The sequence below is a fragment of the Helianthus annuus genome, chromosome 2, assembly GCF_002127325.2.
Source record: "Helianthus annuus cultivar XRQ/B chromosome 2, HanXRQr2.0-SUNRISE, whole genome shotgun sequence".
In the NCBI taxonomy this organism is placed as follows: Eukaryota; Viridiplantae; Streptophyta; class Magnoliopsida; order Asterales; family Asteraceae; genus Helianthus; species Helianthus annuus.
The window spans coordinates 156,051,466-156,123,554 of record NC_035434.2 but is presented as its reverse complement, the minus strand read 5'-3'; the positions used below and the strand labels follow the sequence as shown (position 1 = coordinate 156,123,554).

The window sequence follows — 72,089 nt, the reverse complement described above, 5'->3', positions numbered from 1 at the left end:
TGCCTTAAACAGATGTTCTTCTTCTATATCAGATATTTGGACTTAAACAGATGTTTGACCTTAAACAGATGTTTGGCCTTAAACCAAACATCTGTTTAAGCTCAACATCTGTTTAACTATTTGTCAATATCTTATTGACTTTTGGTTAACATCTGTTTCAAATTTGGTCAACACCTTATTTTGTAAAAGAGGTACAAAAACAAAGATTTTTTCAAAATTCCAAATCACCCTATCATGTAAGTGCATTGATGTAAAAGTGGAAATGATATTATTCATATGGTCCTGTTGTGCTTTTGTTTGTCCTCTAATATGAGTTCATGATCTAATCCGGTGATTTGGCGATATTGATGTTGAATCGAATGAGATGGTTGATGTAACGTGGTCGTATTACAAACAAATAATAATTAATTAATCTAAATAACTTTCTCGAGCCCGGGAAGCAATCCCGGGTAAAAACCTAGTTAAGTTATAAATGGAAACTTTGTTGCCTTCATTCCCAAAAGGAAGGTTACATTTGTGCACAACTCATTTTAGTGCTTATTGTCGTATTTACATAATATAAATTAGCAACAGATTGTTGCATTATGTTGTTGTACCTCAAGTATGGGGTTATTTTCAAAAAAAAATTGTGTTTTTTCACTTTTAACCCAAAGGTTTTCATCTTTTCTATTTTAACCCTTTTAATTTGTTTACTTTTAACTCAAAACTTTTCATCTTTTATAATTTAACCCATAACTTTTTTATTTACAACTTTGGTCCACCATACTTTTTATCTTTCGCAAGTTTTTCGTTTTACGTTTCGTTCTAAAATTTGCGAGTTAATACGTCGCAACGTGCGTGTGTGGTTAACGTTTTTGGTCTATTTTTACGCATTTGACATGTATGTCGCAACGTGTCTATTTTCCCCCTTTGGCAAGTTCGTCGCAACGGGCGGATCCTACATCGACTTAGTTATTCTTTTCTACGTTATTTTGCGAGTTAACACGGCGCAACGTGCGTGTATGGTTGAACGTTTTTATGTCTATTTTTTTCCATTTAACAAGTTTGTCGCAACGCGTTGGTCCTACTCGACATAGTTATTTTTTTATATGTTATATGTTTCAATCTTATTTCTTCGCATTAACACGCCGCAACTTCAGTGTTCGTGGTCGCTACTAGCGGTGACATTGATGTTATTTGACATAGTTTTAGGCCCCCGCCGCAACGTGGGGTACTTAATTCTAGTTATTTGTTAATTTTGATTTGTCATCAGGAATTACTCTGGTTTACAATATACATTAATTGCTATTTTGTCCCTAGTTCAGTTTTATTAGATTAATCACCTTATTATGTATGTATTTTTGTGAAATTAGTTGCTTTCCTTTTGTTAATATGTTATAAACTTTTACAAATATTGTATATTATTTTTCATTTTTGATTTGCTTAAAGAAAGGAAAAAAGGGTTATTTCGAAAAAGAAACAACTAAAGCTACAATGAACTTTAAAACTAGTGTTCATGTTTAGTAAGAATAATACTTTATCATCAACGAATACGGGTTTACTGGTATTTATTTGTTTTAACAGATACATATAGATGTAATGACAATTTAAAAATAAATACTTATAAACACTAAATAAAAATTAGGGAATATCTCACAGAATGGTAACCAAGTTTTAAGAGTGTTCTAATTAGGTCACTCATAAAAAAAAATTGTTCTATTTAAATCATTGAAGTTTATTTTATGTGCTAATCTATTATATATAATAAATGAAAGTTATTTGGGCCACGTGTCACTTAATTAGGGCATCCTCGGTTCTCTTTTCCCGCCCAACAGTACCACTGCCCTTTTCCTTATATAATCTCTCTTCTCACTTCTCCCCTTTCTTTAAAAATGCCCAGGGTTCCTTCTCTCTCTATATTCCGCCGATTCAAATTCAAATTTCACAAACCCTGCAAACCTTAATCTTCTTGCAAACGCCACCATAAAATCTTCTTTTGTTCATCGATTACTTCATCAAAAGGTTTGTTCTTCTTTTTTTTAGTTGAAATACTTTCATCATTTCCTCTTATTTACAATAATCCTAATTTCTACTCGTAATCTAATCATATGGTTCCAAGGTTGTTGTCATCGATTGTCATCAAAGTTGAAATCAGCTTAGCTGCGGATAGATTTCTGCCATAAGCTGGTATGTTTGAATATGTTTAGAAATAAGCGTTTTTTTTCTTAATGGTGATGATATGAGTATAACATCTGTTGATTATTGATGTTTGAGTATGTTCAGCGATTATTCTTTCTGAAATTAGGGTTTCATTTCCAGTTCTCGAGGTATTATCTGTTTGTAACAGCAGTGGTTCAGCATCTACAGTGGATTCAACATCAGGTGCTTGCTATTATTGTTTGATGTTGTTTGTCATTATTGTTTGATGTTGTTTGCTATTATTGTTTGATGTTGTTTGCTATTGTTGTCAAGTAAGGTAAAAATGGCCATTCTAATTACCTGAATATTGCGTATGATATCCTTTTAATTTTAATCGCGCAATAAGTTTTTTGGTTTGTTTCTTTCGTATTTCCTTATGATTTGTATGCTATTACTGTTTGATTTTATATTGATCATCACATTATTGGTGAGTACTCGGGAATATTGGATGGTTTTATTAGTTTTATTTTTGGTATTTTTTGATGCAGTTGAAGGGATCATTTGAGTGAAATCAATGTTGATTTATCAGAAGACGCAGTTGAAGATATCTTAATTAAGGTAATAATTGTATTACATCCTGTTGAAAAATAGAATTGATAAATTTAGGGAAAGTGAGGTTGAAAGATGATAACCCAACAGTGGAGCATTTCATTCTACAGGTTCGTTAAATTAAGGGTATTCTCATATAATTCTTCCTCGATTGATCCAATGAAGTGGCACTTTGGACATCTGTTGTCTTCAAACTTCAAACTTCTTAGATAATAGATGTTTGAAGAACAACAGATTTCCAAAGTGCGGATTCTTTGGAAGCAGCCATGAACCATTATATGAGAATACCTTTAATTTATCGAACCTGTAGAATGAGATGCTCCACCGTTGGGTTATCATCTTTCAACCTCACTTTCCCTAAATTTATCAATTCTATTTTTCAACACGATGTAATACAATTATAAAGACTGATGGTTATAACAGCTGATCATGCTAAGGACTGTTATAATTAACCACTGCTCCTTATAAAGACTGATGGACTTAAATACTGATGAGGCCTATCCACTGATGTAGACAAATCTCTGTTAAAGTTCCATGTGCTAAGGACTGTTATAACTAACCACTGCTCCTTATATAATCATCGTTCCAGTATCATTGTTCCAACATCGTTGTTTCAATGAAGCTTCCCATCACACATCAATCTTTCAATATCGATGTTGCAATATAGTTGTTGCAACATCGTTAAAGGTTGTATGTGCTACCTTCTTTGATGGGAGAGTTATGGTTTCCCTTGATAATGGTATGTGTTTTTGTTTTTGATTTTTACTAAAGTTTTGTTATATGAGTTGTGACTAAATTATGATTATGAATGATTTGCTGCAGATGATGATGATGATGATTGTTCTACTGTTGTGAATGAAGTGGCACTTTGGACATCTGTTGTCTTCAAACTTCAAACTTCTTAGATTATAGATGTTTGAAGAACAACAGATGTCCAAAGTGCGGATTCTTTGGAAGCAGCCATGAACCATTATATGAGAATACCTTTAATTTATCGAACCTGTAGAATGAGATGCTCCACCGTTGGGTTATCATCTTTCAACCTCACTTTCCCTAAATTTATCAATTCTGTTTTTCAACAGGATGTAATACAATTATAAAGACTGATGGTTATAACAACTGATCATGCTAATGACTGTTATAATTAACCACTGCTCCTTATAAAGACTGATGGACTTAAATACCGATGATGCCTATCCACTGATGTAGACAAAACTCTGTTAAAGTTCCATGTGCTAAGGACTGTTATAACTAACCAATGCTCCTTATATAATCTTCGTTCCAGTATCATTGTTCCAACATCGTTGTTTCAATGAAGCTTCCCATCACACATCAATCTTTCAATATCGATGTTGCAATATAATTGTGTGCAACACCGTTAAAGGTTGTATGTGCTACCTTCTTTGATGGTAGAGTTGTGGTTTCCCTTGATAATGGTATGTGTTTTTGTTTTTGATTTTTACTGAAGTTTTGTTATATGAGTTATGACTAAATGATGATTGTGAATGATCTGCTGCAGATGATGATGATGATGATGATGATGATGATGATGATGAAGCTACAGTACTTCCTGCTAAAGTATTTGGTCTTTCCTGCCTTCTTTGTATGTAAAGAAGCATAAAGTTTGTTTTATCGCAGCTTTTGTTGAACAAAGTTAAGTATCAAGTATATGAGGACAGGGCTACTCTTCCACAGCTGAAGAAGTGTTTTCGTATACTGCATGTTGGTTTGTTCACGAGAGATCAGGTTTCTATAAATCCTGCTGGAAATGCATTGAGTACTTCCACGGAGTTCAAGGCGATTGTTGAAGATATACTTTGATGGAGTTTAAAGCTAAAAGCACTAAATTTTAAGCTAAAAGCATTAAATTTTTGCTGTTAGGTTCCTAAATTTATTGGTGTTGTTCTTATATTTTAAATTGTATGTAATTTTGTAAAGTACAATAACAAACAGTGGTTTAACATCTGTTTGCATTTTGGTCAATAGATAATGGAATCCCATGTTTGGTTGAACACCGTTTTTAAGTTAAACATATGTTAAGTGTTAAACAGATGTTTGGCCTTTAACATCTGTTTATGGGCAAACATCTGTTTATATGCAATCATCTGTTTGGTTGATAAATGTTATCACCTCAGTGTTTTATATGTAACAATTTAGTCACAACAATGTTTATATGCAACAGTGTATATCCCAACAGTGTTTATATGTAATAGTATTTATCAAATCCCTACATTGATTTGATCTGTAATATAAACTGAACAGTTGTTTCATTTTTATACTAATAAATAAAATTAAAGTATACTTGGATGATTATTAAGCTCCTGGTTTTGATTGTTTGGGTATAGTACTCTTGAATTTGGACTTTTTTTGCAAACCGATGTTTATGTGCAAACATTTGTTTATGCTCGAAGATTTGTTTAAGGCCAAAAATCTGTTTATGGCTAAATTTCTGTTTATTGGCAATCATCTGTTTAAGTTCAAACTTTTGTTTAAGTCCATACAACTGATATATAAGGTGAAACATCTGCTTTAGCCCCAACATCTGTTTAAAAGCCTGTTACAACCGCTGTGTTGGTTGAAACAGTTGATTGTTAATTCTTATCCACTGCTGAAATACAACCTTTGTTTCTTTAATCTTCGTGTTAACCACTGACTTACCAAATATTAGACGTTTAAAAAACTGTTCGGTATCTACTGATAGGAAAAAATAGCCAATGGTCACTTTTTTGTTCTTGACATCCATTGATATTGACCGTCAACGGTATTCCTAAAAAACAGCCACTGCTCACATTTTTATAATTGATGCCTTGATGGTGTTAATTAGTGATATATTGAAATTATCAAATAAAAACTAGAATTAAAATGAAATTACCGTTTTACCTAATCGTTACATTGCAATGAGATAAGAGTTCCTCCAATATTGTTTTCCTGATGAAATTTAATGTTAAATTAAAAAAAAAAATACTTGATGACTATTTGTTGCAAATCAAATCACTAATTAATGGTAGTTTCTTGAGCTTTAGACTTTTAAAATATGCAAAATATGAATTTCAAACTGACAGTTATTATCTCTTAATTAAAGTTAAAATAAAAATTAGATAAGTCATCATCACAATTGCTTTCAAATCAGATCACTGATAATATCAGTAATTTTGAAATTTTGAAATTTAAATTATGCAAGATGGTAATTTAGAATTGACGTTCTCTTTTTTTTTCCTACTTTGCATATCATTACTAATATTTATTTACTTTAATAAGGAGGGATATAAAGATATACACTACTTACCTTTCAGTTCCCAATAAACATCAGTTCCCAATAACATCATCACAATTGCTTTCAAATCAAATCAGTAATTACTAATAATATCAGTAATTTTGAAATTCAAAATTCAAACTATACATATTTTTATCCTATAAATAAGATATAATTATCTAGTTTCACATTCAAATCTCGCTCGCTCATATATGTGAGTGTATTTTTCTCTCTCGACAGTCTTTATATGTAACAGTATTTATCAAATCCCTTCATTGATTTGATCTTTAATATAAACTGAACAGTTGTTTCATTTTTATACTAATAAATAAAAGAGTTAATTGCCAAAATCGTCCCTGAGGTTTGGGCACATTTGCCATTTTCGTCCAAAATGACACTTTTGTACCATTTTGCCCCCCACGTTTGTAACTTTTTGCCATTTTCATCCAAACCACTAACTTAGTTTATTTTTTCTGTTAAGTTGAAGGATATTTGGATGAAAATGGCAAATATAAACCACAGGGACGATTTTGACAATTTACTAAAACTCTTTTTAATTTCTTTTATTTAGTTAATAAAATCATAATTCACTGAATAACAAATAAATAATATCATGTATTATATAATTCATTGAATAAATAATATTAAAAAAAAAATTAAGGGATTATTAAAATAAATAACAAATAATTCATTGAACAAATATAATTAAAAATAAAAACTTAAATGATTCATGTTATTTTTTTAGATGTAACGACTAATTACAAAATTTTCTTTTCAATACCAACAATGTTTTGTTGTTTTATTTTTCATAAAAGAAACAATATTTTACCCTATTACTAGTTTACCAGATCATTTTTGTTTGTTCTTACTAGATTTATTTAATCTTACTTTAAAAAAAACATATGACTAATTTTAATGAAGGTATAGAAGTCACTTAAAAACTGAAAGCTTAAGTCTTAACCGATCTGGGTAAATTATTACCATTGTTGGTTTTAAGTATTTGATGCATCCATCTCATAAAGTAACATATAATATATTCACATTTTAGCTTTTTAAAAATAACCAGGGGTAGTATCCGTGTATTACACGGGTTGCATAGATATAATTTTATATTTATATACTATAATAATAAAAAAAAGTCAAATCTTAACAAACGATCTGTGCATTTGCACGGGATGAATAAATATAATTTAATCACTTAACACATAGAATTATCAAAATATGTATTTAAAAAATTGAACTTTAATATGCTATTTACTTATGAATTTATTATAATTTTTTTATTAAAAAACAAAATAATTATCTTTTTAACATGAATCCTTTAAGTTTTTATTTTTAATTATATTTGTTCAATGAATTTATTCAATACGTAATTTTATCTACTGAATGAATTATTTGTTATATAATACATGATATTATTTATTTCTTATTCAGTGAATTATGATGTTATTAACTAAATAAAAGAAATTAAAAAGAGTTTTATTAAATTGCCAAAATCGTCCCTATGGTTTATATTTGCCATTTTCATCCAAATATCCTTCAACTTAACAGAAAAAGAAACTAAGTTAGTGATTTGGATGAAAATGGCAAAAAGTTACAAACGTGGGGGGCAAAATGGTACAAAAGTGTCATTTTGGACGAAAATGGCAAATGTGCCCAAATCTCAGGGACGATTTTGGCAATTAACTCTAAATAAAAATAAAGTATACTTGTATGATTATTAAGCTCCTCATTTTGATTGTTTGGGTATAGTATTCTTGAAATTGATCTTTTTTTTTTTTTGCAAACAAATGTTTATGGGCAAACATTTGTTTTAGCTCGAAGTTTTGTTTAAGGTCAAAAATATGTTTATGGCCTAATTTCTGTTTATTGCCAATCATCTGTTTAAGTTCAAAGTTTTGTTTTGAGTCCAGACAACTGATATATAAGGCGAAACATCTGTTTAAGCAACAACATCTGTTTAAAAGCCTGTTACAACCGCTGTTTTGGTTGAAACAGTTGATTGTTAAAACTTATCTACTGATGAAATATAACCTCTGTTTCTTCAATCTTCGTGTTGACCACTGACTTACCAAATGTCAGTGTTTAAAAAACTGTTCGATATCCACTGATAGGATAAAATAGCCACTGGTCACTTTTTTAGTGTTGACATCCATTGATATTGACCATCAACGGTTTTCCTAGAATTAAAATGAAATTACCATTTTACCTAATTGTTATATTGCAATGTGATAAGAGGTCCTCCAACATTATTTTCGTGATGAAATTTAATGTTAAATTAAAAAATAAAAAAAAATACTTTTTGACTATTTGTTGCAAATCTAATCAATAATTAATGGTAATTTCTTGAGCTTTGGACTTTTAAAATATGCAAAATATGAATTTCAAACTGACGGTTATTATCTCTTAGTTAATAGTTAAAGTTAAAATAAAAATTAGAAAAGTCATCATGACAATTGCTTTCAAATCAGATCACTGATAATATCAGTAATTTTGAAATTTTGAAATAAAAAATATGTAAGATGGTAATTTAAAATTGACGTTCTTTTTTTTTCCTACTTTGCATATCAGTTCCCAAAAAACATCATCACAATTGCTTTCAAATCAAATCAGTAATTACTAATTAATATCAAGAATTTTGAAATTCAAATTTCAAACCATATATATTTTTATCCTATAAATAAGATACAATTATCTGATTTCACATTCAAATCTCGCTCGCTCATATATGTGAGCGTATCTTTCTCTCTCAAATGCATCTTTCTTGTGATTTAGCAGCTAATTTCCCATTACACTTCTTTGTTCGAATGTTTGTTGATAATGTTTACATGTTATCGTTCCTGTATCATTGTTCCAACATCGTTGTTTCAATGTAAATTCGCATCCCACATCAACCTTTCAATATCGATGCTGCAATATCATTGTTGCAACATCGTGAAAAGTTGCATGTGTTACCTTTTTTATGGCAGAGATGCAACTTTAAAGTTACATGTCCCATTTTTTTTTTATTTCCGTTAAATCCAAAGTCACATTTTCTTGCGCCAGGAAGATTTTCTTCTTTTAAAGAAAGTATAGATTCGTCCAATATCGTGAAAACTCAGATGTGCAATAAAAATGAAAAAGAGACGTTTGCATTTTAGGTTAGTTTCTTATTCTTATTTGTGTTGTCAGTAATATGGAGTGTGGTGATAGAGACGTGCAGTTTATGGCGATGTTGAAGGATATACATCAAGAGGTTCAGCAATCGATGTAGTGGAAACTAAAGTTTATTAATTCTTGCTGTATTCTTAGATTTGAACTTTAATATTGTTCAGTATGTCATATAATTATTGGACTTTTAGTTTTAAGGTCCTGAATAAATTTAATTTTATGAATCTTTGTTGTGTTTTATTTTTGTTTATTATTTATTGTTTCAGTAATATTTAGATTATGTTGATGTTGATTTGTGTCTGAAGATCTGTTTGATAAGTCAACAGAGGATTAATAGTGTCAAGGATTTGTTTAATGGTCAACCTCTCAAAGGGTTATGGTGTGGTTATAACAGCTGATCATGCTAAGGACTGTTATAATTAACTCCTGCTCCATATAAAGACTGATGGGCTTATTGTCTCATGAGGCCTATGCATTGTTGAAGGCAAAGTCCTGTTAAAGACTAACACTTATGGTGTAGTTATAACAGCTTCTACAGCGGATTCAACTTTAGTATTTATGTATCAGTCCTTCTTATGTAACAGTGTTTAGTGTAGTAGTGGTTCTCTATACTTTATCTCTCGAGACAAACCTATACAAACTCAAAGATGAACCACTGCCCAACAACAAAAGTGGTTCATCATCAACAGTAGATATTCTATCTTTGTTTTTGTTAATAGTATTTATATGTCCAAACTGTAGATATTATATCTCTGTTTATGTTAACAATATTTAATTTCAAACATCTGTTTATGTTCAAACAGATGTTTGAGGTCAAATATTTATTTAATTTCAAACATTTGTTTATATCCAGATTAGATGTTTAACAATATTTAATTTAAAACATTGTTTTAATGATAAAATTTAAAGTTAAATTACAAAATAAAAAAAATTCTTAATGACTATTTGTTGCAAATTAAATCAGTAATTAATGCTACTAGAAAACTCATTATGACAATTGCTTTCAAATCAGATCAGCAAACTACTGCCCATAGCCAAGAAAGTATAACTTAGCAGATATTTCCTTTGGCAAACATATACCATAGCAGTGGTTTTGAAATTGCCGGTAATTTCAAATTCAAAATGCCTTGGGATATATACTTTGCAATTAATGCACGTTAAGCAATCACTTCTGTCTTATGCTAAAGGAGTGTTATAGGTAAATGAATAGGTTAATTGTAATTATAATAACGTGTTTAATTTTATATTTTTCCCATGTAAATGCATTAAAAGCCTAATGAGTGTCGCATGATATTATTTCGTCTGACGATGTATTTAGTCATAGCCTTCTTCATTGGGTATATAAAATACATTTGGCAGAGGTTTTGATCATTACCATTTTCATCTATCTACTAAATCATCTTCAAAAATTTTGTTGACGAGATTTTCACAAGGCTCTCTGCAGGATGGAAAATTTTGGGTTTCAAGTGATTGTTGACGAGGTTTTCTCAAGGCTCCCTGCAGAAGATATTTGCCGTTTCAAATGTCTTTCCAAGAATTTTTATACGGAATTGTCAAGTCATGCATTTCAGATGATGCATGCTCTCCGAAGTGGAGATTCAGTAGAAAAGAAACTATTATACTTTAAAGACACGTCAATTGTCATTGACGACGTAGTTGGTGGTAAGTTGGATGTTGTTAGTAGTAAAACCTTAAGTTTTCCTAACAATGTCCACTCTAGCTTCTTACGTATTCTATCTTCATTTAATGGGTTGTTGTTAGTTTCCAATGAAAGGATTTGCTGTCAGTTGATTCTTTGGAACCCAACTATTAGGCAGTATAAGGTTTTGTGTGATGACTACTTTAATTACAATCATCATCGAAACTCTGATACCGGTGGAATTTATTTTGATCAGTTCAATGATCTGAAAGTGCTGAACATCAGATGTTACCGTAATGTAACTGCTGCTCGTGTTTACTCACGACATCGTGAGTCATGGACAACAATAAATTCCGGTATCGTAAACAATTATAGTTCAAGTCGTTATTCATGGTCTACAGGAGTTTATGCTGATAAAACCATATATTTTATGGTTTCAAATTATTGGTATCACTAGGTGAGAGGAACATCGTTTGTTTTGATGTTGTTAGTGAGACTTTCAGAATGCTTCACTTTCCTGAGAGTATTGTAGTCAATCCTTGCCAAGGGCATTTTTTGACCATTGCAAAGAGGTTGCATTTGATTGTTATTGGAAAGTCTGCTGAGCTAACTGCTGATTTGCTCAGATATGTAGAAGAAGGCTGGAAGAAGATGTTTGTTTTCAATAATCCTCGTGTAGTTGATTATGTTGATGCACGCCGAAGTACTAATATAATTGAAGACAACAAGTGGCTGATAACAAGCATCTAGGGGGATATGATTGAAGTTGATCTGACCAATGAACTTCTGAAATACGTCCAACATGTTGACAACTACAATGGTCCGAAAGGAGCTATACTTATTGAAACTCTTGTTTCACCAATAGATTAGGAATTAGGATCCTGTATTTTATTGAATGATATTATCTGTTTTGACAATTGTATTTTTTTATATAATTAGTTGTGTTAAAATTATTAATAATGTTTGTTATTAAAATTAAGTAAATAGATATTGATGTTTGAGAGTGTAAATTCTTGTAATATTGGCAAAGGTCTGTTTAAATGATCAAAGCTCTGTTATTGAGAACAAATGTTTCAAAATTAAACAGTGGTTGATACATCTGTTGAATTGGGTCAACTGATGGATGAACTTTGTATGCTGTTTAACACTTGTACTTTTTATAAATATTTAGGTTTGATAGTGTAAAAGCTTGTAATATTGGCAAAGGTATGTTTAAATGATCAAAGCTCTGTTATTGGGAACAGATGTTTGAAAATAAAACAGTGGTTGATAAATCTGTTGACTTTGGTCAACAGATTGATGTCCACAGATGTTTGGAACTACTGTTCAGAAAACTGTGGTTGAAACCGTTGTTTGGTTAAAATGGTGGTTTAAAACCACTGTTGGGTTAAAACTGTGGTTGAAACCGCTGTTTGGTTAAAACGGTGATTTGAAGACAGTGTTTTTAAATAACTTTCCATGTTAGGTTCAACAGTGTTTTGAAGAGGAAAACTGTGTGAGAAGACAGTAGATCTTAACAAGTTAAACATCTGTTAAGGCTTAAACAGTTGTTTGGCCTTTAACAGATGTTTGGTCTTTTATATCAGATGTTTGGACTTAAACAGTTGTTTGACCTTAAACACATGTTTGACCTTAAACAGATGTTTTGCCTTAAACAGATGTTCTCCTTCTATATCAGATAATATGTTTAAGCTCAACATCTATTTGACTATTTGTCAATATCTTATTGACTTTTGGTCAACATTTATTTCAAATTTGGTCAACATCTGATTTTGTAAAAGAGGTAAAAAAACAAAGATTTTTTCAAAATCCCAAATCACCCTATCATGTAAGTGCGTTGAAGTAAAAGTGGAAATAATATTATTCATATGGTCCTGTTGTGCTTTTGTTTGTCCTCTAATATGAGTTCATGATCTAATCTGGTGATTTGAAGACATTGTTGTTTAATCGAATTAGATGGTTGATGTAATGTGGTCGTATTACAAACAAATAGTAATTAATTAATCTAAATAACTTTCCCGAGCCCGGGAAGCAATCCCGGGTAAAAACCTAGTCCTATATAAATGACCTGAATAGCAGGTAAACAATCATATGTGGTAATTATTTAATTTTCATAAACATGCTAAAACAATTAATTAATAAAAGAGATCAAATAATCAAATCAAAACAACACCTACAATTGTTGATTGATGTTCCATATTAAAAAAAAAACTACATCGTTAACCTACCATTCTTGGGCATTGATATTGATGGAGCAATTAGTCTGCAAGTTTTAGATATAAGCAAAGGGGATTCTCAAAAGTAGGTAGCCAAAGTACTCATATATGGTTTGTTGTCTTCAATTTGGATGACTTACTGGGATGATTAACAGGATGAGGGTTTTGATATGAGCATTTTGTTGTATTATTATTATTATTATTTGATTAATAAATAATTATTTTTTAACCATGCCAGCATATATTAATATTATTATTAATAAATAAATAAAATAATAATAATACGTCAATAAACAAATATATATTTTTTCGTAATTTTAAATTCTTTTTAGAATTTTTTAAAATTATTTGGTAATTTTTTAATCCATGTAGGCCTTTATAAGTCATGTTAACAAATTTATAAAAAAAGAAAAAAACTTAAATAAATGCCATATAGGATGGATAACCTTCTATTTAAGTAAAACATCTAGGATTGAAACATCAAAATGAACTTTAGTGACTTCATTGGAACAAAAAAAAAAAAAAAAAAACTTATCAGTGACTTAATTAGAACACTCATGAAACTTGGTTACTATTTAATAAAGTTACCCCTAAAAATTATTTTTATGTAATGCCGATGTAATAATCAAACATAAAAAACCATAGTTAATAAAAGCTAATGATATTGTTAATGCATATACATATCATATAGATCACTATTGTATATGTAACTTTTTTTACAAATCAACATCAAACTAGAAGTTCCTAGCAACCAGTGGCGAAACTTGAGATATTAAACGGGGGGTCGAAAACGTATATACCCAAAAAAATTTATACGAAAACTATATATTTAACACTACTGAGCGAAAATCCCCCCCCCCCTTGCGCAACCCCTACTAGCAACAGAATAACCATGATCAATGCACATCGTTGATCATCCATATAAGTCATCAGGAATTCAATAGTTAACAAAGGTAAGTTCAACAAAGATGACATGTTTTCCCTTTAAACACGCAATTCTGAATGAGTAAGTGCTGAACCGGTAAGATATCTGAACCATTAAACCATTAAGAGCAGTATAATGCTTAACCATTCAGAGACAAATGTCTGACCTGTTGGGATCTGAGGCTGTCATGATTTGTGTTTGTTTGCATAAATGATGAAGTGCAGCGGAAATGAGTAGCAAACTTTGTAAACACAATCAAAGGAAAGAATAGATTGATAGACAATTGCTTTTCATTGAGTCAAATGATTTACAAATAAGCAAAAGATTACAGTAAAAGCTTACAATCTAAACTCCCCCTCAGCCTGATATACCAGAGTTGGTTGCACAAGATGAAAGGATGAATTGAGGAGAAGAAGTCACTCAAAACGATCAAGTGTAACAGTACAGAGTACTGTCATACTTATAGGCAAACCAAACTACTGATATACTTCAGCTGACGTCACCATGATAGTGACATCTAACGACCTAACAAACTCTAAATACTGTCCTATACAAACTACTGTTATGTAACATCTGATATTCACTAACATACAAAACATAAAGAAAACTACTGCTTCACGTTCCACTGTTGTAGCCTTAGCACAGATGTTGAGTCTTCAATGCTTTCTTCAAAGGTGATCAGTCTTTGAGAGGGCAGTGCTTGAGTCTTCAGCAGCACTTAGGAAACAGCAATAGATAGAGCAACAGAGTTTGTCTTTAGCAGTTGTTAGGTAATCATCAGAGTTTGGTTTATCAGTTGTTGTAGTTGAGCAGCACTTAAGATTATCAGTTGTTAGATAACCACTGTCAAGGGGAGAGATTAGAGTAAACTGCTGCTTATTTGAAGTCCACTGATGGGATCCGGTTTTGGCTTTACATTATCTATTCCTCTGTTAGGGTTCAATCCCAACAATCTCCCCCTGGAACAGATAATGCCAAAACCCTTCCTTATTCAGGACCTTTATTCTTCATCAGAAGTTCCTTTGCTTTTCTTTTAAATTCTTCCTCAAAATCCTTGGAACTTGTATCATCCTCATCCCTGCACAGTGTAAGCTCAAGGAGATCCTGTAGATCTTCAGCACTTAGGCCTAGTGCCTGATTCCTTGATATATGTTTCACATCACCATTGAATCTGAGCAAAGTCAATACGTGGGTCTTTTGATCAGATATCCACTTTAGTATTTTTGAACTCAATGGGTTTCTTGGGAGAGATTTATTATCTGATGAACTTGAAGTGATTGGCCTGGAGAAGAAGTGCAGAGCAGTATCATGAGCCTCAGAAACTCGTATGAATGCTTGGTCAATAATCTTGTTGGCTTCAGCTATGTCTGCTTCAACTTCTTTGTCAATCAGCTCACTCTTTGTGAGATTTGCTGATGACTTTTGGCTTACTACTTTGACCTTTTTAGCAAGGGTTTGTAGCTTTGCCAATCTTTCTTTATCTGAAGCTATTTTCTTCATAGCTTCTTCAATCTGTTCAGCTTCTTTGTCCTTTTCTACTCCAGCAGATAGCATTTCCTTCTTTTCTTTACTCAGCTTTGTGACAAAATCTTCTGCTGTGCTGATCTGTGTTTCGAAAAGTTTGACTTGCTCTTGAAGCTTTTTGCAGTCAGACCTTTTGGGAGAGTTAGAGGCTTTCATCCTCTGCTTCTCAAGTCTTTCATAAGCTTCATCAGTTTGTTGCCTAGACCATTTTGATATGGCTTCAGCAGTGCCTATCTTAGCATCCACCAACTCCCTTTTCTTCCTTTTATACTCAGCAGTGAGATCAACAATGAGTCTTTTGTACTTACACCAGTTTGGAGCAGTTTTCTTCTTTGAAGGATCATTCTTCACCTTTTGAATTCTCTCTGCCTCACGCTTTAAAGCTACTAAAGGCCATTCCTCAAACTGTTGTTCTTCAGCAGGATAGAATTTTTCTTTCATGATGTAGGCTAGAAGCTGTTCTCTGAGTTTCTTCCTTTGATCAGCCTTTTCTCTTTCTAGCTCTTGTGCAAATTCTTCTATCTGCTTTACCTTGGTGAGGTAGAACTCCAGTCTTGTAGCAAAGCCTTCTTCGCTCAGTTTCTCACTTTCACAATCAATTTTAGCTCTAACTTTTGCTTGCCTTGCCTTTATTCTGAGATAATCATCCATGTCTTCTGGAACCATATAACCGATGAGTGAGGAGAATTTTCTTTTTGATGGGTCTGCTTCTGTATAAAACTGCCTCATCTCATCTTTGATGGCTTTTAATTCCAGTGGATATTTTGCAGCATTTGGATCATGACTACCTTCATCAGCAGTGATTGGCTTTCTTTTTCTTTTCAAGAGCTGTGGTTGTGATATAGGAAGAGATATAGGAAGAATTAGGGCAGTTGTGGATGTCTGACTAACAGTAGTTGAAACAACTGGTGTCTCAACTGCTGTTGTCATTACAACTACTGATGTATCAGTTGTTGTCTTCTGCTTTTGAGTAGGGGATGGAGAATGGGAAATGATATTTGAAGGTGGTGATGGTGGTGGTGACTCATCATCAGGAATGAAGACCCTTCTTCTTTTTGAAGAGGAGACTGATGATGTTTTGGGTGGATCAGTGATTTGTGATTGGATGGCAGTGGATTGTGATTGACTAACAGTGGTTGAAACAACTGGTGCTTCAATCACTGTTGTCACTGCAGCAGATGTTGTAACATCTGCTGTCTTCTGCTTTATTGCAGGAGGCAGTGGTGGTGATGTGATTGTAGATGATGATAATGGTGGTTTTTGTGTTATAGACACAGGTGGTGGTGGAACAGTAGTTGTGATGGTGTGTGATGAGGTGGTGTGTTGAAGGTGTGTGTGTTGATGAGATGGCAGCTGTTTGGCTACTTGCAGCAGTTTTTGTAACTGCTGGTGTATCAGCTGTTTTAGGTTTCTCAGGTTCAATGTGCATCCCATCTTCTATACCTTTCTTTTTCAACCTGTTTTTCTCCCCCTTTTTGGCATTATCTGCCAGGGATGTATCCATGAAGAAAATGGCAGAAGGAGCTTTCTCACTTTGAGCATTCTGTTGAATGCTGGCCTTTATAGCCTTGATATCAGCTTGTGTATCTTTGAACCGAGATTCAACCATGTTGGTCAGCTTTTTTACTTGATTTGCGTGCTGTTTAGCAGCCAGTTGTTGCTGATGTTCAAGCAGTGGTTGGAGAATATTCCATAGCTCATTTGCAGCAAATGCTTGTGGAGCAGGTGCTTGAGCAGGAGGGGCAGAAGATTGGGCTATTTGAGCTTCTAACAGCTGCTGCACCATATCTTTTATTTCTGCAACTGAAGATTCCAGGTTTTCAACTCTGGCCGTCAATTCATTATATCTTGAATCATCACCTGAATTAACAGGATCATCTGAATCCCCACCAGCAGTGGTTGTATCAATGTGTGACTTAGGAGTTGTAGCCCAAAAGTCATCCATTGATGCCCCTTTTTCTCGGTACTAGGGACTTCTTTCTTCAGCAACCGATGAACCTTTGATGTTACCAGTGGTTATATTTAACTCACTGGTGGTTACCGATGTTGCCATGGAAGAAATTGCCTTCAAGGGAGTCTTAGTTATGAAACAACTGTCCAACTGAAGATCTGTTGATCCATCAGTTGTAGTTGCTGCTCCACTTGAACTACCACCAAGAGTTACTTGTAACTCAAGGGGTGTAACCTCCTCAACTGTTGCTGGGATAACAGCGGTATGCACATCAGACCCAGTCACTTGTGGAGGTATACTCTCAGTAATAGGTGATTGAGAGGAACTGGTTAGTGTCTGTGTCATATCAACTGCATGCAACAGGGGCATTATTGATTGTGGTAATATTATTGGTGAGGGTGTAGGGGTAGAAATAGACATGTCCTTGGGATCAGGACTGTGGAAGATAGATCCGAGTGGACCTAGAGCTTCATATTGTGGTGTCCCTGTGCTTACAACTTGATCCTTTTGTGAGGATGCAAGAGGAGTTTGAGGTTGGGGTTGAGATCTTTCTACCAACTGCTGTGAGGAAGTAGCAGCAGTGGTTTCTGGTGACTTTTGTGTTGTCACTGGCAGTTGCTCTGGGATCTCATCTTCCAGAGTTGCCTTTGTTTTGGGTTTGGTGGGTTTTTTGGATGGTTTTCTTTTGGTCTTTTTGGTGGTGGCAGGTGTGGGTTTCAGAGCAGTGGGTCTGCTACTCTGATCACCTGGAGCAGTGGGCTCAGCAGTGGTTGCTTCAGGGTCAGTGGCAGTTTCTAAAACCTGCTCTGCCTCTTTTGTTTTTAATTTTATTGGTGCCATCATTCTTGAAAAAGTTTCTTTTGTTAAAAAGTTTATTTTGAATGAGACACCTTGTTTGGGCAGTTCTGCATCTTTCTCTACAAATGTTTGTTCAAAATAATAGCTTAGAAATCTCGGAAAGAGCAGAAAAGCCTTATTATCAACGTTCTTTACCGAATCATCAAATATTACCTGGGAGTAGTTAAAGTTTTTATCGTTTAAAATTGCATACCCCAGGCATTGAATTTTTGTTGGTATCTCATTGAAGGACGTTGTTTTATTTGAAACACACATGAGCAGTGTGTGGAATAAAAATCTGGGTGCAGAAGGGAAATAACCCTTTTGAAGGGTATCTACCTTTGGTTGTTCTGCATAACCCCTGTTCATGAAATCCTTTACCAACTCGTCTTTTGTAAAAGAGGTTTTTCCATTTAAATCATCGAGTTTAAAGGTTTCAGAGATGGATTTCGGAGAAATTTTTACCTCCTTACCCTGTATCGAGGAGTTGATGGCGGCGATGATGTCTCCTTGTTTTTCAAGGGTGGCATTTTTCCAGAACTCTCTCTGGGTATCAAGGTAAATATGAGCGTCTGCTGTTATCAAGGTTTTGTACTTTGATGCAGAAAGGATGTCAAGGATGGAATCGAAGGTGTGGTTATCGGTGGGTTTTGTGAGTATACCCACATAATTGTGTGGAGCTTTGTAGCGTATCTCCATGGTTTCAGCGGCCATTTCAGTGGCTTCTGCTGTTTTAGATGAAGATGATGAAGGTTTTGTTTTTGATTTCGATTTCGATTTTGGCTTCGTCATTTTTGATGATGAATATCGAAGAAGATTTTGGAATTATGAAAGGGAAACTGTTTTGTGAAGAGAACTTTTGGAATTCAATTCGACAGTAAAATCCTGTTTGGATTTAATCAGGGTTTTATTTAGGGAAAAAGTGATTGCTGATGTGGCAGCGGTTATTTTGATCTGAAGGCTAAAAACTGACCACGTGTCAAACATCTGATGGAATGGTAAATGATGGAGGACAGTTGTTTTGACAACTACTGATGGAGCAAATATCAGTAGTTACAATGGTAATAAAATGAAACAGTGGATGAAACAATGATTTTAACATCAGTGTTTTTGAAGAACAGAGGTTGACACTTTAGCAATGGACAGACTTTAGAAAGCAGATGTTAAAGCACAACAGCATTTTAGAAACAACAGTGGATAAGACAAATGAAGATCATATGTTTAACAACTGTTTGTGCAGCAGTGTTTTGACTTTTGACAAATATTTTAGCATCTGTTTGTTTAGATGTAGATATTGATTTTTGTCTTTGTGGAAACACAATATCTTATCTATCATCTGTTGAGCACCAAAAATGCTATTCTTAACAAAATACATTTTAGATGTATTATATCAAGATTAAGTTGTCAGCAGTCATTTTCAGAAATTTTGTTCAAGGTTTTGCCATCTGTCTATTATTTCAGACAGTGGTTGAGCATCCCAGATGATGAAGTCTTGCTCTACTTAGAACAACTCATTTTACGTCTAATTACTAGAACATGAGTGTCTTAGTAGTTCAAAAATGAATTTACAATCAATTTCTGATCTGTGACAAACTAAACTTGAGCTCAACATGACCTTGATGTGTGAATCATTTCCTTTTGACCAGTTTTAAGGATAGTAATTTCACACAAAAATAAGGAGATTACATCCTGACCAGAGATGAACTTTCACTATTAAAAATGAGTAACAGTTCAAAATACATTTTATAGAAATTAAAATGCATCTGGTTTTATTAAAAGGAAAACACCTTAAAAAAAATTCAAGGATGTTTTGGAGATACTCAAAAGGATCTGACACTCTTTTCAAGTAAATGATCAAATTATTCTCAAGTTTTCCTGACCATTATTTGGGTCATTTTCATGTCAATTGATTGTAAATTTCTTTTAAGCACAATCACTGGATATGCCATTGTTACCAGAACAATTTCTGTATTGATGAATGCACACAGTTGTGTGATGACCACTGAAGTCCTAATTCTAACCTCACAAGTGTTTTATGCTAATACTCTTTTCTTTTGATTTCAAAAGTTTTGAGATAGCCACACTTTGAGATTTTTTATTTCCCTTTACCCTTTTTACCCTTATTATTCATATGTTCAGAAATACTCACTAGGAGATTTTATTTTGAACATACTTTGTCCATAATCACTTTGAAGCAATGTTTTACAAAATCTGACCATGTTTGAGCATATTTTAGTTCAGATCTCACATTACTTATGATTAGGACTGTTTTGACAATTTATTTTCTCATTGTGTTTTGGACAAAGCAGATTTGGTCCTTTTTAAGGTACTCAACTTGCCTTTGAACACATGAGAAATTTTTGACTAAAGTTTTATTCCCTCTTTTCGATATCAGCAGTATACAGGTGTTTTAGATGAACACAAGTTTTGCTGATCTGAGGTACATACTTTAGTGTTTATTAAAAACATCACAAATATCAAAACAACAATTGAAATCAATTTTGAAAGCATCGAACGATCCCATAATTTATCAGATATTTTACAGATCTGAAAACTATGAGTGACATATGCATGAAAACACTTGTTGTATGAGATTTGTGTGACATATGACATCTTGGTTGATTTACAGAGTTTTTGAACAATCATTTTGACCATGATTCGTTCATTACTCTATTTTTCAACTGAATGCAAGCAACCTTAGTATCAATGAGTTTTGAGCTGAACTGTTATGTCAAATTGATTGTTAGATCGAATTTGACTGTCCAAGCTCTGATACCAATTGTTGGGATCTGAGGCTGTCATGATTTGTGTTTGTTTGCATAAATGATGAAGTGCAGCGGAAATGAGTAGCAAACTTTGTAAACACAATCAAAGGAAAGAATAGATTGATAGACAATTGCTTTTCATTGAGTCAAATGATTTACAAATAAGCAAAAGATTACAGTAAAAGCTTACAATCTAAACTCCCCTTCAGCCTGATACACCAGAGTTGGTTGCACAAGATGAAAGGATGAATTGAGGAGAAGAAGTCACTCAAAACGATCAAGTGTAACAGTACAGAGTACTGTCATACTTATAGGCAAACCAAACTACTGATATACTTCAGCTGACGTCACCATGATAGTGACATCTAACGACCTAACAAACTCTAAATACTGTCCTATACAAACTACTGTTATGTAACATCTGATATTCACTAACATACAAAACATAAAGAAAACTACTGCTTCACGTTCCACTGTTGTAGCCTTAGCACAGATGTTGAGTCTTCAATGCTTTCTTCAAAGGTGATCAGTCTTTGAGAGGGCAGTGCTTGAGTCTTCAGCAGCACTTAGGAAACAGCAGTAGATAGAGCAACAGAGTTTGTCTTTAGCAGAGGTAATCATCAGAGTTTGGTTTATCAGTTGTTGTAGTTGAGCAGCACTTAAGATTATCAGTTGTTAGATAACCACTGTCAAGGGGAGAGATTAGAGTAAACTGCTGCTTATTTGAAGTCCACTGATGGGATCCGGTTTTGGCTTTACATTATCTGTTCCTCTGTTAGGGTTCAATCCCAACATGACCGATTCAAATAAGAGGTCTTAACCATTCAGAGGCAAATGTCTAAACCATTTAGACACGTGTGCTCGCAAAACAAATAGTCTGAGCCATTAAATGTTAAACCAGTAAGATGTCTGAACCATAAAAAGCCCACTAAGAGCTGAAACAAACAGCCCAGGACAATTAATACATCATCAAACTTGTCTAATATCCTTGTTTGCTCTCTCTTTGTGTTGATCAACTTTGACGTAACAGTATAACTTGATGAGCTTGTGTTAAGTGGTTGGTATTGGTGATCCTTGAGTTTATAAAATTATAGCTCTAAAATTGCAATACAATATATGGTTAACACATGGCTAACCGTGTGTTAATCAATCTATCAAATAGGATTCCTTGTCATAATTGTTATAGACTTGTCCCGCAAGCATGCTTATGTTGGGTTAGATAGCGCCCGTTTTTCATGTTGTGTTAGGCAAGTTTTTTTTGAACGGCTAATTTTCCCCTTAAATACTTACACATCTCAAGGATTAAACCTTGATCTCCCCATAAGAGAGGATTCATCTTGACCACTAGGCATGTAGTAGCAGTTACTTTCATGGTCTGTAAATAGACCTTGTGTATCTCATTTGTACATGTTGATAAAAAACACACACATGTTCTAGCATCGATATTGTTTTTAATTTATTCAATCGATATTTTAGGTACACATAAATTATGTCACAATTTTGAAATATAATGATTCTTCAAACATCAGGTGTTATAGTCATAAGCGATTTTCTAGACATGTACCTCTCTGAAGACATAACCAGAGATAGAAGTTCTTGAATAGGTCGTATTGGATCCTTAACTATCCCTATACTTCTATTTGTTTTAAGGGAGTGTAGAAGTTCCTTAACAGGGGTTAGTGCTTCTTTTTCTTGTTTTTTTTTTCTTCTTTAGTTGGAGCCATATAGTTTACTCATCAATCATCATGATATGTTAGATGTAGTTTACAACTATCATTACAGTTATGTGTGTATAATTTGTTGGAAAATTAGAATAATGTGAATAGAATAATGTGAATGGAAATTAATTTAGTGATAATTAATGGACTCTTTATGGTGACTAACTCTTGAGTAGAGTTTTTATGTCACTTAATTAGCTTTTATTAGAGTTTTTATGTCTCTAATTAAATCACTAATTAAGTGAAACTTTATTAGAGTTTTATATCTCTAATAAATCACCAATTAAGAGTAACTCTTCACCACCCCACATCTCTTGAAAAAATTGTAGACTATGTGTCTCATTAGAGATATGAGAACAACAAGAAAAAAAAAATATGCATGAAGAATTCTTGGAGAAGTGGTGAAGACTTGAAGACCCATGTGTTGGGTACTTAGAGAGATATGTTTTCTCTATTCAATTTCATCACCTTCATATTATTATTTCCACAAGTTCTAACACTATAATTTTATCCGGTGTAACCTCGGGCGCGTGGCCATTTCCGGCAGTACATACTGTTTCGGCTGTTGTACCCTGGGAAACAGACGCGTCATCTTTAGTAGAGGCGCGAAATATGTTTTAAGGGAAGCGTGTTGAACACGTGCCTCAGCCACAACTGTCAACATCACTTTGTTCATTTTTGCAGCCAAGAAGGATTGCACAAGAAGACGCGGTTCAAGTTCTCGTAGCAGAAATTATACAAGAAGACGCTTCTCAAGCTCTTGTTAAAGATAATGATTTGAATCGACTTATTTAAATATGTTGTATTTCATATTTAATTTGTATGGATTTGTACACGGTACGGGTACTACAATTTCCCAAATAATTATGTAAAGAGAGTATCTTTACAATTTTTATATTTATTTATATAATTTTTATTATAAAATTGTGACCCATGTCCTACAAACTTAAAACAGATTTCGTGAGATTGTTGCTACAATCTTAAAACCTTATTTATAAGGATTTTGGGTTCACGAAAAGATTTATAATAAAAAATATTTTTTAGAGATTATGATGTTATAAATATTTTTTTTGGGAAATATGTATGTAGTACAACTTGTGTTTGGATTTCTTGAGATTGAGATACAATATTAAATCCTATACCGTGGTACAAAACGAATAGTTTTGGTTCAAACGTTTGGTTTTGAAACGATTTTGGAAATCGTTAATGTTTCTAACTTTGTGTTAGATGGGGTTTAATAGTGTAAACCATACGTTTTTTGTAAACGTTAATTTCTCTAACGTGTGCGTTAGACCGGCTTTATTTTTATAAGCAATACGTTTTTTGTAAACGTTTCATGTTCTAACATGCTTGTTAGAAATGATCATAGTATTTATATAATATGGTTTAAAAAAATTAGTGTTAAAAATAAGTTTATTTATATAAACTAATAAGCCTTATAATGATTTTTGTAATGATTTATCTCTACACGAGCGTGTAAGAATTGGGTTATTTATACAAACTAACAAGTTTTATGACGGTTTTTGTAATCATTTTATGACGGTTTTTGTAATCGTTTATTTCTAACGAGCTTGTTGTAACTTATTTATTGATAAGCTTTATAACAATTTTTGTAATTGTTTACTTCTAACGAAAGTGTTAGAAACGGTTTATAAAACGGTTAAATTTGAAAATGATTTTTGTAATCATTTGTATTCTAACATGTGTGTTAGAAACATTCATGGAAAGTGTTAGTTTGGACAATTTTTTAATTCTTTATTTTCTAACATGTGTATTGAAAATGACTTATTTATTTGAACCATATATATGTTTATAGCAAGTCGAATTAACATTTTGTGAAAATGTTAATATTTCTAACGTGCGCGTTAGAATTTCTTTCATTTTAACATGATTGTTAAAAATGGTTAAATACAAATGCTTTGAAATGTTTTATGTAATCATTTGATATAAGTAATTTGTTGTAGCATTGATTTTAATGAATATAAACACTTATATTATTCTTTGTATGGTTTAGAAACAAAAGGTCATACATTGAAGTTGATGTTTGATTGGCTTCAAGATTCAAATCACCATAAAGTGATGGTGTAGTTGTGTGGGATTTAACACCAACCTTAATTTGTGATTTCTAAATCCATTTGAGTGAAATTTTAATTACTAATTAAACTTTTCATATGGTGAAACTCTTGAGTAGAGTTTTAATGATGGCATTTGATGAGTTTTATTAGAATTTAAGTCTATAATTATTGAGACTCTTAACTCTTCATATGGTGAAACTCTTGAGTAGAGTTTTAATGATGACATTTGATGAGTTTTATTAGAAGTTTAAGTCTATAATTATTAAGACTCTTAACTCTTCATATGTGAAACTCTTGAGTAGAGTTTTATTGATGACATTTGATGAGTTTTAATGATGACATGTAATGCCTTAATTTGGTCATGTTTTGTATATATAAAATGACTTCAATTTTCTAACACGTGTGTTAGAAAATGTGTACCATGAATACGAGGTTAGAGATTGTTCATAATGAATAGAAATGTTTTATGTAAACATTTAATTGTCTATATTTACATTAAAAATGATGAGAAATGGTTTATTTTATAAACTATATCTTTGGAAAACGTTTTATGTAAACGTTCGATTCTATAATGTGCTTGTTATAACATTTTTTTTGTCTAACATGCTTGTTAGAAAATGTTATTTGGTGAAAAACAACTTGGTGTTGTTGTGAACAAACTTAATTATTCAAGTTTACTACTTAAATGTAATATTTGTAACAACTTAGTGTTGTTTTGAGCATAATTGTCCAAGTTTAAAGTTTCAAGATGAAATGGGAAACTTGTACTTACAAGTGCATGGAGTCTTATTGAGGGAGTGCCTTATGACATGCCATGAGACGATATTGCTGAGAAGATTTCAGTCAGATTACAAAGTGTTAAAGATAAAAGCACTTTGCTATTTGATATCTACATATTGTCTATGCTTCCGTTTAAATTTCAAAAGTGATTGACACTTATGATTTAGTTTCCAATGTATTTTATTGTTTTGCGTTCAATATCTTTGGATAACACATGCAATTTTTTACAAAGAAATAAATCATTAATGTTTGTGACGTATAAATTATTTTTGTGGAAAATAATTATAACGTCAACTATAAATTGTTTAACAGAATATGGTTTTAAACGGATAGTACATGAAAATTCTTGGACATAAACAACTTAAGAGTTGTTGCATTGACTAAATGTCAAAGACGAGACATCAAATGTGTAACCACATCATGAGAGAATAATGAAAGAACGTACAGAGTGTATTGAGATGAAATACACAAACGAGATTCATGTTGACATACTTCGTTAGAAGTCATTGAAAAATTCACAAGTGTGAATAATAAATCTTGCGAGATTTGTTCCAAGTGATCTACACGTAGATGAGTCTACCACTTGATTATTGTTAGAACTATATGGAGATTTTACCTTCGTTTGGGAGAGCATCCTAAATACACATATCTCCTAATGGGTAACAATAATTGTGTGCAAATCACTTATGGCAAAATTATGAATGCCATGTTGTTGAGTGTCAACCTAGTTGACTCTGTGTCACACATAATAGTGATTGTAGACGAGGAACATTCACCTTGTTGGTGATGAATGTGTTCACCAAGTGACTTGGATTAAGACGTATGTTAAAGTCCTTATGAGTCAATGGTAAAGTGTTGGAGATCAAAGGTAAACAAGTTATATTCCTTAAATGAATGATGAAATTTAGCTATGTGCTATATACAATAATTTGTGAGACCTTCCTAAATATTGATGTTTTAGGATTATGAATAAGTCTCATTATTTTGTCTTAACAAGGGATGAATGTTGCAAAGTGATATTATGATATCCTTAGGGTTGTGAAGAATCAGAATGATGCATCTTCTGTTCACATGCTAAAGTATTGTAGTCTAAAGCATGCTAGACTAGTACTTGGTTAATTATGGGTCTTGACGGAGACTAATTAACTCTAAACATTCAAATGTGTATGAACACAAAAAAAAAAAGAATTTTTGTATAGACAAAATTGAGGGAGAATTTTCATTCATTATAAGGAAAAGACATGTAACTTTTTAAGAGTTTGTTCGAAAAGCTAATGAGGAGAACTCATTGTCTAAGCTTATTCTAGATGTTAAATTACAATTATTATAAGTTGGTGACAAACTTATGAAAATGGCATGTGTTGCCTTGGTCAGCTCGGAAGCTTACGTAAGCTAATGCAATATGAGTTGAATTCACTGATACAATGAGGTTGATCTTGTTCAATCATATGTGTATAAATGTCGCCATAAGTGGTGTTACGGAAATGTTGATCAAATGGCAAGAAATGTGGGGGAGGATCCATTTAAGAAACAACCCTATAAGGGTATCTAGAAATGGTTCTCATTAACTCATCTAGATGTTATCCAATAACACTTCAATGTGGGGGTATCTTGCATTTGTTTTGGGAACAAGGATTTTTGTAATCCAATCTAACTTTGCAAATAGACGACTAAGTGGAGGACACAAATGTCGTAGTGCATAATGGAGATGTGTTTGCCTTAAATGATAAATGTGTCATTCTAAGACAAATATTATAACCAGATTCAGGTGGCCACTGAGGTTATAGTCTTAGAAGTTGACAATAGGCAATGTTAACTTTCGAGTTACGAACACGTCATGACAATTGATCTCAACTGTAAAGTTATCTTTAGTGACTTGTCAAATACAAAGATAATGTTATGGATCCAACAACCTAAGGGTTTATTAGAGATCAAGTTGTGGAATGAGACTAAAGCCCATGGAAAAAGGGTGTGTGAAGGAAACCTACCTTAGTTCACTGGAGATCCCAAGATCTAAGTTCAATAGGACAACGAAGTCATATGCCTAAGAGTGGTCACTATAGGGGCATAGCTGAAATGCATAAGCTAGTATATATGGTTATATATACTCCCTAAATGATAAAAGGGTGTTTAAATACGTCCTAGTTCATTCCTATGAAATTCAGTGACAAATTGTGAGGCTAAGCATATTATGTGGTAAACGATTTTGCGTAATCATGATAACCACGATGCTTTTAATGATTTAAGGAGAATCACCTATGTTAGAGAGAAGTGGGGTCGCTTCGAATGGAATTGGGGGCACAATTCCTAGAGCTCTCGCAGAACCAGGAAAGTGTTCCACGACCATTATTGGACACGACTATGAGGGGATGACCCGGCTAAGGAGAGTATTGTGTGAAGTGTATTGTCGTCTACACAAATGGTGGTTTGTTCAAGGACATCGTGTCTACAAACCGCTAGGAGGCTAAGTATGCTTCACAACGGAAAGTTCAAAGGGACACCTACTTATCCGACAATACTCAACTGTCGAGGTTCCATTGGAAACTTTGTGTGTTTTGATAAATCTCCATTCATGTGGGGGATTGTTGGAAAATTAGAATAATGTGAATAGAATAATGTGAATGGAAATTAATTTAGTGATAATTAATGGACTCTTCATGGTGACTAACTCTTGAGTAGAGTTTTTATGTCACTTAATTAGCTTTTATTAGAGTTTTTATGTCTCTAATTAAATCACTAATTAAGTGAAACTTTATTAGAGTTTTATATCTCTAATAAATCACCAATTAAGAGTAACTCTTCACCACCCCACATCTCTTGAAAAAATTGTAGACTATGTGCCTCATTAGAGATATGAGAACAACAAGAAAAAAAAATATGCATGAAGAATTCTTGGAGAAGTGGTGAAGACTTGAAGACCCATGTGTTGGGTACTTAGAGAGATATGTTTTCTCTATTCAATTTCATCACCTTCATATTATTATTTCCACAAGTTCTAACACTATAATTTTATCCGGTGTAACCTCGGGCGCGTGGCCATTTCCGGCAGTACATACTGTTTCGGCTGTTGTACCCTGGGAAACAGACGCGTCATCTTTAGTGGAGGCGCGAAATCTGTTTTAAGGGAAGCGTGTTGAACACGTGCCTCAGCCACAACTGTCAACATCACTTTGTTCATTTTTGCAGCCAAGAAGGATCGCACAAGAAGACGCGGTTCAAGTTCTCGTAGCAGAAATTATACAAGAAGACGCTTCTCAAGCTCTTGTTAAAGATAATGATTTGAATCGACTTATTTAAATATGTTGTATTTCATATTTAATTTGTATGGATTTGTACACGGTACGGGTACTACAATTTCCCAAATAATTATGTAAAGAGAGTATCTTTACAATTTTTATATTTATTTATATAATTTTTATTATAAAATTGTGGCCCATGTCCTACATAATTGTATGCTCTAATTCTTTAAGCTTTATTTTATGTTATCTGTATTACTGTATTGTAAAAAAAATTAAAAAATTGTTGGAGCAGATGTCTTAGTGAGAGCAACATTTTTATCCCTTCGGATCATAGAGGTAAGGTTTCCCCATCTATACTCCCAAACCTTACTAATAACTTTGCTATGGGTAGTATTATACTAGGTACGTTTGTTTGTGTTTAGTCATATTTTTAGCAACATGTTTCATCACAGTGTTTTAAAACAAACCTTGTGTATTTTGTAAAGTTTGCGTATATAATATTATACACGTACTCGACGAGTTAACACTAGCTAAAAATTAATCTAAGCTTTTACAAACAAAAATCGGATACGAAGGATTGTTTACATGTTTGAGTTTCAACACCACGTTGCGACTCTCTTGCTACGAGATAGGTTGGTAAAGAACAATAAAAATATAATTTACTTTACTAGCCTTGTTCATTTGATACTATAGAAAAGTGAGTAAAACTGTTAATGAGTAAAGAGAACATAGTAAGGATTTCAATAATGTATCACAAGATGCACTAATATTGGGGTGGACATATAGCTACATCTTGACACTTAGTGAGCTTGCTAAAAACTAGATCAACCGAGTTAATTTGACTCGGGCTAACCAACTCATACATACTTCAACTCAGGTAAGGTAAGGTTTTAAGATAACTTGCTCAAACAATGTAATACAAGACTGTAAGATTATGCTAAATGAATGAATAATTAAGGGTGAAGGGTATCGTTCAATCACTTAGGGTGTTTGAGTTATTCTCTAGCAAATAATATCATGCCATGTCAAGTTCCCATTCCACTTCCCATTTTGCACTCAATCACTGGCAATGGTTCAAACACCTAGAGAGTGGTAAAGAATTAAAAAAAAAATTGTGATTCGTTGAAAGGGGTTGGGAACCACCATTAAACCCCCTCTCTCCTCCTTCCCTCCTCTTTCCGCACCGGTGAGTAGTCACCGAAATCACCACTCCCCACTCACCGATTTAAAGCCGACAATCGTTCCCCGTGCAGCAAACTTGGTACCCGCCATGATACCGTGTACCCTAAATATGGGCCCATCCTTGACTCCAATTAATTACTTCTTGGCAGTTTGGCATCAAGCGTGTTACTTTAAAATTGTATACTTTGAGATTGTTGTTAACTAGAATTTTGACCCGCAGTGTGTTGCGGCGGGGTCAAAATTTAAAATAACTCGAATTTGTACTGTCAAATATCTTATCCGACTCATTTCCAAACAAAACTTATGTCAAAACGTAGACCAGCTAAAACATACATAAAATAAGCACGAAAACGTATTATATTTGACCTGATCATTGCCGAGAAAAAATTACGTCAAAACGTAAACCAACTTAGATTTGTACCAAAACATACTTAAAAAAACACGTAAGAAAATAGCGTTTTTTAAGTTAGAAAATGGAAACCGTGCGTGCATTACGATAGCGTTGAAAGGTAAAGTAACTCGAACTTACATACCACCTATTGAAAACAAATTATATTTGAACCGGCTTGTTTACAAAAAAAAATTATGGCAAAACGTAGACCATTTACGTAAAAACATAAACCGACTTTGATCTATACCGACAAATACTTAAAAAGAAAAAAAAAGTAAATCACTTTGCTACAGTCATTTTTGCTTTTAGAATTGTTATATACCACTGGGATTTCCGCGCTTCGCATTGGCCTTACGATCGGCATCAACTCGATTCGTTAAAGTATCAACACTGTATCAGCTCGGTTCTTATAGCAACCAAAAGAGATACACCAAAAAGGATATCTTCACGTGTTTTATATTGATCGAAAACTATAGAAACAAATACCGATACTAGTACTGATGTTGTTTAGTCGGGGCATCAGTTCGGTCACTAGCACTCGCTATAGCTTACGGTACTAAAAATACTCTATTGCCAATACAACTTTATTTTCAATCAGTTTGTATTGTCATGTCGAGAAAATCATAAAAACGAATACAGTAATAGTACCGATATAGTTCGAACAGTATGGTTCGGTTCTTCAAGGCATAGAACAAAACAAATCTACTACATTTACCTATTCAATTAAAAATTTATCGAAGCGTATATTAAATTAAGCATGTCGCAACGGTGCATTCAAAATTTTATATTATGCAACTCATGATAACAAAAAAAGGTAAATAGTCTAACTGTATACAAAAAACTCAATGAATATTATATTGTCATGTCGAGAAAACCATAAAACCAATTATAACGTTGGTATCGATGTTCGCTCAAATAAAAATATTAACGAATCGTTGATTAAAAATAAACACGTCGCAATGATATATTCGAAACTTTAATAAATGTCATATTATATTACTCAAATAACGAAAAAAGTAAATAACTTATAAAACATCATATTATATTTCTTAAATAAAAAAAAAGTTAAACAACATCATTTTATATTACTGTGTACAACTCGGTTTTAAATAAAATTTATGTCTAAAAATAGATAAAAATAAGCACATCATAATTGCATACTCGGAATTTTATAAAACATTGTATTTCTTTAGATTTTAAGCGAAAAACGCAGTCTATCCAAAAGAAATTGCAACAATAAAAATATTTTATAATATTTATATTAAAAATAATCATAAAAATAAAAGAAAAAGCGTTAGATGACTCAACTAAAGAAGAAGGTCGGTGGCCTCATATCAGCCACCGCCTTCTTCTATACATAAGGAATCTTTGCATTACATTGAACAAGAATTTTATGTGTCCTGGTGGAAGTCTGTGAGAAGTATAAGCGTGAGGTCAGCTTTTCAAATCCTGTCCCTCGCATTTTTTGTAAGTCCATTTTTTCTTTCTTTCTTCTATTATTTACAACTACCCCCTTAACTTCTTAAAAACTGTATTAGTTCATTTAAATCCAAAACCCTAACATAAATATCTTTCTTTGGTAGAAAAACTACCACAAGGATGACGAGTGACATATAGATCCATTCATACATGCTTTTTAAAATTAATAAAATAATTACTATTTAACTTGAAATTTTATTTTATATTTAGGTTTCATACGTTATATTTTCTTATTATTTAACTAATATTTTTTAGATATTTTTATCAATATTTTTTACGCTAAAATTCCATCTAGCTTTACACTTACAAGTTATGCGTATTTTTTTAATAATTTAACAAAATAACTTTGTAATTGATGAATATAATGCTCCTTAATACGAAAAAACATCAATGTTTAAAAACTAATGCACCGAAATGTGTTGATTCAGTTGTTGTAGCGAATTATGGTACTGTACCAGTACCTTACAAGTCCCTTAACAAACTGAATTAATATTGATTAAGTTCTCACCGCATCCCCTGCTACAACATGCATGTTAAATAACTTGTATAAACTTAAAATCTTAGTCGGTGAGCCATGGTCTTAATTTTTCTTTTTTGGCCCTCAAGTTTAAAAACTTTACATATTCAACCCCAATTTTTTAGTAACTGACACATTGACCCCTGATTTATTTTTACTTAATAACTTCACATCTCATCTTATCCAACACTTCAATTTTTTGTTTAAATTATTTTACGACTTTACACTATAATGTGTGAGACCTTATACTCTATTTATCTATGCCTAACCATGTTAATGCTACTAACGTAATGTGAGTAACAAATTAAAAAATACGTCATGTCACACATGGGCACCACACGTTAATGTAATCATCATATCGCATGTAACGAAACCAGAATCGTGATGTTGCCGCCGCAACGCGCGGCACGGGTAAATCTAGTTCAATTTAAAAGTAAAATAACTAAGAAAAAGAAAACTAAAATATGCTATCTTTCAAATGGACTAATGAGAATAATAATAAGAGAAAATTGCTAAATTCGTCCATGAGGTTTTACACAAATTGCTAGATCAGTTCAAAATCAAGATTTGTTGCTAAAACAGTCATTAGTGTTGTTTTGTTTTGCTAATACGGTACAAAAAACAGACGCCGTTCAAATATAGGAGTTGACAGGGGGCAAATTTGTCATTTTCCCTTTTAAATATTTTTTCCATTATTTTATTGTCTTTAAAACTCCTTTGTATATAAACCAGTGTTGCAAAAAGCGCGACTAGTCAGCGATTAATCGCCGACTAGTCGCTAGTCGGCCTCCTACTGAGTAATTTTTAACTGATCTGTCAAAAAATCGCTAGTCGGTCAAAGCCGGTGCTAATCGCTCCTGGTCGGCCCAGTTAAAAAGGTTAAAAAGTGGCCCAAAGTTCAAAATTTAGCCCAATTTCCATATCGTATGCCGTAAATCATTGTTATCTGCGATCATAACTTGAATCGCTGCCCTACCTAAATTCTTTACAAAATATCGTGCGACATCAGGCGACACTGCTTCTTCGGTTCAGCGACATCATCTTCGTCAGTCAGGCGACACTGCTTCTTCGGTTCTTCCATACTCCAATAGGTAAGTTATGTAATTGTTAATTGTTGAGTTATCAGCTGGCATTAAGTTTCAGTTTCAGAATTTATGTAATTGCCGATTATGAATTAAGTTTGACTTTCAGAATTCAGACCTTGGCCGATTATGAATTAAGTTTTAGTTTCAGTTGGCTTGGCAGATTATGAATTAAGTTTCAGTTGGACTCTATTAGATGAATGAATCTAACAGTTTGTTACAATTAAGTTTCAGTTGGCCGATTATAGGTTGATGTTTATTTTAACAGTTTGTTACACAGTCACAGTACTTGTTTTACAGTTTATAGGTTGGACTCTATTAAGATGATGAATCTGTACTGAACTACTGATGATTTTGAACTACTTTTACCTTATTATTATATAGATATGGATGTGTGAGTATATATATACATATTTATAAAAATAATATAAAATATACATATAAAATTTCCGATCCGAGTAATCCAGTAGCTCCAATTATCATTCATCTTCGTATGAAATCGATTAGGGTAGATTGATTAGGTTCTGGGAATAAGAAGTGTGTTTGTGTTTGTGTGGGAGACGATTCAGTAGAAAGATAAAATAGAAGAAACATGTAAATGTCAACTTTACCCTTACATTAACGGAAGCTTTGAACGACGTCTGTTTTTTGGACTGTATTAGCAAAACAAAACAACGCTAGTGACTGTTTTAGCAACAAATCTTGCATTTTGGACTGATCTAACAATTTGTGTAAAACCTCAAGGACGAATTTAGCAAATTTCTCTAATAATAATAAATAAATAAATAAATAAATAAAAAGCACTGTACAAGCCCTTTGAAAATATATACAATATGTTATGAGACCGGTTAGTGGGGAAGCCTAGTGATGGTGTGCACCATTTTTTTCTGATAATATGTTATTCTAGTATTGTATAACCGGAAATATACAAAATCTAAAAAAAAATAGTTGGCTTAATAATATGAGTTGAGTACTTGTTGAACAATCAATGCAGATCCGACATGCTTACCTGAGTGTGATTGATTCATTTTATTACTGGCTCAACTAGCACTCACACGCTGACCAACCAACACTACACAAAATCGTATGCCATTAACCCCGTAGGTAACCACAACATTAACAAAACCCATAGCATCCTTGATGCGAATTGAATTTGTCACTTTGGATCCGACCTGGGTTTAGTGATTCTCGATACGTAAAGTGTATAGCATAGTTATTAAAGGCGATAGGCGCACTCAAGGCGCATAGGCCTCGCCTGGGGCCTAGGCTATGCGCCTATGTGCAAGACGCATAGAAAGCGAGGGCCTGAGAAAAGTAAAGCATATAACGAAAATAAATAAATAAATAAAAACTGTATGTATTAGAAAATTCATACTATTATTCAAACAAAATAAACTAAAACTATTATATGTAACATTTAGTATCATCTATTTACTACCAACAGTTCTAAAATATTAGTGTATTGGTATAGAAATGTAGTTTCTGTTAGATAAAAGTAGAAAGCTAGCTTGAATCTGACCGGAACTTAGAGAATTTGGTCGGAAACTCTCCAGAATATAGGAATCTCTTCGAAACCTGCGCCTGGACCATCAACCAGAGAATTAAAGCGCAATTGCCTCGGCTCGCTTGGAAAATGAGCCTAGGCGCAAGAAGCAATGGCTTTTTAACAACTATGGTGTATAGTATGCTGAAAAAGCATATGTTAAGTCTTCATATATGACGTCAAAACATTTATAATCAACACATATATCATATTAAATGGGTTTTGTTTCTAGATTGGTTGGGTTGGTACTAATCACAACACGAACAAAACCGTGTCATACAAATGAACTTGAACACTAGAAAAAGTAAATGTGTTAAACGAGTCAGCACGCAAACCCCTCGGATTGACACGAATCTGACATGTTTAGATTAAACCCAACTTTCTCTAATGATGAGTAAAGTACAGTTTCAGTCCCTAGGGTTTACACCCAGTCTCAGGTTCAAACCTCGTTTGAAAAAAATCAACAGTCTAGTCCCTGTCGTTTTCAATTCACAATCAAGTCCCTGGCACTAACAACCGTTAGTTGATCGTCATGCTATTTAATGACAGGAGGGCAGAAACGTAATTTTGCAAAACTATATAACTTATTCTACCTTTAATCCCCACTTTTCATTCATATGTAATTATGTTAACTAGAAAGACAACTCAGCCATATAAAATGACTGAATCGCCTTTCTCATTGACAGAAATGGCAACGGTAAAACCTTTTTAAACTCACAAGTAAAAATGAATCATTTGGACTAAACTGTTATAATGACCCAAACTAGAGGGACTAAAATGACAATTTTAACTCATAAAAATATCTTAAGGCATGAGTTTGAAAACAACTAAAATCTTTAGGGTAAACATGTAAAAAAATGGATCTCTTATTCTAAAAAGGGCAAAAACGGGTCAAAACCCTCGTGATGCGAACTAAAACCCTACTGTCATCTCGTTTCTCCTCTCTCCCCGTCTCCGTTCATCCTCTGCCGTGCCGTCGTTTACTCCGTTGCATATTCCTTCATCTTCTGGCAGGCAGGTAACTACTGCATTTGTTAAGCTTTAAGTTTCGATTAAGGCCACTGATTATTGAAAACCTAGAACGGAACATGCTACTTCATTGAAAACTGTTCATAATAATGTTATTTAAATTGGAAAACTGTAGATGTTGAAATTGTTTGTTAGTTTCCATTTTCCAATTAGTTTGAGACTGTATAGTGTCTCGATGATAAAGGATATAAGTATGAAATTGGATTAAGAAATTTATTATTTATTTTGGAGAATTAACAAGAGAGATTAATTTGGTTGGTTGGGGAGTTGCTTTGTATTGTATTGTATTGTATTGTATTGTATTGTATTGTATTGTATTGTATTGTATTGTATTGTATTGTATTGTATTGTATTGTATTGTAACATACTATATATAATACTCTAGTTATTTGCTTGAACTTGTGTTTGCTATTTTTTCAACAATTTAGTTGGATAATCCAGTTAGAAAAAAGGTTCCTTATGCATGCATGGGTACTTTATCAGTTATCAGCACAAATGCACAATTATCTGCTTGCTGTGAACATTATACTATATAATTACACAATGAGCATATTTTCTCTTCCTATGCAGTCAGTCAATAGCGTCCTAGCTAGCGGACATACAATGTCATAGCTGTTCAAATAGCGGTCTCTTATAGTGGTTCCACTATTAGCGGTGAAATCCGTATAGCGGTTGTAGCACTGCTTTTAGCGGTTTTTATATTTCATCAACCATTTGCTTGAAATAAACGCAAAAATAAAGGCCTAAACTCAAAATTAAACCTAAATAAATCGATGCCTAAAGTCTTCTTCTTCGCTGGACGCTGGTTGCCTGATTTTTCATCGTTCAACAAAATAATAAAACTTAAATCTAGAAATCGCTGGACTTCCACTTCCTAAATCCTGAATCGCTAGAATCTGGACTCTCGTGGCTAGACTTCCTAAATCGAAATTTGATATTACTATTAATATATTTCAAGTACATAAATTATGCATGACCTTGACCGCTATAACTGCATAGTTCTCTTCTTCAATTCATCATAACTAGTAACTACAAACAATTAGCTAAAAAGAACAAAAATGCATTTTATTACGTCAATGTTAATAATGATTTTTAATTACACATAATATATTATCTGGACTGAAATAAAAGAACAAATATGTATAATATTTGCAGCAGTGGTGTTTAATTTACATGTAGTTGATAATCAACATCTACATGGGTTTTAGGGCAAAAGAAATAATAATCTTGACATGAGGAGATGACGCATATTAATATTTCTTTGTCTTAATTGTTGATTATTTCATGTTATAATTTGCCTTACGGGCAACTTGATCAATTTAACATGTGTACCGTGCGTTAAGATAAGTACATATTTGTTCTTCTACTTCAGAATTATTTTTGCAACTCAAAACATATTTTACTTTATAGATAGTATATTGGTTGAGCGAGGTATTTATTTATAGGCAAAAGATCAAATACAAATAATCTTAACATACTAAACATACAAATTGAAGGAAAACCCAAAAAGACAAGGTGGCATTTTTGTAATTACCACCAACTATCAAAGTTACAACCAAAAATACCTAAAAAAACACAAATTTTTTTTTAACATTTTTTATTAAAAAATCGCTACATTTCGTTAGCAAAAAAAAAAAAAATTTTTTTTTTTTTTTTGGCTGCTACTAAAAGTAGCGATTTTTTAATAAAAAATGTTAAAAAAATAAAATAAAATAATTTGTGTGTTTTTTTTATTTTTTTAGATTTTTTTTAGGTTTTTTGGGGGGTTTAGTTTTTAGCATTTTAGCTTGGGTGGGTGGGGGGGGGGGGGGTTAGGTTTTTTTAGGTATATTTGTAGAGTAACTTTGATAGTTATTGATAATTACAAAAATGCCACCTTGTCTTTTTGAGTTTTTCTTCAATTTGTATGTTTAGTATGTTAAGATTATTTGTACAAGAACTTTACCCTTTATTTATATGCAATCATCTTTTTATAAGATTAGTAAATATATTTGGAGACGTGAGAAGGTGTTCATAGTGTTAATTTTATTGTTTGCAGCAACGGGTTGTCCTATATAAATCTAAGAGGGTTATAACCATATGTAATGTACCATTCTCAGTCATAGGAAGCACATTAAATTAAAGACATTCAGACTACTGATGAGAATGAATATATTCGGATCTGAACATGAGTCTGAGTTTGTACTTATCAATATTTGAGAGTAACTAATAACATGTAAAATCTAGAATATGAAAAGTCAGGTAGTAATGTATACATCTTTGAACTGTTCAATACAAATTTTGTCAAGTAATTGTGTCTGGTAAAACGGAAACCTTACTTTCAAATTGAACAGCTCTCATAAGACATTTCTCAACTTGTATCCATACACATAGCTTATACTTTAAGTGATTTATCGTGCAGGTAACAGCTGCCGCATCTATGGCTACTTTAATTTCACAAAATGTGGTTCCGAAAGACAAAAGCGAGAAGCCCAAAAGAAAGGCAGCTCTTGACGAGCCTTCACCGTTAGATTCAGTCCAAGAACCTGACAATTTAAAAGGTTCGGATTCCGTAAAGCCAAAAAAGAAAAAGAAAGAACGAAAAGAGAGCAAAGAAGCTGTAACCGAGCAAGAAGCCGAAATGAAAAAACTCGAAAACGCCTTGTTTGGTTCTTTATTACCGGTCACCTTCGGAAACGACAGTGAAGAAGTCGATGAACCAAATGACGATTCTGCCCTTTTCTTTACGGATCGTTCCGCCAACAGTGTGCTGTCTGTTTATGAAGATGATGTAGTAAAGGGAGAAATAGTCGGTGCAGATAATAATGCCAAACGAAAACCCGTGTGGGTCGATGAAGAGGAACAAAAGGTCAACATAAACATAGCGAAAGTCAACCGACTGAGAAAGATGCGGAAAGAAGAGGACGAGAGTATAATCACGGGTACCGAATACGTAACACGGTTACGGGCTCAACACATGAAGCTAAACCCAGCTACAGAATGGGCCCTTTTCGATTCACAAGCAAAAGACGACACATCAGATAGCGACAGTGATCAAGATAATGGGGATATTGATACCATCTTTCAGACCAATGAAGATCTTGTCGTGAAGGGTAAATCAAAGTTATTACCGGGCTCACTTGAATACGCTCGATTGGTTGATGCAAACGCACAAGACCCGTCACACGGGCCGATCAATTCCGTTCAGTTTCATAGAAACGGGCAGTTGCTTCTCACTGCCGGGTTAGACAAAAAGCTACGGTTTTTCCAAATCGATGGAAAACGGAACACGAAAATTCAGACAATCTTTCTCAATGATTGTCCGATCAGAAAAGCGTCGTTCACACCCGATGGTTCTCAGGTTATTTTATCGGGAAGGAGAAAGTTTTTCTACAGCTTAGACTTGGTCAAAGCGAAAACCGATAAAATCGGTCCGTTAGTCGGGCGAGAAGAAAAAAGTTTAGAAAGTTTTGAAATCTCACCGGATTCGAAAACAATCGCGTTTATCGGAAACGAAGGTTATATCTTATTGGTATCAACCAAAACGAAAGAACTTATCGGAACTTTAAAAATGAACGGGACCGCACGTGCTTTGACTTTCGCTAACGGCGGTCAACAGCTGCTAAGCACCGGCGGTGACGGTCAAATCTACCATTGGGATCTTAGAACCATGACGTGTTTCCACAAGGGTGTTGACGAAGGATGTATAACCGGCACCGCGTTAACCACAACTCCAACTGGAAACCTCTTTGCAGCGGGTTCTGATAGCGGGATTGTTAACGTATACAACCGGGATGAGTTTCTCGGCGGAAACAAAAAACCCGTTAAAACTATCGAGAATCTAACGACGAAAATAGATTTCATGAAGTTTAACCATGATGCGCAGATTTTAGCGGTTTGTTCAAGCATGAAAAAGAACAGTATGAAGTTGGTGCATATACCTTCGTTTACGGTTTTTTCAAACTGGCCGCCAGCAAACCGGAATTTGCAGTATGCGCGGTGTTTGGATTTCAGTCCTGGTGGCGGTATGATGGCTATGGGTAATGCTGCGGGTCATGTGTTACTTTACAAGTTAAATCATTATCAACATGCTTAACTGCACAAGATAACCAAGGTTAAGTTATTATTTTGATGAGGGGTTTAAAACCTGTTTTTTCAATGTTTTTTCATACTTGAGTCTTGATTGCACTCATTGGCATCTATTTTGGTATCTTTATGGCACACTCTTTTTGTTTAAAGACTTTGCTTATCACCTATTTTATGGTATAATTTTGTATTTGTTGCTGCTCATATGGGTTAAGATAATGTGTATTTGTTCATATGGGTAAAAGAATGACTGTGTCAACGGTTAATCGTTGATTTTACAAAATTGTGTATTTTCAATAGGCCCGGCAATTTTAACCCAAGGAGCTGATTATGGGTTCATTTGGGCTATTATTTTAACACAATGGGTAATTTTGGGTTTAATGGTTTTTTCCAATGTGCCAGGATGGACCCTTCTAAAGTTAATAAAAAATCCTAGTAGGTCAAACTGGGTTTAACAAAAAAGAGGATGGGTTATCTTCTTCTCCATAGGTCTTTGCAATTCACGCAGTGACGCACTGATCTTCCTGCTACGATTCATCTTCTTTGCCGATTCAGTATCAATCCATTCATCACACAGTGAGTTAACTCAGATTCAGCATAGTTAATTTTTGTTCTTGTCGATTAGATAATTATTTGTATATTTGTAGTTAATTTTTGTTAACTCAGATTCAGCATAGTTAATTTTTGTTAACTTAGATTCAGCATTGTTAACTCAGATTCAGCATAGTTAATTTTTGTTAACTTAGATTCAGCATAGTTAACTCAGATTCAACAGAGTTTGTTCTTGACGTTGTTAGATTGTATATTTTTCTGTGTAGGTGCTTGGTTTAATTTAAGTCCAAATCTTTGACATATGTTGATGAATGTACTTTACTAACAATCTATGACTCCTTCTCAAACAACTGCTGTTATGATAGTAGGACTGTTTAGGTTGTTGGTAACTTGGAGTTGGACTGCAAGTAACCCTTTGCATTTTTATAGGATTGGCATAACAGCATGGTTGCATTTTTATATGGTGGCATAACAGTAGGGTTGGCATGAAGGTGACATTCCCATATTGTAAACTAAACAAAGTTGAAAAGACACATAAAGTCAGGCCAATGACTAAACCCAACCAAACATTTTTGCCAGGTTACCAGCATACTTCATATGTACGTACCATCATAGGTACCATCTTTAACTCGGAATATAGCTCGGAATGCTACATGTGTCCGATCAAGCTATGCAGGAAAAGTGCAGATCGTTTTTTTTTTTTTTTTATAATTTTTATATTTTTTAAAATTTTTTTCGTTTAATTTTTTTTAGTTTTTATTATTATTGATTTATTCTCAACCCATCCTGACCCAAACCCATCCTGACCCGAACTCATCCTAACCCAAACCCATCCTGACCTTCTTCTTTCTTTTACCCATCTTAACCCAAACTCATTCTAACCCAAACCCATCCTGACCCAACAACCAATCCAATCCAACCCATCCATTTTGCCACCTCTAATTTTCAACATGTTTATCGGTTATATATTCGATTATATATTGGTTTAAAAGGTAAATATTGTGACAAACGAGAATGTTTGTTAGTATGATACTAAAAGAATCACAAAATTTGACTTTTTATCGTTGATTTTACAAAATTGTGTATTTTCAACACGTTTATTGATGAATGTTAGTATGAATGTATGATACTAAAAGAATCATGAAATATGATATTTTATCAAAATATGATATTTTATGGTTGATTTTACAAAATTGTGTACTTTCAACACATATATCGATTATATATTGGTTTAAAAGGTTAATTTCATAACAAACGAGAATTGATTATATATTGGTTTAAAAGGTTAATTTCATGACAAACGAGAATGTTTGTTTAGTATGATACTAAACGAATCACAAAATTTTACATAAATCTCCGGTGATGTCTAACTTTTTCGTTCAGCTAAACAACCGAATACATACAAAAGACGCTACAAGAATCATGAAATCTTAAGTCGATGCATTGCAAATAGTGAAAAACAAACTTAGTTTCGATTTAAAAGTCAGATAGGGGAAACAAGTGGGTTACCGAAGGAATTAAGCATGCGGCTGGTGGCTTATAAGTGCCTAGTTATACAACGAATCGGTATATCCATTTGTGATTTCATACCATTACCCTGTGTAGCAAACACATGATGTGAAATTTGAGGATGCAAGTGCTTTAAAACAACAAATGAAATTTTTATTAGTTTAAATAAAAATTTCATTTGTTGTTGTATAAAAAAACTACATATTAAATTAAAAAAACAAGTATGTTAAAATAAAATAAAATAAAATAAAACTTCATCATATCATTTATCCATGTTATATTTTTGTAAGATCTCTTTTTTCTTCTCCAACGTCGTTGCCATTCTGCGCCTCTAAGGTGATCGACGTTCATGGCGAGAAACTTCATATCCGCAAGTTTTTCTTTGTGAGATGCCTTTTTTTTTTGCGAGCCACTTGGATATTTTTCTTCACCTCGACCCTTTGTTGCTGTATGAAAATGAATGTGTCAATGTTCGTCCCAATTTCTAACAACTGGTCGGTGTATAACCCTTTACCCGAAGCCGAACTAGTGGCCGAACCCGATGTCGAGCCCGATCTACCTCTTTGAAACCGCTTTTTTGAAGTGTCTCTACCGGGTGGGCGGGAAAGAGAATTGTCAAAATCATCCAAACTTAGATCAAGCTCTTGATCACGAGCATCGAATTCAGCTTGGGACGAGGGTGTTCTTGCCCTTTTGGATGAGGTTGATTCGTTAGCAGTAGGGACCGTCGCCCATTTAGAAGCGTATCTACATATATTCCAACAATGCATGTACTTGAACTCGGCCTTCTTGTTTTCTCTATACGAGACCATAGCATTTTGGATAAAGTCGGCTTCGGTTTCACCGCTCCTTGGCGAGTTCTTCGCCTTATGGAAACAACCATTGAACAAGGTGACGTCACTCCACTTGGACGAGAGGCTATCATTTTCACGATACACCTCCTTGTTTTGCATTTGTATATGAAATGATTTTTAATGGCATCCCAAAATCTGTGCGGTGTCGTGCATTCCCTATTCCAAAAAAATAATTTAGTCGTTTTAAAAAAATTATAATAAAACGAAAAAAATAATATTGTTATATATAAAATACCTTTGATCGAATCTTGTGATTCGTCGATATAACATCTTGTCAAAGTAGCTTCTTATTGAGTCGTCCACTTTTTTTGTACTCGTTGAGCAGCCGCTATTGCTTTCTCTTCATCCGTTTTTTTGTGACTTCTTTTTTTGGCCGGTTTGGATGACGAACCACCAACGTCTTGCGGTTGTGTTTCGGGTACGGATCGGGTTCGGAAAGGTTAGTTGGAATAGCTGAACTGTCGTATGGAAAGTTCGTGTAAACACGCCCCCTACATACGACGCGATTCTTGCTAGCTCGGGACAAGGTGAGTATACAAAACCTTGTGGTTGGCCGTGGGTAAGGGGTATTTGGGTCGGGTTTGGTGGGTGGCGGTTTTGTGGCTGGCTAGGATTCAGGTTCTCTTGGAAAGCAAAGGGGTTGTTCGGGTTGAGTTTTCGGTTAAATGGATGCATTGTAGAGGATTAAGTGGGTTGAATTTAATAAAAAAAATATAGAGATTGAAGAAGGTGAAAACTAGAGAAGTGGTAAAAAAAATTAAAAAATGGGTGAGTTCATAAGTTTGAAAAAGAAATATATATATATTTTATATAGTCTAGCCGTTGGGTAACGGCTACCCCAAACGGTCAACTTTGCCTAGCCAATCCCAGCCATCCACATCATCTCCCAACCCGCCCCACGTCATAGCCACGCCAGCGGGGCAACACCGCTACCCACGCTGGCCCGGTGTGGCTAAAGCGGCGTTGCGTGGCTTCCCCGCCCCCAACCAACGCACATACCCCACGGTCTAAAGTCGCATGTTTTATGTTTTCAACTTCTCATAAAATAATCATATTGCTAGTGCTAAATGTCAACCGAACTCTATGCATATAACATGGTTTATTTTGGTGCCAGAAAATAGTAAAATTGTTTTAAAAATCTTTTACTATAACTTTTAAGCCTGTAAAGTTGCTCTGCCATTTGAAGTTGATTGCTCATACAATTAAAAATGCCATTTTAAGTTGTGAAGTAAAAATTAAAAAGTCATTGGTCTTTTAGTATATGTATATCTTTTGATTGGAAATTAAAATGGCTATAAATTATGTACTTCGAAACAATACATTAATCTGATTGCTATTTTTATCGATATAGTCATCAATTGTAGAATTAGGTTTTATCCCACACGGTCCAAGTTGGGACGGCGGTAGCCGGGCCGGACCGCTGATTCAGGCGATGGCCATAGCAGTTCAGATTGGGGTCGGCGATTTTTATTAGATAAACTAAAATATCAACCGGAAGTCGGCGATGGTGATTAGAACAGATTAGACCCGCTGATTTAGATCCGTTGGATATTACTTAAAAGGGTAAATTACTTTTTGAGTCCCTGTGTTTTATGAGTTTTAACTAGTTTAGTCCAAAAGCAAAAAGTTTAACGACCTGAGTCCCTATAAGCATTTTCTTTAACCATTTGAGTCCAAATTTCTAACTCTGTTAGAATTTCTTTGTTAAATTGTGTTAAATGACCAAATTATCCCTATAATTAAAAAATAAATATCTCTCTCTTTGGTTTCCTCCTTCTCTCTCTTATAATCTCTCTCTTGATCTCTGCTCATCTCATCTTTCATTCTTTATCTCTCAAAACCTAAAGCACCTCCATCCCACCACCACACCTCCACCATCAACACCACCGTCGCCACTGTACATCCACCGTCACCATCATCATTACACCGACACCATTACAACACCCATCACCGCTTCACCTCCACCATCAACACCACCATCGCCACTTCACCTCTCCACCGTCACCACCATTACACCGTCACCACCACAACACCCACCACCGCTACACCTCCACCGTCACCACCATTGTTGGATATTTATGTCCGGTTCGATAAGTCAACGCTGCCGACCGGGTCTTGACCCGTAAGAGTTACACCGTGGTCAACGAACTAAAAATCCACTTAACTAATAACTGGTAATTACGAACGATACGCGGGTATTGAACTGAGAGACGGGTACATGGACCGAATGAGACAAGAACCCTCTTGCTTCGCCACTTGTCGCGCACCTACATTGCAGCCAATGACATTACATGCAATGGATCTTCTCGCCATTTGGCGCGCACCTAGAATTTGACCAATAACATTTCATGCAAATGATTTTCGACACTTGGCGAGCATGCATAAAGCTCCATGTCCTATTTAAATGGGGCTTGGGTCTTGCTTTTAGATGCAAGAGAAGATCACAAAAACTCTCTCAACTCACACACCCAAACCGGTCACCACCGCCCGCCGCCGCTGCTCTCCGCCGGTCGCCGCCGCCCGCCGCCGGCCACCACCGCCGAGACCCGGCTCACTTTCGCATATCTCTCGTTCGTGTAACTAGCATTCGTTCGTTGAACCTCGGTGTCTCAACCGGTTATTTACTAACCGAAGGTATATCTAAACCCCCTATGGTTGATGTTCTATTTCGTGTTTGCATGTTGGTGACTTTGTTCCATTACGGGTAATCCTTGATATAAAAGTGTTTATGTTAATTTTGTTACATACGCTTCCGTTGCCAAAATGTGTATATGTTTTTTTTTAACTAGTTAAAGTTTATTTTGAATAACCTATTTCTAAATGCACTATTTTGTCAAAATGTTTTGACTAAATCCTTGTGACAAAATAAACACATATTTAATATGAACCGGGTTCATGAAATAAAAGAAAAAAATATACCACGGAAATTCCTTCAGTGGTATGAGAGCCGATGCCACATGCAAATCGAAACCGGTCTTTTTTTTTACCGGAATAATAAATCACAAACTTTAAAAGTCTAAAGTTTTTGATTTATTTTTTATCTTTGGGCTATATATAATTTTTGGTCATATTTTAGTTTTTTTTGTTGACCAAAATTGCCCAAATTTTTTTTTTTTTTTGGTTGTGTTGAATATGTAAATCGGGCCCGACCTTGTGGTTGTGTTTATATTTGGTTTTGTTCATGGTTTTGGCCCGTTTTGCGGCTCAAAGTTGTAATAGATTAGTTTATGGTTTTGGCCCGCTTTGTGGTTCAAAGTTGTAATAGATAAGGTTCTTTGTCTTTGTTATATTTACTTGTTAAATATTGTTGAACCGAAGACCCGAAGCAAGACCGAATGCCAAGAGGAGTCTTGGAGTTAGTGGGAGTCGCTCAAGACAACAAGATGCACTCAAGTCCATCCTTGTGGTTGTTTTGTGTTTTGTGACCGTGACCCCTTTGATCTTGCTACTTGGCTCTAGCAAGATCATAATCATGCCCATATGATTTACATATTCATTTTTGCTATTATGGTTGCCTTTTGATAAATGTTATCACACTTCAACTTAATACCAAAATGTATTCTTAAAAGTTTTTTTTAAAAAAAGGAAATCGGAAAAAGCAAGTTCTAGCAACTTGGATATTTTTTTTATAACCACTAGAGTTTTATAACATGTTTTTTTTTTCTCACATCTTTAAAACTCATAAACTTAATAGTTTTCACTATTAACTTTAATTGGTTATCCCAAGTCGCGACAAACTTAGTTTTATAGGTTATCTAAAATTAATTGTCCCGAGAGGTGAAAGGGTCTTTTTGGTTATGTCGCAAATATAATATTTAGATTAAAACCGACTATAACGACCCTATTTGGTAAAAATTAAAATCAATAGTCTATGCCATCCTACTACTAGTAACACTTGGGGCATAATGCGAACCATCAGTGTTGGAGCCACAGCACGACACTTGGTGTCTAGTTTATCCTTCCAAGGTGTAAGGGTTCCGTCGACACATCCGGCCCTTCCACATGTGACCGTTTTAGGACGACTATTACTTTTCTTATCGTGTTGCGTGCCCCAGCCGTCTCGAGAACAAAAGTGGCATAGATGAGGCCAAACGTATCAATGCAAGGACAAAAGATTGTCCTCGCAGCCTCATAAACCCCGGGAGTTGTGCTTTTCTCACAATTGACAATCGTTGTCAGTCCGCTTGAACCTCTTGCTAATGTTGCATGCCCCAGCTGCCTTTAGAAAGAGCTTCTAACCGGATTCTCGCTCCTTATCGTCTCACCTCACTAAATAAGGAAATACATTGAAAATACTAATTAAATAATTTTTGCTTAACAGATGTCATCTGAAAACAACTCCTCTTTTGCTCTCAAGTCCATACTTGAGAAAGACAAGCTGAATAACACCAATTTTCTTGAGTGGCACCGCAACTTGAGAATCATTCTCAAGATGGCAAAAAGGCTTTATGTTTTGGAAACCCCGATCCCAACCGCACCCGAAAACAACACTGTGGTTGCGAAGAAGGCTTTCGACAAACATAAAGAAGATGCCATGGAAGTTGCTTGCCTCATGCAAGCCACCATGTCTCCAGATCTTCAGAAGAATATGGAAGACATGAATGCCTTCGACATGATTGAACAACTCAAGGGCATTTTCAGAAACAAGCCCGTCAGGAACGCTATGACACCATGAAACAGCTCATAAGCTGTAAAATGCAAGAGGGTTCCTTAGTTAGTGCTCATGTCCTCAAGATGAAAGGCTACATCGACCAACTGAACAAACTTGGTTATCCTCTCCAAGATGAGATGGCTGTTGACTTCATTCTCAACTCTCTTTCCAGTCACTATGATCAATTTGTTATGAACTTTAACATGAATGACTGGGTAAAGACAGTGCCAGAGCTACACGGGATGCTCAAAACGGCAGAGATGAACATTTCCAACAAAGTAAGCCAAGTGTTAATGGTTCGATCTGGTGGTGTTAAAAAGCCCAAAACAAAGAAGAAAAGTTATAACAGCAAAAACAAAGGAAAGGCTCCTGTTGCTGCCAAACCTGCCACCAACAAGAGCAAGCAAGCTGTGAAAGCCCCTCTTCCAGAAGAGCGGCAATGCTATGAGTGTAACAAGATGGGGCACTGGAAACGTAACTGCCCCGAGTATCTTGCCAAGCTCAAAGTGAAGAAGGCTAATGGAGAAGGCACTTCTTCAGGTATTCTAATATATGTTATCGAACTTTTCACTGTTTCAAGCAACACATGGGTATTTGATACCGGGTGTGGTTATCACATCATTAATGTCTTGCAGGAGCCTGAGAAGTGGAAGAAACTGAAGCCGGGAGACATGGAGCTCATTGTTGGCGATGGGAAAAGAGTCCCAGTTCTGGCAACTGGCACATTTAATCTTACATGTCCTTCTGGTCTTATCGTTGTTTTGAACAATTGTCTTTATGCACCTGGTTTAACCAGAAACATCATTTCAGTTTCGTTGCTTTATGAACAAGGATTTAGATATGTTTTTAAATGGTATTGCTATTTCTGCTTATCTAAATGGTATTTACTATTTTGAGGCTAAACCTCGAAACGGTATCTATGAAATTAATGTTCAGCCTAGCAGTAACATATATCACCTTTCTAAATGTCAGAAAAATGGTACTAGTGATTCATTCCTATGGCATTGTAGACTTGGCCATATAAGCAAGGCACGCGTAAAATGGCTCCAATCTGAGGGGATTCTTGAATCCACCGGAACGGACTCATTTGATGATTGCGAGTCTTGCTTAGCTGGCAAACTCACCAAGGATCCCTTCACCCATGTTGGTGAACGAGCTAGCGATCTACTAGGACTCATACACTCAGATGTATGTGGTCCTTTTAGAACCATGACTAGGAATCACGAGAGATACTTCGTTACGTTCATCGATGACTATAGTCGATATGCTTATGTCTATCTCATGAAGCATAAGTATGAAACTTTTGAAAAGTTCAAAGAGTTTCAAAACGAAGTTGAAAACCAACTTAATAGAAAGATTAAAATGCTTCGCTCAGATCGAGGCGGTGAATACCTCAGCTTGGAATTTCTCGATCATCTAAAGGAACGTGGAATAGTTTCACAACCCACTCCACCAGGCACACCCCAACTTAATGGCGTGTGTGAAAGGAGAAATCGAACCTTACTAAATATGATTCGATCGATGATGTGTAGAACAAATTTACCTCACTCCTTTTGGGGTTTTGCTCTTATGACTGCTGCTCGACTCGTAAATCTAGCGCCGACCAAAAAGGTAAACAAAACTCCATATGAGATATGGCATGGGCATAAGCCGAATTTGAGTTACCTAAGAGTATGGGGGTGTGATGCTTACATCACAAGTGACTCTGATGACAAGCTCGACCCTCGAGGCGAAAAGGTTGTTTTTGTCGGATACTATAACCAATGCGGTTATTACTTCTACCTTCCTGATGCAAATACGATTTCCATCAAAAGGAAGGCTAAAAGGTTCCTTGAAGATGAACTTCTTAGTCGAGGAACTGGAAGTAACTTAGTAGATCTTGAAGAAGTCCAAGGACTACAAGCAACCGTTGACGAGGTCGGAACGTCTGAACCACAACAAATTGTTGATACCGAATCAGACCCGAACACAAGCCTTCGCAGGAGCATCAGGACTCGTAAAGAACCCGATAGATACCTTTGGCATGTTGAGGGTTCTGAAGTCCTGACAGTAGCCGAGTCTGATGACGAGCCTACTAGTTACAAATCTGCTATTTCTAATCCAGATTCTGCGAAATGGCTAGAGGCCATGAAAGCCGAGATGCAATCCATGCTTGACAATCAAGTCTGGGACTTGGTTGAGCTACCCCCCGAATCTCGGGCAGTAGGGAGCAAATGGGTTTTCAAGAGAAAAACTGACATGCATGGAAATATACAAACCTATAAAGCACGGCTAGTAGCGAAAGGTTTCACTCAAACTCAAGGTATTGACTATGATGAAACCTTTTCACCCGTTGCTATGATCAAATCGATCAGGATATTACTTGCCATAGCTGCGTACTATGATTACGAAATTTGGCAAATGGATGTTAAGACCGCCTTTCTTAATGGACATCTTTCCGAAGATGTTTATATGGTTCAACCTGACGGTTTTATCGATCCAAAATATCCTAATAGGGTATGCAAGCTAAACAGGTCCATTTATGGACTCAAGCAAGCATCTCGGAGCTGGAATCTTCGTTTTGACCAGAAAGTCAAAGAGTTTGGTTTTGTCAAGAACGAAGATGAACCTTGTGTTTACAGAAAGGCTAGTGGGAGTGCTATATCATTTCTCATCTTGTATGTGGATGATATATTGATCATTGGAAACAACATCCCCATGCTTAAGGAAATTAAACATTGGTTGGGATCTTGCTTTGCAATGAAGGATCTTGGAGAAGCTGCTTACATTCTAGGAATCAAGATCTATAGGAATAGATCTAAGCGACTTCTTGGGCTAACTCAGAGCACATACATAGATCAAGTAATGAGACGCTTCAAGATGGAAAACTCCAAGAAAGGAGGTGTTCCAATGACTAAAGGAACCGTCTTGGACAAATCGCAAGCTCCCTCTGAGAACCGAGAGATAAAGCAAATGGAAGGAGTTCCATATGCTTCAGCGATTGGTTCTATCATGTATGCTATGGTATGTACTCGACCAGACGTCTCGTATGCTTTGAGCATGACCAACCGTTACCAGCAGAACCCTGGGGTTGCCCACTGGACTGCAGTTAAGAACATCCTTAAGTACTTGAGAAGGACAAAAGATATGTTCTTGATATTTGGAGGAGTCAATGAGGAGCTCACTGTAAAATGTTACACTGATGCTAGTTTTCAAACTGATCGAGATACCTCTCGCTCACAAACGGGTTTCGTGTTCACTCTCAACGGAGGAGCTGTCTCATGGAAAAGCTCCAAGCAGAGTGTTGTAGCTGATTCTACCACGGAATCTGAGTACATTGCCGCATCAGATGCCGCAAAGGAAGCTGCTTGGATGAAGAAGTTCATAACCGATCTCGATGTGGTTCCAAGTATCATGAAACCCATCCAGATATTTTGTGATAACACAGGTGCTATTGCTCAAGCCAAGGAGCCTAGATCACATCACAAAGCCAAGCACATTTTGAGAAAATTTCACTACATACGTGAGATTGTGGAACGTGGAGACATCGTTATAAGCAAAATTGACACAGATCAAAACTTAGCTGACCCATTTACTAAGCCAATGACTCAAGAGAAACATGACCGTCATATGGATGCTATTGGGCTTAGATTAGCTAGTGAAATGTTTTGATTTAGTATTTGGATGTACGAACATCAAACAGTTGTATTCCTGTATTCATTTTGATTTACTAGTTAAATGCAATTCTTGAATCCTACAACTGTGTTCGATTTTGATACGTTTAATCCGTGAATCTTGTATTCTAAATTATCCGTAGTCGATCAGACTCGTGGGAACGACTCTGAATTAAGACTATTCTGATTTTGGACTCAAGGAATTGACTTCCAAATTCACAGGCTTCATTATGAATGATGCTGGATGTAACTCGCATCAAATCATCTTCATGGATCTTAGTCATAAGATGTTTTGATTTGGGCATACTCATTTAGTATCCTCTGACCTGAGATACATACTAGAACTTCCGTTTACTAAAGACTATTCTTTGATCAGTGTCAATCGCTGTCGCGTAACTGCCAGTCATAAAGGCATTGATTGGGAGTGGTTCTGAAGTTCAGTGGGAGTTGTATGTAGTCAAGATGGGATTATGTGCTCTTACATTATATGTAACAGTTAGACATCTGGGCGCCCTCGTTGATTCAAACTGGTGAAGTGTAAGGCCTTACCCAAACTTACTGTGTGTTTGATTGGACCATTTTGATTCTTGAACGAGAACGATAATGATTGAACGCCATATGAGATTGAATCTGATCCATGTCTCATTGTTCAATTGATGTCTTTTACAGAAGGGATAGATGACAACGATTGCCATAAGTCTATTGTCTTCAAGTAGCAAGCCATTGCTAAAGGGAAGATACCTTGGTTAGTGACTTTAAAGTGTCATGACCTGTTGGGGGCAGCCATGTGTAGCTAGAGCACCGCTGGCTGTCTGCGTTGAGATCTTATCAGAGACCGTCCAAGTGGGAGCTGTTGGATATTTATGTCCGGTTCGATAAGTCAACGCTGCCGACCAGGTCTTGACCCGTAAGAGTTACACCGTGGTCAACGAACTAAAAATCCACTTAACTAATAACTGGTAATTACGAACGATACGCGGGTATTGAACTGAGAGACGGGTACATGGACCGAATGAGACAAGAACCCTCTTGCTTCGCCACTTGTCGCGCACCTACATTGCAGCCAATGACATTACATGCAATGGATCTTCTCGCCATTTGGCGCGCACCTAGAATTTGACCAATAACATTTCATGCAAATGATTTTCGACACTTGGCGAGCATGCATAAAGCTCCATGCCCTATTTAAATGGGGCTTGGGTCTTGCTTTTAGATGCAAGAGAAGATCACAAAACTCTCTCAACTCACACACCCAAACCGGTCACCACCGCCCGCCGCCGCCGCTCTCCGCCGGTCGCCGCCGCCCGCCGCCGGCCACCACCGCCGAGACCCGGCTCACTTTCGCGTATCTCTCGTTCGTGTAACTAGCATTCGTTCGTTGAACCTCGGTGTCTCAACCGGTTATTTACTAACCGAAGGTATATCTAAACCCCCTATGGTTGATGTTCTATTTCGTGTTTGCATGTTGGTGACTTTGTTCCATTACGGGTAATCCTTGGTATAAAAGTGTTTATGTTAATTTTGTTACATACGCTTCCGTTGCCAAAATGTGTATATGTTTTTTTTAACTAGTTAAAGTTTATTTTGAATAACCTATTTCTAAATGCACTATTTTGTCAAAATGTTTTGACTAAATCCTTGTGACAAAATAAACACATATTTAATATGAACCGGGTTCATGAAATAAAAGAAAAAAATATACCACGGAAATTCCTTCAACCATCACCACTGCACCTCCATCAACACCTCCACACCTCCACCATCAACACCACAACACCCACCACCGCTACAGTGGATGATCAGATCTTTGGGGGTTTTGTTCTTCAATTGGTTTCTGACGAAATTAGGTGGTAATGGCTGCAAAATTAACTGAATTTATGAGGGATAAGTTGAAGGAATAATAAAAAGATACAAATGTTGGATGTGTGAAGAAGATGATGATACCAGGTGAGGGGCAGATGGCTGTAGCAAGATCTTGAAGAAGGAAGGATACCGTCGATGAGCCATTCAAAGTTTGCACAGATTCAAGAGTGGGTATAGTATTTGATTGTATGTCATCTTTTCTCTATTTGATGAACAATTTGGAATTGAATTGGGTGTTTATATTTCTTCATACCGGAGAATAAAATGATAGCATTAGGTGATATTTTGAGTTAAGTTTCAAAAAAAAAGGTGATATTTTGAGTTGAAATAGAGAAAATCATGCTCAAACACATCAATTAATTACCTCTTGTGTCTCCGTTCTGCAATTTTGCTTTAAACCAGTTAGTTACATTTGATTGCTTCAATATTGGCTTAATGGAAATCTGTTCTTCATTGCTTCAATCATTTGAACTTGTTCTTCATCGATTTGTTAATTGATTATTTGATTTAGTGATAAAAGTGAATACTTGAAAGTTAGATACTTGATTTGTTGATGACTAGGATTAAACAGATGTTGGAAATTTATGGATAATAATAATAATAATAATAATAATAATAATAATAATAATAATAATAATAATAATAATAATAATAATAATACAGGGGTATTTTAGTCTTTTAATGAAAAACTAACAGAAAACTTAAACAGAGTTAGAAATTTGGACTCAAATGGTTAAAGAAAATGCTTATAGGGACTCAGGTCGTTAAACTTTTTGCTTTTGGACTCAACTAGTTAAAACCCATAAAACACAGGGACTCAAAAAGTAATTTACCCTACTTAAAAACTATATTATTATGACTAATCAATAACCGAGTGAAAACAAAGTGAAAACAGTCTGTCCGATTAGACCCGTTGGATATTACTTAAAGACTATATTATTATGACTAATCAATAACTTTAATAGGCTAGGGTTTGCTATTCAGAAAGGGGTAGCGGCGCAGCTTGTTGCTCGCTTACCTGCGATATTGATGTAAAGGCCGGGCACTTAGTCTTTTTAATAAAATATTTTAATCTCTTAAAAAAAAATCAATGACTTTTAAAGTACTAACTAAGCTAATATATAAAATCTGTGAACAAAAAACTCAAAATTTGCAGAAAAGATGTATGAAAATAACATTTTTCTGATCTACAAGGCATAACCAACAGAAAATTTTGTTCGCATCGACTACACCCACCCACCATGAAACGGGGCCCAAACCGCCCTCCGACACAAGTGATCTCTGTCAAGATAAAACGATCAAGTGAACTGAGTAGTTTTAAATAAAAAATATAATGGAATTATTTCTTTTTCTTAAGTTGAGATAATCTTCAGATCTGCAGTTATGAACTTACAATTATCTCCATAGGGGCAAAAGGCTTCGGGTCTTTTTGCTCTCTTGGGATTTCAGGGAACTTAATGTTTTGAACCCGGAACCTAATCTGCAATCAAATATCAAAAGCTCAACAAACGGTGTAATCAGTTTAATAAGAAAATTAACGTGAACTTAATTAATTATAGATGATAACCTCATCGACTCCGTCTATTAAATACTTCTCGTCGTTAAATAACCATGTCCATTTAACTTGGCCCCTGAAAACGTAAAAATAAATAAATCAGATTTCTAAAAAATATAAAAAAAAATAAGAAAAATAAACTCACTTGTTTTCTGAGTCAGGCTCAGCTTCGGATGGCTCCGGCATTAGCAATTCGGGTATGTATATATCTTCAAAAAATCCAAGTGATACTGCATATATATAACATACACGTATATATGGTATAGCATCCGACTTATAAACATTAAAGAACAAAAACGTTAATCGCAATGAGATACGTAAACAAACTTACACCGTAAACCATCAGCGTTTGACTCTTTTAGTCTTGCAGATATAATTTCTCCTACAAAGGGCCGAAATATTATCAGCCTGAATTTTACCCGTATAAAATCCCCGATAAAAAACGGTTCAATCTAGATCGGGCCAAAAGGGTGACCGAAATTGGTTCAGGTAAAAACGGGCCGTTTTAGAAAGAAAAAAATGTATAAAACTTATCACAATATAATCACAAATGGTTACAAACTTTTTTGAAACTTGCTATCAAAGCCTAAACAATCAAACGTATAGTCTTATACTATCAAAAATAATTACTGCGATTAAGAATTGGGGTGAGCTTATTACAGGTAACCTAGAGGTGGCAAAATGAATGGGTTGGATTGGATTGGTTGTTGGGTCAGGATGGGTTTGGGTTAGAATGAGTTTGGGTCAAGATGTGTAAAAGAAAGAAGAAAGTTGGGTTTGGGTCAAGATGAGTTAGGGTCAGGATGGGTTGAGAATAAATCAATAATAATAAAAACTGAAAAAAAATTTAAAAAATGAAAAAAAATTACAAAAAAATTACAAAAAAAGAAAAAAAATTAAAAAAACGATCTGCACTTTTCCTGCATAACATACCTGATGAGATGATGTACCTTCGATCTCAGCTTAATACATTTGAACAGTTAAAGATATAAGATGATTAGTATGCAGAATAATAAAACAGGTTGTTTCATTGTTGTCTCAAAAAATTGTTTTATGAGCAGTTGTATATATGTCATGTAGCAGTTAAGTAATTGGCATTTGCTGATACTTGAGAAATCTTGATGAATACTTGGCTAACTTTAGTTTTTATGGATGTGTAGCGCTACTGGCGTATAGTGCTTTGCTCGATCTTTGTCAAATTTGATTAATAAGATATAGATCAACACATTAAATAGGTTACCATAGGAAGTGGAGTGGGTGTCGTGGTGCTTGTAGGTTTCGTTTAGGCACGGGTAACGAGTTGACATATGAACAGAGAGGTTGAGATATGGGATTCAGAAAACTCACGGACTCGTATCAGTGGTGGTTGGGTGTCACGAAGATGGTCAGAGGTGCTTGGTTAGGTACGGACAAGCACTTGGTACTGACCAGACCTGGAGCTAGTGTTGCAATCGGGTCGGTCAGGTAACCAATAGAGCGATAATGTGTTTGTAGGAGATGGGTACATCAGACTCAGCTGTTACATTGGAAATCAGCCATGAAAGCAATAAAATCATATGTCAAAGATTTAGGATCCTAATGTGATCCCATCATACTAACCCAGATACAATCTGTAAGCTAAAACCCCACAATAAAACAAAGCAAGACAAACTAACAAATCCACACGACAAAGCAAAAAAGAAACCAAATTTAGGATCCTAATGTGATCCCATCCAACACTCGAACAGTAACTCCATTTTCAACCATCAACAAAAGTTAAAGCAAATTAGAGAGCCAGAACATGTAGAAACTTGCTTAAAGCAACAACCACATTAACCTCAATCAATCATACCAGTTTCCCAAAACAAGAATCTTCTAAGTATAATCCAACAACTCGGCAATGTGAATCCATCAAACAAGACAACATACAACTCAAACTACATCTAAATCGCCATGGATATTCACGGATTTCTAACTAGGGTTTCGATGTGTATGTGTGAAATTGAACAATTAAGAAGAAGAAGAAGTTTAGAATGCATAGTGAATTTACAGAAAATAAATCATCCAAACATACCTTTCAATCGATCAAGAAGTGTAGAATAGATTGTTAATAGGTTGATTTAAGGGAGTATTTGGGTAGAAATTGAGAGCGTAGATGAGTTGTTAGGGTAAAAAAGATAATGCCCAATCCTGACCCATTCTTTTTTTCTTAATGGCCCATTTTCACCCATTCTCTTTTAATTCTGATTTTCTTATTACCCATCTAGACCCATTAATAATTTTAATCATCCCAGCAGCTTAAAATTAAAGTCCAAATTTAGGTATTTGGGTAGAAATTGCCAGGCCTAGCTATAACCAAGGCATATAACTTTTCGAGACTCTAAGATCATAATCTAGGTCTCGCCGTAGTTAAAGGCTCAAGGCTCACCAAAAGCGCATGCCCATAACAAGGAAGACACATGTCCCAACTCTTGGCTGTTTTAGGCTGGTTTTGGTTTTGTTTAGACTGATGTTTGAAACTAATTTTGACCAGTTCATGCAGGTTTTTCCCGTTCAGATGCATAGATCACAATATTAGCAAAAGATAGTTGCAGAAAGATGAGTTCTACCGAATCAAAGAACTAGCCTTTGACGCTTTTAAGGGCTATAAGCGGTCTATCAATTTTTGGAGAATCTGGTGTGCTTATTTATGCACATAGCTGCTGCCTGCTAGCGCAGTGCATTTGCAGAAATTTTTGGTTTTATTGTCAAGTGCATAGTTGTTAATGGGATTAGCGACAAATAGCGATAAGGTACCTATATGCTACATAGCGATAAATAACGATACACTATTAAAAAATTTATTTGTATACCATATCCAGATACCCTGGTGTGTGTATATATATATATAGTGTGAGGTTCATTGGGGAACACTAAAAAAGTGGGGAACAGTGGGGAACCGACTCAAACGAACTCCGATTGGACTCATTCCAGCGGCGTTGGAACCGGCTCGTCGAACCCTAACTAGGATCTCTTAACCCTAAACCCTAAATCATAACCCCTAAACTCTAAACCCTAAAAGCTAAACCCTAAAGGCTAAACCTAAACCTAAAGCTAAACCCTAAACCCTAAAGCTAAACCCTGAACCCTATATATATGTTATTTTAGATGTTATTTAACAAAACCTAAAATCCAGCTATTTTATAGCTATATTTAATCGCTATTTATATTAAAAAAAAAACTGAAATCTCGCTATTTATAGCTACATACCTCGTAGCGACGACCTTCAACCTATATGCTACGCTATTCGCTATAGCGACCGCTATTGACAACTATGGTCAAGTGCTTAGCTGATCAGCAACAAGTCCAGCAACAACAAGGTCTGATTCACGAGCTTACAATTGAACAAAAATTCAGCCAAATTAATTAAAAAAAAAACTAAATTAGAATAATTCAGCCCACTTCAGGAGCCCTAGATTAACTTACAAACCTTAACCATTGAACTAATTCAACAATCTTAGATAATTCAAATAAGGCGATCAGTTTCAACAAACCCTAACAACTGAACTAATTTAACTACACAAACCTTAACCATTCAAATATCTTCCACGAATCCACAAGAAATTATCTGTAATTCAAACATAAAACATATAGAATTTAACAATTTACCTCACAAGAAATTGGAGTGGGAGTAGTGAAAAGTGAACGGAGGTGGCCGGTGGCGGCGCCGCAGCGGTGGTCCGTGGTCGTGAACGGCGGCGAGTAAAAAGAATGCGGGCGTCAGTGAACACTGAACCCTAATTTGTTTATGTTGCATATAAAATGAAAACAAAAAAAATCTTAAAACCGTCTGACATGGGCTTCGAGCCCGTGACTTGTTGTGTAACATTCAATCAAGTAACCACTAGAGCCCTTTTACTTTCTAATTGTTGGGCTCACTTCAAATCAATTCACTCCAAATTTCTAACATAGTAGGTCAACGGAGGGTTTCCTATATAATGATGATGGGCCAGGTCACCAATGTCCTCTGTGTTCGCGAGCATGCGTGGCCTTTCGCTATTGAGCCTCGGAGTGCTGTTCGATCGGACATGCGTTCCGATTTAGTGACCATTTACTGAGGACTTGCAACTGGAGTGTCCAACCGATCGGTTAAGCCGACCGATCGAACGACCCGTTCGATCGATCGACCGGCCTGAAAGGTAAGAACACTTCAATGATTTTGAATACTGCAACAAAAACTTCAAAAGTTCAAACCATCATACACAAACACATCCTTCACAAAGGAAGAAACAATCCACTTGAATAGTCTAACCGATCGACCCTGTCGGCCGATCGAATAGGTTGTCCGATCGGATTGTCCAGTCGATCGAACCAACCGTCCGATCGAACCCACTGTTCGATCGACCGGGTTGTTCGACCCACTGTCACTTGTTTCCATCTTCGTATTACTCATCGTTATACTATCGAACTATTAAGGCTAACCCTAATCCCAAGCGCTCCCTTCAATCCATTAATCAATCGTTGTGAGTATACTTGAACCCTTTTTGCTTTAGCACTTTTGGGTGTTACATACGTTACTTACCTAAATCACAATCGAACACACTACTCAACTATTTGAACGCTAACCGATTGCATGTATTACGTGACTAAATGAATGCTTGTTGTTATGTTTACACGTGGAATGCTGTCTACCTGCCTTAGCAACATAGTACTATGGTTTGGACTCAGCACCCGTTCACACGGGGGTTGTTAAGAACAATTACTTGCATGGATTACGGTGGTAATCGTGTATTGCGAACTGTCTCGGACAGTCAACCCGCAGTCGTTGGTATCGATAGATCCATGTCGATAATTAACATGCTTCGTTTTCCTCTGTGTACGTGCTGGTTATGCGTAAACTATTCGAACTATATTATGCTATTATCAAACTTGTATGCTCACCTTTACATTATATGTATTGACTTTATTTTAACGTATGTGACAGGTGTTTATGGTGTTTGCTTGCTAGGAAAGCGAGGCTAGAATAAGGCTCTAGAGGCCCCCAACAAATAGTTGTCTGCCAAGAACAAGCGTCTGGTGCATAGTTGTCAGTAGATCTTGTCAGGCTGGGTCTTTAGGAGCATTTAAACAACATTTATGTATTAATTTGAATCTGAGTTGTCAGAACAGAAATACTTGTCTAGGATGTTATCTGTAATAATATATTTGATTATTTGGGATACGGTATGGGACGTATCTTTAACTGAATAGTATAAATAGTTGTTGTGGAAACTTCTGGACAATCTGTTTCGCTCAGTGCCATGCCCCGATGATTCCGCCATCGGTTGGGGTGTGATACCCACGGCCAAAGAGCAACCGGCGGCATGCGACTGCCAAACACCCTCATGCCGCAGATGCTACTGCCAGACACCCTCATGTCGCCATGGTCGTCGCCGTGCACCACCATGTCGGCCACTGCCATCTTTCTTCTGGCTCTCTCTCCCTCTCTCTAACTATATGTGTGCATATGTTGTGAATCAAAAGAAAAAGGGTCTCAGACTTGATTTTCATGAACTGGGAGAGAGAAAAAGCAAGACACGTATGAGTAGGCAGAGGACTACACCACCTCTCAAATTAGCCAATCAAAAGGAGAAGAGAAAGCAGACCCCATATTTTTTTGAAATACACCCAAAGCACCATATACAACAACCCATAGCACCACCATGTTGCTAATTTATTTTTTGAAATACACCCAAAGCACCATGTACAACAACCCATAGCACCACCATGTTGCTAATTTATAAGTTATAATATACATTCATTCATTCGATACATAAAAAACACATTAGGGGTAATAGTGTCTGTCCCCTGTTGGTTGAAATGGGCTAATAGTGCCAGGAAACACATTAGGGGCAATAGTGCTTGCCCCCTATTGGTTGAAATGGGTGGCAGAGTGAATAGTGCTAGGCAGTTGTCTGGCACTCCTCTATTGGCCCAACAAATTTACGATTTTATCTCGTCTTAAAATTACAATTTTGCCATCAGTATGAAATTATGTTTTTACCTCCACTTAAAAACAAATTTGCGTTTTTGCTCCCAGCTAAAAATTTCGATTTTGCCCTCGGTTCAAAATTACAATTTTGCCCCGTTTAAATTTACACTTTGGCCATTGGTTTTTATCCTTAAAATTACGATTTTGCCATTAGTTCAAAATTATGTTTTCACCCACACATAAAAATAAACGTACGCTTTTGCTCCCAGCTAAAAAATTCAATTTTGCGCTCGGTTAAAAAATACGATTTTACCCCGTTTAAATTTAGAGTTTTGCCATTAGTTTTTTGTCTCACAACCAAGTTACGATTTTCCGCTCAACTTAAATTTACATTTTCTCCATCGTTTTTGTTTGTGTTCCTGGTTAAATTACAATTTTGCCCCCAATGTAAAATTGCAGTTATGCGGGCAGCTACCTGGCACTCCCCCATTGATCCTATTAATTTACGATTTCATCCCTGAATTAAAATTATGATCTCGCCCTAAGTTCAAAATAACGCTTTTCCCAGTGTTTTAGTTTTTTTTAGCAAAACGATAAAAGTTTTTTGTTTTAATTGGTTGACTCCATTTAATTTTTTTTTCCGTGTCAAGAATCTGCCTAACACTCGATCATTAGTCCTGAAAAATTACAGTTTTGCCCTGACCTGAAAATTACGGTCTTATCATCGTTATAGTTTTTTCCTTGCAAAATTATAGTTGTGTTTTTTAATTGATTGAGAATTATTCGGCCTTCGCCCCGCAACACGAGCGGGGCATCAACTAGTAATATATTAAATCACTAGACAATTGTCACACCCCGATTTCCACGTGTATCATCGGTGTGCCCGGTGGGGGATTACCGTGACGTAGTTGGCAACAATATAGTCAAACCACACAATTATATGAATGCACAGCGGAAGCATAAAGATAAGTATAATTCAACCTTTGATTGTAATATCGAATGTATCATAAATAGTCGAATGGTATCCACAGGGGATCAAAATAATAATGAAAATATTGTTCAACAGACAAGGCATCAAAGCTTGCGAGACTTCTTAAGATGCTAAGGAGCTATAACCAGCCGATTACGTGTAGTACCTGCACTTAATCTTTTTGGGAAAATACGTCAGTTTACACTGGTAAATACATTCAACCGACACTTTTGAAAAATGTTTATTAAAATTGATTGGAAAGCACAAGGCACAAACTCTTTTATAACTTTGGAGAATTATTTAATATTATAACCTTGTGAACGAATTACATGTTCCTTCTTTGCGTTTAGTAGCCCGGATCTAGTCCGGGTTAAAGATCAATAGACACACCACATTGCGTAAAACCGAGGTGGGTAAACCAACGGTTACGTCTTTTATTAATATAGACATAATGCCGGGTGTACGCCTACACCCGGATGTCGAGGTCGTGGCCATTTCGTAAAATGATGCCTAGGATATCCGGGACATGGTCATTAACCCCCCAAAGGCTTTTAAGTAACAAGACTGTTTAAATGAGCCGATCAAATTATTCAATTAACCACCTAAACGATGGAAGATTTGATGCTCAATCAAGCGGTATTAATATACCGTAACCCAAGCCCGTATAACGGAAAATAAGTTAAAAGTATTTACCTTTGCAAGTATTGTCCTTAATTGATTAAATCACAGATATCTTTTACTGGGGCTCCTATTCTGGAACGAAGGTTTTAAAATAACCCATTAGAATCCTAACGGGTCTTTATATTAGCCGTAGCCTAGACCGGTCAGTTTCAAGAGATAGATACGGTTTAATCGCGTGAAAGGCGAAAACCGAGAATGGAATGTGATTCTGACCCAACAAGTTCGAAGACTTGTTTTATATGGGTTTAATATTCACACTTTGGATTTTGGGGTCAAAATAATATGGTTTGACCCGTATCGGCTAATTTATGTAAACTAGTTACATAAGCCGAACCGCGCGCGCAAAAGGCGCAACGGGTAACCGTAAGAGTCCTACACTTGTTTCCTAAGTCAATATGCCTTAAAGAGGTTGTGGTATCAGTAGGATACCTTCCGTGATGCCCTTAACGAGTTTAAGTTTATTATACGCCCCGTAGGGGTTTTCCGGTCATTTTAAAGACTTTTTAAAAGGGTTTTAGAGTTCTACAGGAAATCTGAGTTTCCCGTTCAGTTTATAAAGTCCAAAATACTTTATTTATTATTTAAAATCAGTAGCAACTGGAATCGGGTCAAAAGACCTTGTAGAACTCAAGTTTTGGCCGAAAAGGGCATATTCGGTATTCACCGAACCGTAGCCATAACCGCAGGTTATGAGCAGGTTAAAATTAATTAAAAATCTTTAAAAATCCCAAAATATTATTTTACAACAGTGAGTAAAAGGTTTGGTGACGAAATCTTGGTTTAGGTAGGCGTTATGCTAATCGCGCCGTTTATTACAAAAGTTTCTTTTAATTGCGCTATTTAGCATAACTCCTATTCTAGACCTCGGATTGGCGTGAAACTTTAGGGACATGCTTAGAATTTAGTAAGCAAGGTTATGGTCCCTTCACGCGTCCGAAATGCTCGTTTTATTTTGAAAAGGGCGTTACGGTCAACTTTTAAGCAATTAACGGAAATGCATAAAAGACTCGGACAAACGACGAACCGGTCACAGAGGGTGATACCATCACGTGACCTGGTCCTAAGAGAGTCCTAAGGCATATCTACATTGTACTAAAACGGGTCAGAACTGAAGTCAAAGCAAAAGTCAAACTTTTGCGACATTCGGCTCCGAACCGGGTCAATATAGCAAATGGCCGAATCAAACGAGTTTAGACAAGTTTATATACTTAATATCATGTTTTATAAGTGTTCAAACAGGTTTCATATCATCTATTTTACAGATTATGCAAGAATCGCAAAAATGGCTTTCTGTTGACTTTTTAAGTATACGTTTGACCCGACATTTGAACTAGTTAGAGTGGTGATCAGGGGGAACCCTTTTAGGGGTTTATTACCCACATAAATACCAACACATAACTAGTTTCAATTCGAGATATGACTGAGCCATTGTAGACTAATCTCGAAGTCAAACCGTAATTACGACGGTTTGATTTTTAGCTATATAACTAAGTAAAACTAAACCACAAAGGATTGAACGACTTACAGAGGTCTTATGCTTGCTTAGAGGACACTTGAGAGGAAATGTTGAGCTCCAGATGTGATCAATGAAGGAAGAGAAGGTGTGAGTAACATGTTGTGCAATGAGGCCTTTATATAGTACTTCTAAGGCCTTAGATTATTGACAAACATGTCTACCCATGCCCCTTGATCAACAACATGTGGCCTCTAGTGCTAGAGAGTGATTAGGGGTCGCCCATACCTCTGGGAAACCCATACATTAATGTCTTAACGTTTTAAACAGCCAACAGCCAACTTTCTGTCGCTGGGCATCGCTTACGGACGTATGGTTTGGGCCTTGCGGTCCGTAAGCCTGTGGCGGAGACAAGCCAAATCTTTTACCCCCTTACTGTCCGTAAGGCAGGACCCTTGCGGTCCGTAAGGGTTGTTTTTAAATCTTTTTAAATCTTTTGTAATGATTAACGAAATCTTTGGTAATTAATAACCTGACCTTTCGGGTTTGAAGGGGTAACTTTGCGATTTGGCCCTCGGTTAATTACAATTAAGGGCCTCGTGCCTTTTACCCGTACTGTTAAGCCCCCGGTTAGTTTAATTATTATCCGAAAAGCCTTAACTTTCATTGTTGACGCTTTTAACCCCTCTCGTACGAACTTGATCATAATTTTCTCGTTTTAAAACGGAACTTCGCGGAATTTATATAGTACATTCTAGTGAGCGTATTTTACTGTTACAAAGCCTCAGGTACGTCAAAGGGTCACTCAGAGGTATAATTAAACATGTTGACACAGTTAACCCCTGCAGCTTGTAATCTCTCACTTTCTTCCGCGTTTCGCTTCCGTACGATCCATGATTTATTCGTTTGAAGGTACGAGCATCGTTTAGGGTTACTATACAGTATACTTACCCTTGTTTGACATTTATAACCCTCGAATTTACATACTTTCAAGGTTTGTCAACTTTAGTCCTTTATTTAATATTAAATGCCACGTGTAAACTTAAGACACGTGTCAATACATTATTGGACACAAAATTTCGAGGTGTTACAACAATAAACACACAAGTAGAAGGCAATCCATGTTTTTGGTTCACGTTGTATGGATCGCCATAATGATTGGGTTGTTTATGAGTTGAGATTGAGTGAGCCAGGTCAATTTGTGCCCGAGTTTCGAAATATATGACCTAACTCGACTCGAAATACTATACTAAGTTTGAAAACTTGAGCTTGGACTCTAGTCGTTTATAACTTGAGCTTGCTCATGACACAATGAGATGGCTTGAAATCAAATAAGACGACGAGAAGAACTAGAGACAACCAAGCGAGAGGAAACATAAGTTAAGACCTAGTTGCCAAAGACATATGATTCACAAGAGCTATAACAGTTTAGTTCCCAATAAAGACCATCAATTCACAAGGGCAAACATGTCTCATATGAAGTTTAGTTCCTAACAAAGACCAACAATTCACAAGGGTAAACTCGTGGCTCGCTGCTAGCTCGAAACTCGCTCGAAAAAAGCTCGACTCGAAATTGGCTCGGTTGTAAACGAGTCAGCTCGGCTCGGCTCGGTTTGTAAACGAGCCGAGCTCGAGCTTGGCCTGGCTCGGCTCGTGAGCTGGCTCGATAAGGTTTACATCCTTCATTTTTTTTTGTCTCATATCGCTTAGAAAACAAAAACTAATGGAGTATCTCCTAGGTAAAGACAATGTACCAAGTGAATTAACTATTTATACTTGCATATTTAGCCATATGGTTAAATTAAATGGCAATTATGACCCTTAGTCTATGAGAAAATTCATTTTAAGGGCTTTTTAAGCAGTAAATTTTGTGGTTCTTTGTTAGTTCGAGCTAGATCGAGCTAAGCCGAGCTAGCTCAAATTCTAACCGAGTCGAGCTCGAGCCTCAAATCTCAGCTCAATTTAAAATTCGAGTTCGATCCGAACCAGTTCAAATTAAGCTCGAGCTGGGTCTAACTCAGCTCAGCTCGTTTACAGCCCTAATACGAGTCAGCTTGATTTGGTCACCATCAAGTATTTTGTACTCAAGTGGCTAATCATACACATGATAAGATTGGATATGAGATGCCATACGCCTCTTACGTATTAAATTATAACACTACTACACACACCACTTCACGATCTCGTGAGCACACTACAAGATTCACTATCAAATCTCCACCTACTTCGTGATTTAGGGATATTAATCCATCTATCATCCCCAAAAAATCACTGAATAAACCGAAAATCACTTCAAATTTTGTGAAATTGATATGCAAAAGGTTAACGGTTGTGCTGGAGAATGTTGGAGTGGATTTGTTGGATGTTTAGTAAGAAGAAAGCAGGTTGATCCAACTGTCGCTAAAGCCGAGGGTTTTCAGTTAGCAAAACGGTTATCCGTTATTGATTTAATCGCTATTGGTAAGTTATTAATCAGTTTACGTAGGATGTTAGGGTTTGTGTTGATTCAAATTGTATACTTGTGAGTACTGATGTTATTGACACTGTTCACAAGTTTGTTTATGTTGTTGTTGATGTGTAGATTGTTATATTAATGTGTATATGTGGTTATGTATGTGTTGGTGATGTGAGTGAGGGTATGGTGGTTTTGTTTAACTTGAAACGACATTCGCTAGGTGATTGTGACTACTGATGTTATTGATTTTGGTCATAAGGCTTCTTTATGTTGACTGTATTGGATGATATATGTTGCTGATGTGTATATATGTGTGTACATGTGATTATGTATGTGTTAATGATGCGAGTGAGGGTATGATGGTTTTGTTGAACTTGAAACGACATTCGTTAGGTGTTGGAGCAACGGTTGTGATTTTTATAAGGTTTGTTTATGTTGACTGTATTGGATGATATATATATTGCTGATGTGTGTGTTTATGTGTATGTGAGTGAGGGTATGGAGGTCTTGTTGAACTTGAAACGACATTCGTTAGGTGTTGGAGATTGCGATTACTGATATTGATTTTGCTCATAAGGTTCCTTTATGTTGACTGTATTGGAGGATATATGTTGTTGATGTGTATATTGTTGTATTGATGTGTATATGTGATTATGTATGTGTTAGTGACGTGAGTGAGGGTATGCTGGTTTTGTTTAACTTGAAACGGTATTCAGTAGGTGTTGGAGCAACGATTGCGATTACTGATGTTATTAATTCGTTCATAAGGTTCGTTTGTGTTGACTGTGCTGGATGATATATGTTGCTGATGTGTGTATGTGATTATGTATGTGTTAGTGATGTGAGTGAGGGTGTTATGGTTTTGTTTAACTTGAAACAACAGTTGTAATGATTGCTATTACTGATGTTGATTTTGTTCATAAGGTATTAAGGTTCCTTTATGTTGACTGTATTGGAGATATATATATTGCTGATGTGTGTATATATATACGTGTATGTGTGATTATGTATGTGTTAGTGATGTGAGTGAGGGTATGATGGTTTCGTTGAACTTGAAACGACATTCGTTAGGTGTTGGAGCGACAATTGCCATTACTGTTGTTATTGATTTTGTTCATAAGGTTCCTTTATGTTGACTGTATTTGAGGATATATATTGCTGATGTGTGTATGTAATTATGTATGTGTTAGTGATGGGAGTGAGGGTATAATGCTACAATTTAACTTGATATGATATTTGTTAGGTGTTGGAGCAACGATTGGAGCGGGAGTTTATATTCTTGTTGGAACAGTTGCTAAAGAGCAAACAGGTCCTGCTATCACAATATCATTTCTCATTGCTGGAATAGCTGCGGGTCTTTCGGCGTTATGTTATGCAGAACTCGCTTGTCGCTGTCCGTCTGCTGGGAGTGCGTATCATTATTCGTACTTGTGTGTTGGGGAAGGGTAAGGTTATATGTTGTAATATTTCAAGGTCTTTAAAAGATCACTCTGTTCTTCACATTATTTATAGCCACAATAAGTTCATACGAATTGCTATACGTTTTCTTTCTTGAACATGATATATGCTAATTCATTTTTTTTTTCTTTACCCAAAAAAAAAAATAATAATTCATTTTTTTTTTTTTTGCAAATGGACATTTTATTGCCTTAATATCAGTGTTGCTTGGCTGATTGGTTGGTCGCTGATACTGGAATATTCACTTGGTGGAGCAGCTGTGGCTCGTGGCATATCCCCAAATATGGTGCACTTCATTTGCTTCTCTTTATGATATTGTATGTGTGTATATATACATATATGTGTGTAATCATGCTCAAATAAGAACTCAAAGATACGTAGAAGTTGTTAGCAATAAATCATATTTTTAATCTGAACCATATCAGTCCACAGTTCACCAAATTTGCAATTTTATGTTGATAAATTTTTTAAGCATTAAAGTTGGCAAATTCACAACTTTATATGTGCACATATGTGTATCGAGGTCTCGTCCAGATGCACACATAAAAATGTATATATGTGGAGTTTCTCCAATGAAGAGTGCATCAAGATTCTATCAAACGCTTCAACAGAGATATATAATTGTAACTTTGTGGTTTCTTCCACGGCTTATATAATTCCAAATTTCCAATTTAAATTTATATTATTTCTTAGGGGTATTGGATTTTAATAATCCAAAGTTTCACTGATTGGCCGGTAATAATCTCAACTTCAAAAATTGCCTACAACAGTCCCAACTTATAAGATTTTGGCCACCAATGATCCTTGTCTAACTGGGTTATAACCCAGTTAGTTTTTTGAAGTTTTGAGCGGCGGAGAAGGTCACTAGAGGTTGGAGATGACAAGTGGTGGTCTCCTTTGGTGGTTTCAGGGGTAAAGAAGGTCGTCGGAATAAGTTGCAGGTTACCGGAGTTGCGTAGATGGTGGAAATTTTAAACTTTTGAGAAGCGGAGAAGATTACAGGAGGTCGGAGATGATTGGTGGTGGTCTCGTTTGGTGGTTTCAGGGGTAAAACGGGTCGCCGGAATAAATGGAATAAATTGCAGGTCACCAGCCCAACAAGGTTATAACCCAGTTAGACAAGGATCATTGGTGGCCAAAATCTTACAAGTTGGGACTGTTGTAGGCAATTTTTGAAGTTGGGATTATTACCGGCCAATTAGTGAAACTTGGGATTATTAAAATCCAATACCCCTATTTCTTACTAATATTTGACTTATTATCATCATTACTATTTTTTGTGGGTGTGTGTATATATTATATATGTTTGTGTGTATATATATATCTAATTCTAATATTCTTTCATGATGAACAGGCCTTGTTTTTTGGAGGTCAAGACGGGCTGCCTGCTATTTTAGGTCGTCCAACCGTTCTCGGTATTGTAGTTGATCCTTCTGCAGCTATTCTGGTCTTCGTTATGACCGCACTACTGTGCACTGGAATCAAAGAGGTACTCTTGTTATCTTATATCTTCTTGAAATTTAAATGTATATAATTTTTTTCATATTGGTTTTTACATTAATTAAATACTTGTTTTTCTAGAGTTCATTGGCACAAGGCGTAATTACAACAATAAATGTTGCAGCCTTGCTTTTCATCATAGTAGCGGGCGGATACGTAGGTTTCAAGACTCAATGGGCTGGATATAGTATTCCTGGCGGGTAATATACTGATTTTTATTTCTGTAATTTAAAGTAGAGTTAATTACTGTTTTCGTCCCTGTGGTTTGTCAAAAATCACTATTTCAGTTCATTAGTTTAAAAATTGCGATTTCAGTCCCTGTGGTTTTACTTTCGTAACCATTTCAGTCCCTATGGTTTCACTTTTGTAACCATTTCAATCCATTTATTCTGTAAGTACAGGGACTGAAATGGTTACGAGGTGGACTGAAATGGTTACGAAAGTGGAACCATAGGGACTGAAATCGCAAATTTTAAACTAATGGACTGAAATAGTGATTTTTGACAAACCACAGGGACGAAAATAGTAATTAACTCTTTAAAGTATTTATAATACCTTAAAAGAAAGACCCATTCTACCCCTAAACTTTGTGATAATGTCAAAAGTAACCCTCAACTTTCTAAATGTCACCTTGACCCCCTCAAGTTTCTAAAGTTTCGAGTTTACCCTAAAACTACTTTCTTAAGTTTTTTTTTTGTACGTGTCGGTATAAATTCGAGTTCGTCAACGCCTTAACGTAATTTTTGTTTGGAAACGAGTTGGGTCAATTATAAAATGTTTTATTTTTATGTACGTTTTGAGTTGGACTTCATTTTGAGGTAATTTTGTTTGGAAACAAATCGGGTCAAATATAATACGTTTTCATTTGACGGTATAAATTTGAGTTACTACACGTTTCGACGTAAATTTAGTTTGAAAACGAGTCGGGTCAATTGTAGTCAATACTTTTTCACGCCGCGTACGACGCCAAGCACGTGTTTATTTTATGTGCATTTTGAGTTGGTCTACGTTACGACATAAATTTTGTTTGGAAGCAAATCAGGTCAAATATAACATATTTTCATTCAAGGGTATGAATTCAGATTACTCTAGGTTTCAAAACGTAAATTTAGTTCGGAAACGAGTCGGGTTGACTGTAGTCTATAATTTATCACATCGTGTACAGTGCCGCCGCAACGCGCGGCACGTAAAATAACCACTTATTTACTAAATCACAAAAGCATTCCTTCAGGTATCTCCCTTTTGGAGTTAACGGCGTACTTGCTGGGTCTGCAACTTGCTTTTTCTCATATGTCGGTTTTGATGCAGTAACTAGCACTGCCGAAGAGGTAACTATTGTGTGTCATTCTACTTTAATAATAATAATATGTTAATATTAATTTCATTCTGTAATTACAGGTGGTGAATCCTCAAAGAGATTTACCTATCGGTATTGGTGTATCATTGCTTACATGTTGTGTGTTATATATGCTTGTGGCTGCCGTTGTGATCGGCTTGGTTCCATATTCTGCGTTGGACCCAGACACCCCTATCGCATCGGCTTTTGCTAGTTATGGGATGAATTGGGCAGTGTAAGCATGCACTTCTGTTTGATTTATCAAAACTGAATTATATCTTACTTTATTTAAACTATTTTTTACAACATTACCCAATTGCAGATATATTGTAACGATTGGAGCTGTTACAGCTCTTTGTGCTGCATTAATCGGTGGAATTCTTCCACAGGTCTGTATCAGTTGTTTCTTTTGGCAAATATATACATACACACATATTCTATTTTGTGTTTTGCTTAATTTCTGGTTTTTAAACCATCATTTATAGGGCTAATGTGATAACCAACTATTGTCTGCTATTCAAAAAAAAAAAAAAAAAAAAAAACTATTGTCTGATTTTTGTTTTGTGCAACTATCTTTGTTTTCACAGATAAGAAAGTTAACGGACTTTCAGGATATATGAAAAAAAAACTCTCCAATTTTCAAACATATTGATTCAACCTGACCCAGTTACCTGTTCAAATATGACGTGGCAGTCGATTGTTTGGTACCTTTGACCATGTTGACTTTTTCCTGACTTGGAGCCTGAAAATCCATTAACTTAGAAGATTACCCTAATGAATACTTTTGTCGAAGTTTGAAACTTTAGTGTGTTACCCAAAACAGGAATGAGATCAAAGTTGGTTACTCTTTAGTCTTTATGCAATTGGTGATATTAAAAAACAGTCGATTATAAGTAACCTTCTGGACTTTTTTTTCATATAGTTGTATTTTCTTGCCTTTTTCAGCCGCGAATCCTTATGGCAATGGCCAGGGATGGTTTACTACCATCTTTCTTTTCGGATATAAATAAAACAACCCATGTCCCCGTCAAGAGTACAATTGCAACCGGAGTCTTTATTGCATCGCTGGCGTTTTCTATGAATGTTGACCAATTAGCAGGCATGGTTAGTTAAAACTGTTTCTTGACAGTACTACAAATAATCAAAGTAACACGGTAATTGCTAGACATTATATCACTTGTTCTTGCAGGTTAGTGTGGGTACACTGTTGGCATTTACCGCAGTAGCAGTTTCAATCTTAATACTCCGATATATTCCTCCGGATATCACCATCGTCCAATCACCTAACACAGAATCAGCTGATTTGGTCTCGTCAGAATTCAATAACGATATTACAGATATTTGTGCTGAAGATCGTGGGGCCCGTTATCATACTCAAAAAGGTGTAGCCAATGTATGCTTCAATTCTCATATTGTCTTTCCTTTTACTCTTTTAGGTATTGCTTAAAAACATATCACAAAATTCTTTTCTTCCTCTTTTATCTTTACGTTTATATTTTTATTATATTCTTATCTGTATAATAATTTCTTTCTATTTTATTGCAAAGATGGACATGAAGCAAGAAGACGAAAGATGGCTGCTT

At 35.4% G+C, this 72,089-nt stretch overlaps 4 protein-coding genes across 9 annotated transcripts in view; 2 read left to right on the top strand and 2 right to left on the bottom strand.

The window, feature by feature from the left end:
- The first annotated feature begins 33,306 nt into the window (after positions 1 to 33,306).
- Positions 33,307 to 40,832, top strand: LOC110904425 (U3 small nucleolar RNA-associated protein 18 homolog). Of its 4 annotated transcripts, XM_022150276.2 has the most exons (3): positions 33,307 to 33,459; positions 38,424 to 40,115; positions 40,490 to 40,832. In XM_022150276.2, exon 2 carries the CDS (start codon positions 38,442 to 38,444, stop codon positions 40,095 to 40,097), a length of 1,656 nt encoding a protein of 551 aa, XP_022005968.1. In that variant the 5' UTR covers positions 33,307 to 33,459; positions 38,424 to 38,441; the 3' UTR covers positions 40,098 to 40,115; positions 40,490 to 40,832. The 4 variants fall into 4 exon arrangements, with proteins under 4 accessions (XP_022005968.1, XP_022005966.1, XP_035840856.1 ...); XM_022150274.2 differs by having other exon boundaries at positions 38,424 to 40,832; XM_035984963.1 differs by having other exon boundaries at positions 33,313 to 33,459; positions 38,431 to 40,832.
- A 1,540-nt stretch (positions 40,833 to 42,372) lies between these two features.
- On the bottom strand, positions 42,373 to 43,927 carry LOC110906113 (glutathione S-transferase T3-like). Its single transcript, XM_022151399.2, has 2 exons — positions 43,238 to 43,927; positions 42,373 to 43,158 (listed from the first exon to the last, which is right to left on the bottom strand). Exon 2 carries the CDS (start codon positions 43,099 to 43,101, stop codon positions 42,511 to 42,513), a length of 591 nt encoding a protein of 196 aa, XP_022007091.1. The 5' UTR covers positions 43,102 to 43,158; positions 43,238 to 43,927; the 3' UTR covers positions 42,373 to 42,510.
- Positions 43,928 to 54,221: 10,294 nt separating this feature from the next.
- Positions 54,222 to 60,143, bottom strand: LOC118486328 (DNA-directed RNA polymerase III subunit rpc8-like). Its single transcript, XM_035982688.1, has 6 exons — positions 60,021 to 60,143; positions 55,056 to 55,176; positions 54,870 to 54,954; positions 54,737 to 54,800; positions 54,563 to 54,649; positions 54,222 to 54,450 (listed from the first exon to the last, which is right to left on the bottom strand). Exons 1-6 carry the CDS (start codon positions 60,141 to 60,143, stop codon positions 54,313 to 54,315), a joined length of 618 nt encoding a protein of 205 aa, XP_035838581.1. The 3' UTR covers positions 54,222 to 54,312.
- Positions 60,144 to 65,861: 5,718 nt separating this feature from the next.
- Positions 65,862 to 72,089, top strand: part of LOC110904421 (cationic amino acid transporter 2, vacuolar) — an 8,254-nt gene continuing 2,026 nt past the window's right edge. The window contains exons 1-11 of one of the 3 annotated variants that reach the window (XM_022150272.2): positions 65,862 to 66,217; positions 67,456 to 67,657; positions 67,872 to 67,956; positions 69,025 to 69,159; positions 69,252 to 69,370; positions 70,402 to 70,498; positions 70,569 to 70,741; positions 70,829 to 70,895; positions 71,452 to 71,610; positions 71,696 to 71,888; positions 72,054 to 72,089. The exon at positions 72,054 to 72,089 is cut by the window's right edge and continues 70 nt beyond it. In XM_022150272.2, the coding sequence (XP_022005964.1) occupies positions 66,070 to 66,217; positions 67,456 to 67,657; positions 67,872 to 67,956; positions 69,025 to 69,159; positions 69,252 to 69,370; positions 70,402 to 70,498; positions 70,569 to 70,741; positions 70,829 to 70,895; positions 71,452 to 71,610; positions 71,696 to 71,888; positions 72,054 to 72,089 (1,414 nt within the window). In that variant the 5' untranslated portion in view covers positions 65,862 to 66,069. Of the gene's footprint in view, positions 66,218 to 67,455; positions 67,658 to 67,871; positions 67,957 to 69,024; positions 69,160 to 69,251; positions 69,371 to 70,401; positions 70,499 to 70,568; positions 70,742 to 70,828; positions 70,896 to 71,451; positions 71,611 to 71,695; positions 71,943 to 72,053 lie in introns of all 3 variants that reach the window. The other 2 variants (XR_002572520.2, XM_022150271.2) reach the window with 2 other exon arrangements.

Excerpts from the sequence above, each read along its gene's own strand:
- LOC110904425 (XM_022150276.2), top strand. The coding sequence starts at position 38,442 with ATGGCTACTTTAATTTCACAAAATGTGGTTCCGAAAGACAAAAGCGAG.
- LOC118486328 (XM_035982688.1), bottom strand. The coding sequence starts at position 60,143 with ATGGCAGTGGCCGACATGGTGGTGCACGGCGACGACCATGGCGACATG. Across the intron at positions 54,955-55,055 it reads AAACGCTGATGGTTTACGGT|TATCACTTGGATTTTTTGAA; the intron begins GTAAGTTTGTTT and ends ATATATATGCAG. Across the intron at positions 54,801-54,869 it reads GAGCCTGACTCAGAAAACAA|GGGCCAAGTTAAATGGACAT; the intron begins GTGAGTTTATTT and ends TTACGTTTTCAG.
- LOC110906113 (XM_022151399.2), bottom strand. The coding sequence starts at position 43,101 with ATGCAAAACAAGGAGGTGTATCGTGAAAATGATAGCCTCTCGTCCAAG.